The sequence below is a fragment of the Bos grunniens genome, chromosome 7 (assembly GCF_055505025.1).
Source record: "Bos grunniens cultivar Pamir isolate PY7600 chromosome 7, Bosgru_T2T1.0, whole genome shotgun sequence".
Lineage (NCBI taxonomy): Eukaryota > Metazoa > Chordata > Mammalia > Artiodactyla > Bovidae > Bos > Bos grunniens.
In genome coordinates, this window is record NC_141171.1 from 3,643,933 (window position 1) to 3,699,686 (window position 55,754).

A 55,754-nucleotide genomic window follows, 5' to 3' on the forward strand; every position below is an offset into this window, starting at 1 on the left:
CTCAATATACTTGTTGAAAGACTGAAGAGAAAATAGGTTTGCTCTTGTCAGTTGTCTACTTGCCTTACTATCATTTACAAAGATGCAGAGCTACACATACTATCCTGGCAAAACTGTTTCCTCCCGGAAGAATCAGGAACCCACGACCCAGAGGCCCAGGAAGCACCAGCATTAGCTCAGAATGCGTCTGGTAATGGGACAGACTCAGCCCGGCCTCTCCTGGCAGACAGTTACGAAGAACTACACTTCCCAGAATCCTTGGGTCCTGGTGTGGACTACATTTCCCAGAGGGGATAGCGCTAGCCCCTGAGGGTCCCGGACCTGCGTGGGTTTTGCCGCTGGCGTGAAAGGCCTCCCGGCGTGAGGCCGACCCAGGCAGCACCTCGGACAAGTCCCTACCTGAAGCAGTTGTCTGGCCGTGTCAGTTCCGGAGCGTAACACTTGCTGCCCGTGGAACCCCCGGAGGCCCGGGCGAGGTGAGCGGTGGAGTGTCGGCGGGATGCAGGAGGGAGGACCGGGCCTCGGGAGGATGCTGCGTCGGGGCGCGGGACAGAGGCCCAAGAGGCGAGAGCGGGTTCTTCGTGGGTGCCGGCAGGCCGTGGGCGGAGCGCCACCGGCTCTGTCTTCTTGGCACCACCGCCTCCCACAGATGTGCCCTGAACGCCGCAAGTCGGGCACTTCCTCCCCATTCGCCGGGTCCTGCCACCCTGCTGCTTTCTCCCGACCTGTTCCCAGCGAGCTACCTGCCTGGCTCCTGCGGGCGTTTTAATTTGCTCCGGGCCGGCAGTGAATGTGAAGATAATTTCCTCCCTCTAGCATCGCCACTGCCCTCCTTAGTGAAAGGCTCGTTTTGCGTGAGAAGTGAGTCACTGGTTTTCCCCAGTGGCAGAATCAGGACTGGAATCCCGATCTTCGGTTGTCTGTTCCTCCTCCCTAAAGCCTGCTCCCCGCTTTAGGAGAGCTGATGTGTTCCCTTCCGGAAGCAGGTTTTCTAGAAAAATCTGGAAATTGTTTCTTTGGCAGGAGGGGGAGGAGTTGGGTGGGAAGACTTGCGTGGAGAAAAGTTGTCACGTGCATGCAGGGAGGTTAAAGCATGTGCTCTGTGGCCAGCTGTGGTTGGAATCCTGGTACCACCCTCCCTTGGCTGTGTGGACTGGGGTAAGTTGCTCCCACTCTGCCCTCAGTGTCCTGATCTATAAAATGGGGGATTGACAGTGCCAACTGTGCTCAATGATGCATTCAGTGCCTGACACTTGGTGAGGCTCAAGGAGCTGCTCCTACTGCTGATAGAGTCCTAGGACCTTTTCCTCTGAGTCAGGGAGAGAGCTGGGCCTGGAACAGGATGACCCAGCCCTTCTCTCTGGTGCTGTCTATTCCTGGGTCCTTCTCTGAGGGCACATGGTATCATTCTCATTCTCTGTAAAGGTTTCAGAGTTGCTGATTCTGAGGGGTGGAAAGAGAAGGGGCTTCCTGCTGGCTCCCTTTTTCTTCTCTCAGATCTGACTTCTGGAGACTTCACCCATCCCCAAGGGAAACTGCTCAGAAAGAGGATATGGCTGCCGAACAGAGGGAAGCAAGGTCTCAGGTGAGTTCATTGCCCTCTCAAGTCTTATAGACAAATAGATTTTTTTTTTATCTTCAAACTGGAGTTCTCCCCCTAATACAATCTTCACCAGGATTTGGAGCGCATATCCTTTTCTCTTTGAAGAGCTGGCCCACAGAGGTGGATGGTGGATTCCATAGGGAATGTTCACTTCCAACCTTGCAATCCATATCTAGTGTTTCTCTTTTGTTTTCCTGGTATGCACTCTTTTATTCATTAATCTCAGCTCACCATGTGATTACTAATTAGACAGGTAAGATGCCACACGTCTCATATCACTTGAGGTCAGAACAAACATGAACACTTGGCAGCGTTCCTTTCTGGCCTGGCCCCTTTGCTCATTCCTGTTCCTCTCCCTACTCTTGGCCAGAAGGCTTTTCTTTTTCTTTCCACCCCTGAGAATCCTCATGCTATCTTTCCCAGGTTTTTTCCCCAGTCCATAGTTTTTAGTTTTAACTTTCTGGATCATGTATCTTGCTTCTATCACTCTCTTGAAAGCTCATCTTGACCTACTATTTTCATCTTTATTCTGTGGAAATGAAGGTGGGGCCCCCATCCAGGTTAACCATGTCAGAGGGAACATAAATGGAGAGGCCTCTTGACTTCAAGAGCAGAGAGAAGACTCCTCAGGAAGTGGCAGGGAGGATCTTGTGGGATATCAGTAGTGGAGAGTCAAGGTATACAGGGTGTACAGTTAAAGTGGGGCTCTCAAGCCAGACAGCCAGGTTTGAACCCATATCCTCTGCTGTCATTTATAGGCCTTAGGCATCTGCATCTCTCTGTGCCTCAGTTTCCTCAGCTGTAGAATGAGAATAACAACCATGCCTGCCTGCCTCATAGGGTAGATGAGAGGACCACGTGAAATTACAGCATGAAAAGTGTTTTAATCAGGGCTGGGCACATCAGAGACATTCAGTAGGTGGTGGTTGTGGTAGCTGAACAGTATCATTCTAGTCCACGATACTATAACTGTTGGCAGATAGAAATGACTATACAGTGTTTTTCAGACCCAGAAAATACTGTCAGTTTTTACTCATTTTCATCTAACAATAATATTGATACTTAATGTTGCTAGGGAATATCCCGAGGGCTTTACCTTTGTTCTCACTCTCATAACAGCGCAGCAGTTATTACCCCATTTTACATATGAGGGAACTGATGCTCAAAGAAGTCCAGTGACCTGAAATCAAACCCAGGTATGTCTGGCCTCTCAGTTCATGCTGGTTATTGTCCAGCCGTTCCTCTGGTGCATTTCTCAGAATGCAGAGTAGGCCCAGACCCTGTGTTACCAGAGCTCTGTGATGTGTGATGTTGTATGTCATCTGAAGCCACGAAATGTGGTGATTGATCTTCTGAGGCAATGGCTAGGACCTGCCTTTGTATATTAGAGCTGCTTGGCTTTCACATTCCATTCCAGCAAAGTCAAGCTGCTCTCTTGCCCAGAATCTTCTCCGTCCCTATATGACATTTCTCCCTAACCTCACATGCTGCATGGACTTGTATGTAAAACTCAGTGACGGGATGTTTTAGGGTCAGAGAGAGAATATACCAAGTGCTGTGTTAAAAGGAGACTAGTTATCATCCTGTCTCTGCCATTAATAAAGTATGTGACTTGGAATCCTAACTGCCCTGGATCTTGTGTTCCTTGTCTCTAAAATAAGGGTAAATGGAAATGATGTGTGGTCATATTCAGCTACACATTTTCTTTTGTTGTTCAAATGTATGCACTTTTCTTGTCTGTTAGTTAGATTGTAAATTCTTTGACAGCAAAGAATTGCTGTATTCCTCACCAATATTAATTTAATGCCTCATCTTACCATACAAATATTGCATAATTGTGGCAAAAAACTTTACAGAGAATAAAATATGCACATATATATGTGTATATGTATATATGCTTGTATATGTACATATGTGCATATATGTGTGTATGTGTGTGTGTTTGTGTATATATTTTTTCCATATATGCAGGAAAAAACCCACCATCTGGAGATAATTGCTGTGAGCCATTTGTTATGTATCTCTCAGCATTATTTTCTATGTACATATTTAATTTTTTTCAAAAATGGGAACAAGCTACACATACTGATACATATTCTGCTTTTTGTAATTAACGTTATCATGAATGTCTTTTTAAGTCAACATTATTGACTTATATCATCAGTTTTAATGATTGCCTAGTACTTTATATTGATGTGATAATAGGTAACATCTGAACCTTCAATATAGGCTTGGTATGGTTTTAAGTACATCGTGTGCAGTATTTCAATTATTTACTAATTATTTGGTAGATTTTGAGAGGCCTTTTACAGAGTGGTTAAGAATGGAGCCTTAGACATGTACCTGAAATTGGAATCCCAGCACTACCACTGACCAGCTTTATGACTTTAGACAGATGTCTTCCCCTCTCTGTGAGTTCTCCTGTGTAAAATGAGGATAATAATAGTACCTTCTTCTCAGGGTTGTCATGAAGATAAAAGATTTACACTAAAGGTTAATATAAAGCTCTAAGAAAAGTACTTGGCCTGAAGAAAGCATTCAGTAAATGATAGCTACTTTAATTGCCACTATTGTCCTCAGGCTTCAGAGAGCACACAGATAATGCCTTAAATCATGTAACCCAGCCTCTGTCAATGATTATTTAGGTTGTTTCCATTTCTTTGCTCTTATTAACACCATAATAAATGTCCTTGTGTGTGCATTTTTTTGCATGGTTCATTGTCAAACAAATACAGTAATTTGGAGACTTAAAGAGCATAAACATTTTAACGCTCTTAATATGTTTTATTGAATTGCCTTAAGAAAGATTATTCTAACAAACATTCCTACTAATGGCCTTAATACCTCCACACATCTCTGTGGTTAACACAGGGCATGGTTCAGACTTCATGCTACTCAGTATATATTTGTCACAAATTAAGTGTTCATTAAACTAGTGACTTGAACCTTTCAGAACCTAGAATAATATAGAAGCATTTCATGGTAACCTGACTACTTCCCATTGCTGCTGCCTTCACCCTGTGTGATGGGTGGTCCTGGGTGAGCTAGGATGGCTTGTCTCTACAGGTGTCAGTGACGTTCGAAGATGTGGCTGTGCTCTTTACACGGGATGAGTGGAGAAAACTGGCTCCTTCTCAGAGAAACCTGTACCAAGATGTGATGCTGGAGAACTATAGTAACCTTGTCTCATTGGGTAAGGAAATTTCCTCTGATGGGAAATTGGAATAACTCAGCACCCAAATCCTGGATAAAAGCCATGGATCATCAAAATTTCAGCTGAATTTTGGCTTAGCAGTGTACAAATTGGATGTCCAAAAATAAATCTGAAAAATTTTGCCTCATACGCATGGATGCCTCGTGCCTCATGGATGGGACAGTCTACAGAGCTGCACATTAGAAATTCCCTCATAGTTCAAGCCGTTCCCACTATGACGTGTTTGCTCATTTCTAAGCAGAGAGCATCCTTCAGCCCCCTTCTTTGACCCACCACTTGCCTTCCCCCGTTTTCTTTTCCAGCCAGATAAACACCATATAATCCATATTTTAAAGGGAGCTAGATAGTGTCTTCTCATTTTAAACAAGCTACCTGTTACAGAATCCTTTCCATAGGTACCTGTTTATAGATATCAGTCTGGACATCTCACATACTTCTTTTTCTACAGAAAGCTAATGGTACCCTATTTCAGGGCTGCATGCTCATTGTGTTTCCCTAACATGTAACTAATTATTCCATCATTAGGTTCTACAAGTCCCTTGCTTTTTTCCCTAACCCGCTCCTTTACATCACAGGGGCATAGCTTGAGCACCCCACAGAAGCTCTTTGCCTCATCCTCTCAGTTTCCACTCAGAACCAGTTACCTCTTTGTGTCAAGAGTGAGTTTGTTGTTGTTTTTATTTTTTTGTCCTTTTTTTTTTTTTGCTGTGAGCAGGACTCCCATTTTCCAAACCTGAAGTGATCTCCCTGTTGCAGCAAGGAGAAGATCCCTGGAAGGTAGAGAAAGAAAGCCCTGGAGATTCCTCTCTAGGTGAGTGGGTGGGGAATCTCTGCAAGCAGCAGTCTGGTAAATGAGTGGATGTGTGACTTGGAGATGTTGGTCAGTGAACTTTCTCCAGGTTCTCAGTCCTCAAGAAATGATGGAGAAGGAATGCTAAGGCCCCCAGTCACAAGCGTCCTCTTTTGCTCTTACAGTTACTTCACAGGTGAATCTCTCAGGATCTTTTTTCTTATTCTTTCCTGTGTGAGAGAAGGGCTACATTTTCATTCAGCAGACTTAGTGTATTTAAGGAACTGTAGCTGATTCATTCTGACTGAAGGCCAGCGTTATAGGAAAAGAAAGAGATGAGAAAACAGATTGGAAAGCCGGGTGGGGGCCACACTATGGGTGCTTTGGTACAGTTCTTAAAGATGAGAACTGTCTATGGCTGACTGGAAATCATTTAAGACTTTTCTGATGGTTTTATTTATCTGTTGGCTGTGTTTGCCTGGGCTGGGTCTTTGTTGCTGTGTGGGCTGCTGTCCGGTTGCCGTGCGCAGGCTGCTCACCGCGCTGGCTTCTCTTGTTGTGGCTCCCAGGCTCCGGACCACAGGCTCAGCAATTGAGGCTCATGGGCCAAGTTGCTCCTTGGCCTGTGGGATCGTCCTGGATCAGGGATTGAACCTGTGTCTCCGGTGTTGGCAGGCTTATTCTTTACCACTGAGCCACCAAAGAAGCCCCAATTCAAGAATTTTAAGTTGAAGAATTATATGGTCCTTGATATTTTGGAAAGACTGGTCTTGAGTCTGAGACACTTTAAACATCCTGAGGTGGGTTCCTGTGTTCGAACACAGCACCACAGTTAGAAAGAAGGAGCACTGGTGTGGGCTGAGCTCCAAGGCACGTGAGAAGCTAAAGCAAGTTACAGAGCATGATCATAACATGTCACCATTTACGGGTAAAGAAAATCACATGGTGTTTGTCTACACGCATGCATGTGAAAGTAGCTCTGCTGCTGCTGCTGCTGAGTCGCTTCAGTCGTGTCCGACTCTGTGCGACCCCATAGACGGCAGCCCACCAGGCTCCGCCGTCCCCGGGATTCTCCAGGCAAGAACACTGGAGTGGGTTGCCATTTCCTTCTCCAATGCATGAAAGTGAAAAGTGAAAGTGAAGCCGCTCAGTCCTGTCTGACTCTGAGCTACCCCATGGACTGCAGCCTACCAGGCTCCTCCGTCCGTGGGATTTTCCAGGCAGAAGTACTGGAGTGGGGTGCCATTGCCTTCTCCAGAAAGTAGCTCAGTCATGTCCAACTCTTTGTGACCCCATGGATATACAATCCATGGAATTCTCTAGGCCAGAATACTGCAGTGAGTAGCCGTTCCCTTCTCCAAGGGATCTTCCCAACCCAGGGATTGAACCCAGGTCTCCCACTTTGCAGGAGGATTCTTTATACCAGCAGACCCACCAGGGAAGGCCCTGGTGTTATGCACGTTTGTCTACATGCATAATATGTGCTTAAGTGCTTAAAAAACGGTCAGGGGACACTAGTTATATGTGGATTGGGATCAAGAATGGGCATGATGAAAGGGGACTTTATTTACATTTAATTTTATTAGAATTTTCACAAAATATATCCATGAAGTCCTTAATTATGTAATTTGAATTTAATAAGAATAGTCACTTTGGAAACATTGTTGGGCTTAGAGTTGAAGTGAGAAAAAAACAGAGGTGGGAACCTTCTAGAGATTACTGAATAATGTAGGCAAGACATTACCTGGAAGAAGGCGTGTGCAGTGGGTTCAGGAGGAAAGAAGAGGGCCCCCTTTATTAAGGGTATATGATGACTTCAGTGTGGGATGGATTTCATTTGAGGTGTGAATGAAATATGGGTAGAGGTCAGCAGTGGACAATTATAGAAGGATTAGGGAGTTGGAACTCAGCAGGGAAGTCAGGGAGCCATCAGTGTGAGAGAAGCATCTAAAGCCTTGAGCTGAGTAGATGAGGGAATGGAGGAGAGGTCAGCATTCCAGGAAACCTCAACGTTCATGAGGTGGGTTAAGAAGGAAGATTCTGTGACTGAACCAGAGAAGTAGTCACCAGAGGAGAGAAATGGCAGAGGTGGCTGTCACGAAAATTGGGGACTGGCAGCTGTTGAATTGGGGAGGCTGGGGCTCTGGGAGAACCAAGTTCAAACCCTCATCCGCTGCTTTCCTGTCCCGTGATAAACAGTGGTGCAACCTTGGACAGAAGGACACAGGTCTTACCCTGGCAGAGCTCAGTTGAGGGGAAGACTAAGTGCACACAGGAGTGTGGAATGACAGATTCTGGTGGGGATCTTGGGGGAAGAGCCACAGGAACTCTGTGAGAATCACATTCTCTGTGAGAATGTGGATCAGGAGGGGCAGTGTGGGCAGTGCTTCCCAAGGAAGGATACCTGGATATGAGAAGCATTCACAGGGTGAATGTAAGTCTGTGTAAGTCCAGAGAAAGGAAGCTGGTGTGTAAAGTGGGAACAGGGATAAAGGGGAAAGGTCCAGATCCTGCTGAGGTGGGAGCCCTATCATGGGACCTGGTCTGTGCCTGAGAGCTGGTCACAGCCTCTGAGGAGTTGAAGTAGCGTGGCCACAGGCTCAGGCTTATATTCTGCAAGGATCAGCCTGCAACCAGTCTGGAGCCAGCTGGCATAGACGTGGTAGGACTTGTCTTAGGTTGTTGTCAGGTCCCGATGAATCAGTGGACCCATCAAGATGTGGAATTGGGGCCCACCAGACACTTCATGGCAAATAGATGGGGAAACAGTGGCTGACTTTATTATTTTTCTGGGCTCCAAAATCACTGCAGATGGTGATTGCAGCCATGAAATTAAAAGACGCTTACTCCTTGGAAACAAAGTTATGACCATCCTAGACAGCATATTAAAAAGCAGAGGCATTACTTTGTCAACAAAGGTCTGTCTAGTCAAGGCTATGGTTTTTCCAGGGTCATGTATAGATGTGAGAGTTGGACTATAAAGAAAGCTGAGTGCCGAAGAATTGGTGCTTTTGAACTGTGGTGTTGGAGAAGACTCTTGAGAGTCCCTTGGACTGCAAGGAGATCCAACCAGTCCATCCTAAAGGAGATCAGTCCTGGGTGTTCATCGGAAGGACTGATGCCAAAGCTGAAACTCCAATACTTTGGCCACCTAATGCAAAGAGCTGACTCTTTGAAAAGACCCTGATGCTGGGAAAGATTGAGGGCAGGAGGAGAAGAAGGGGACGACAGAGGATGAAATGGTTGAATGGCATCACCAACTCAATAGACATGGGTTTGGGTGGACTCCAGGAGTTGGTGATGGACAGGGAGGCCTGGTGTGCTGCTGCAGTTCGTGGAGTTGCAAATAGTTGGACACGACCGAGCGACTGAAGTGAGTGAGACGAGCTATGAGACAGGCTGTCTCAATTCCTAAGGTGCCCACACCTTTAGGAGAGTGCTTGCTTCCCCATCCAAGGTGAGATCTTTTGAGATCGGAACCAGACTTGGCTCTCTTTGTAACTGTCATTTGAGAGAAATATACTAGTCTTGCGGGAACAGCTGAAGATGACCACAAAATAAGCAGAGGACTCAGGCAGTAAGGAAGCAGTAGAGAGTTAGGAGAGGCATCAGCCCCACTGCCAGGCAAGGAGGAATTGTTGCCCTTCCTTTCGCCTTGACAGCCTCTGATCCATGAGGAGTCTGCCTTTCTGAGTTAAGCTTTAGTTGGATTAAATTGAATGAAAGTACAACTGTCCAGAGCTGTCCAGAGAGATTTTGGAGCCAGAAAATAAAGTCTGTCACTATTTCTATTGTTTCCCCATCTATTTGCCATGAAGTGATGGGACCAGATGCCATGATCTCAAGTTTTTTGATGTTGACTTTTAAACCAACTTTTTCACTCTCCTCTATAACCTTCATCAAGAGGCTCTTTAGTTCCTCTTCACTTTCTGCCATAAGGATGGTGTCATATGCATATCTGAGGTTATTGATATTTCTCCTGGCAACCTTGATTCCAGCTTGTGCTTCATCCAGCCCGGCATTATGCATTATGTGCTCTGCATATAAGTTAAATAAGCATGGTGACAATATACAGCCTTGATATACTCCTTTCTCAATTTGAAACCAGTCCGTTGTTCCTTGTCTGGTTCTAACTGTTGTTTCTTGACCTGCAAACAGGTTTCTCAGGAGGCAGGTCAGGTGGTCTGGTATTCCCATCTCTTGAAGAATTTTCCACAGTTTGTTGGGATCCACACAGTCAAAGGCTTTAGGATAGTCAATGAAACAGATGTTTCTCTGGAATTCTCTTGCTTTTTCTATGATCCAACAGATGTTGGCAATTTGATCTCTGGTTCCTTTGCCTCAGACAAGTTTATTTGCATCATATTTTAGATTCCATATGTAAGTGATATAATGTGGTATTTGACTTTATCTTTCTGACTTACTTGACTTAGTATGATAATCTCTAGGTCCATTCCTGTTGCTGCAAATGGCATTATTTCATTCTTTTTAATGGCTGAGTAGTATTCCATTGTGTATATATACCACATCTTCCTTATCCTTCCATCTTTTGATGGACATTTAGGTTGTTTCTATGTCTTGGCTATTGTAAGTGGTGCTGCTGTGAACTTTCGGGTGTGTGTATCTTTTTGAATTACAGTTTTTTCCAGACATATGCCCAGGAGTGGGATTGCTGGATCATATGGCAACTCTGTTTTTAGTTGTTCTGAGGAACTTCCATGCTGTTTTCCATAGTGGCAGCACCAATTTATATTTCCACCAACAGTATAGGAGGATCCCTTACCTCCACACCCTTTGCAGCATTCTTCCATCTATTTTAATCCCCTCATCATGTGTTATTTTCTCTCAGAGTCCTTATCACTGCAAAACAGTCAGTACTTATTTATAATCTGCTCTGTCTCTGAATTATAAACTCCCTTGTGCTGGTTGTCTGTTCCATTTGTACCTATTTCCCCAATACCTAAAACAGTGCCTGGTCCACCTCAGTTTCCACTTAATGAATGCATGAGTGACTTGCTTAGCCTAGTGGTGATGGAGACAGAAAGAAGGAAACCAGTTTCAGAGAGATTTAGGAGATAAAGGCAGCAGGAATTAAAGGTGGATTCAATACGGAAGATAAGGGATATTGAGTTGTCAGGGTTGCCTGCTTGGCTTGTGACTTGTTTAGGGATGGACATTGATACCATTCACTGAGATAGTGGTACTCTTCGGGGACTGATACTGATTAGAGTTTTTACTTTAGAGGGAATTTTGCCTTTTTTTTTTTTTTAAAGCTTTCATTTTAAGATAATTGTAGATTCACATAAGAAGTATTGAAACTTTTGGCCAACCCAATAGATGGCAGCCCACCAGGCTCCGCCGTCCCCGGGATTCTCCAGGCAAGAACACTGGAGTGGGTTGCCATTTCCTTCTCCAGTGCATGAAAGTGAAAAGTGAAAGTGAAGTCGCTGAGTCGTGTCCGACTCTAGCGACCCCATGGACTGCAGCCTACCAGGCTCCTCTGTCCGTGGGTTGTAGACTCTGATCGGAGAAGGCAATGGTACCCCACTCCAGTACTCTTGCCTGGAAAATCCCATGGACGGAGGAGCCTGGAAGGCTGCAGTCCATGGGATCGCTGAGATGGGATCGCTGAGAGTTGGACATGACTGAGTGACTTCACTTTCACTTTTCACTTTCATGCATTGGAGAAGGAAATGGCAACCCACTCCAGTGTTCTTGCCTGGGAATCCCAGGGATGGGAGAGCCTGGTGGGCTGCTGTCTATGGGGTCACACAGAGTCGGACACGACTGAAGTGACTTAGCAGCAGCAACCATATATTTAGTTCTGTTTTGTTTTTGTTTTTGGCCGTGCCACATGATTTGTGAGATCTCAGTTCCCCGACCAGAGATTGACCCTGGCCCTTGGGCCCTCAGCAGTGAAAGTGCTGAGTCCTAACCACGGACCCACCATGGAATTCCCCATTTAGCTCTTATTTAATTTCTTTCATCAATGTTTCATAGTTTTCATAAGACAAGTCTTGTACATATTTTGTTACATTTATACTTAAGTGTTTTTGAGTAATTATAAATGGTACTATAAATACAAGTTCAGCGCCCATATGTCCATATTATGTAGATATGATACTGATTTTTGTATGTCTGTCTTTATCCTGTGACCTTCCTAAATGTCTTATAGTTTTAGAAAATGTTTTGTAGATTCTGAGGAATTTTCTTTGTACTGTTATCTACAAATAGAGACAGTTTTATTTCTTCCTTTTCAATTTGTATACCTTTTATTTCATTTTTTTGCCATGTTATACTAAGTAGACTTTCAGTACTATCCTGATTATGAGTGGTGAAAACAGACATGGTTGCCTTGTTCCAGATCTTAGGTATAAAGCATTCAGCCTTTCACAATTAAGTATAATGATGTGTGTGCTTAGTCACTCAGTCATATCTGACTCTTTGTGAACCTATAAACTGTAGCCCATCCAGTTCATCTGTCCATGGAATTGTCTAGGCAAGAATACTGGAGTAGGTTGCCATTTCCTTCTCCAGGAGATCTTCCTGACCCAGAGATCGAACCCACATCTCTTCCATCTCCTGCATTGACAGGCAGATTCTTTACCACTGAGCTACTGGGGAAGCCCAAGTGTAACGTTAGCTCTAGGTTGTTGTGGATACTCTTTATCAGGTTAAGATATTTTTCTGGGATGGCAAATAACCTTCACTTAACCAGATTACAAATTACATTTATAACCTAATAATTAGAAAAGATTTAAGAGTTCACCAACCAAGGTAGGTGAACCTTGTTTCCTAATTGAAAAAATTTATGACACAGTTCATTTCAGTTGCTCAGTCATGTCCGACTCTTTGCAACCCCATGGACTGCAGCACGCCAGGCCTCCCTGTCCATCACCAATTCCCGGAGTTTACCCAAACTCATATCCATTGAGTTGGTGATGCCATCCAACCATCTCATCCTCTGTCATCCCCTTCTCCTCCTGCCCTCAATCTTTCCCAGCATTAAGGGCTTTTCAAATGAGTCAGCTCTTTGCATCAGGTGGCCAAAGTATTGGAGTTTCAGCTTCAACATCAGTCCTTCCAGTGAACACTCAGGACTGACCTCCTTTAGGATAGACTGGTTGGTCCAAGGGATTCTCAAGAGTTCTCCAGCACCACAGTTCAAAAGCATCAGTTCTGCGCTCAGCTTTCCTTATAGTCTAACTCTCACATCCATACATGACTACTGGAAAACCATAGCCTTGACTAGATGGACCTTTGTTGGCAAAGTAATGTCTTTGCTTTTTGTACGCTGTCTAGGTTGGTCATAACTTTCCTTCCAAGGAGTAAGCATATTTTAATTTCATGGCTGCAGTCACCGTCTGCAGTGATTTTGGAGCCAAAAAAATAAAGTCAGCCATTGTTTCCACTATTTCCCCATCTGTTTGCCATGAAGTGATGGGACTGGATGCCATGATCTTAGTTTTCTGAATGTTGAGCTTTAAGGCAACTTTTTCACTCTCCTTTTTCACTTTCATCAAGAGGCTCTTTAGTTCTTCGCTTTCTGCCATAAGGGTGGTGTCATCTACATATCTGAGGTTATTGATATTTCTCCCGGCAATCTTGATTCCAGCTTGTGCTTCATCCAGCCCAGCGTTTCTCAAGATGTACTCTGCATAGAAGTTAAATAAGCAGGGTGATAATATACAGCCTTGACGTACTCCTTCTCCTATTTGAAACCAGTCTGTTGTTCCATGTCCAGTCCTAACTGTTGCTTCCTGACCTGCATACAAATTTCTCAAGAGGCAGGTCAGGTGGTCTGGTATTCCCATCTCTTTCAGAATTTTCCACAGTTTGTTATGATCCACACAGTCAAAGGCTTTCACATAGGGAAATTCAAATGCTGCCTGTATATAAGATGCTACTAGTAAATAGTGTTAATTTCATTGGCTGTGAGATGTTTTGCTTTTTTTTAATGCCCTTTGAGAAATGTGTTTGGAAATATTTTCAGATGAGATGATGAGTTTGGGATTTGCTTTAGCCCATCTGATGGAGGAGGAGTGAAGCTTATATATGAAGTGTTGGTGGTTTTTGAAGCATTGTACAATTCTCTCTACTTTCATATATATTGAAATTTTTCCATAATAAAAAGTTATTTAAATTAACATTGCCAAAAACATTGTATATACCAGCATTTCTTTTTTCACTAAGACAGAGGGTGTTCACAAATGTGCAGTACTTCCCAGCATACCAATTTTAATTCTCTCAGTATCTGGTTCACAAGAAGTCTTGTGAAAGTGCCAATTAAAGTCACATTTTCGTTAAGATATAACTTTGAATCTGACTGATTATTGGATAAATCAGGGGAATGCTTTAGAAAATAAGGCCAAAAGCCTATTTTGGGTTTAAAAAAAAAAAAAAAAAAAAGATACTGATTCTGCCTTCAACCCTCATGCTTATCCCTTCATATAATATCGGGGAAAGTTTTGTTAAATCTCCTGCCAACCCAGAAAAACCTCTCCAAAAGACAGAAAACATTGTCACTGTTGAATAAGAATTAAACTAGACTGCATAGGTAACCTGCTGATGAGATCACAAAACAGAAAAAAACCCACCCTTTTTTAACGTAGTTGAGAATTACACGTTCTTGAGAATACGTGTTCTTGAGGTTAATTGTCATTTGTCTTCATCCTGGTGGCACAGATGGTAAAGAATCTGCCGGTAGTGTGGGAGACCCGGGTTTGATCCCTGGGTTAGGAACATCCCTGGAGAAGGGAATGGCAACTCACTCCAGTAATTTTGCCTGGAAAATTCCATGGACAAAGGAGCCTGGCAGACTACAGTCCATGGGTCACAAAGAGTCCACATGACTGAGCGACTAACACTTTCACTTTCAAGGGCACTGATGACAGCACAGCTATACATTTTTTTGTATTTATCCTAAATGCACCAGGCAGTTGAGCTATATGTCCTAGTGATAAGAAAACTTCTGGTATCCTGTGATGAGCAGATGGTGCCAGTTTGGAACTAGGCACTAGGCTAAACTTTCACAAGAACAGGAAGATAGTATCACGATATTTCTTGATGTTTATATTTCAAAGAGATGGCTCCCAAGCTTTTAAGAATTTTTAGTGCTGGTTTCTAATGCTAGCAGAGGCTTTACAAGTTTAAATACGTATCAAAGCTATAGAGGAATGATTTACAAATAAAAGTTTTCTCAAAGAATATGCTAAGAAAAAGGGTGGGAAAGCACATATCTTTCCATTTTGACAAAAGGGAAGATTCAGTTTTTAAATTTCCACTAGCAAACTACTAATCCCCTAAAATCCTAGGAAACTGTAACTATTGCCTGAACATCTTTCCTGCCTATATCCTCCACTGTCTAAGGATAGTTTAGATACTCTTTAAAGCACACATTTGCTTCTGTTTCTTTTATTTTCATTGTAGAAGTGATCATATTTTGCATTGATTGCACATTGAATTAATTTGTTTCTCATGTTAAACTAGGCTCCTGGAGGAAACAAAACATTTTTTTTTTTCCTGGTGGTTAATAGGTTTTATTGTATTGGTTAAAATAATACTAAAAGAACCATACATTTAGCATGTAATGTGAACATTGCACTTGAAAGATTTTTCTGAACTTCAGACATGCTGTAGACCAAACATAACCTGCTGCTCTTCTTCATTTTAGCTCTTTTTAATGACCATTGAAATACACCATCTTTCAGTGTTCCTTCAAATTTCTAATGTTTAAACACATTTTTATATCTTTCTCAGTCTGAGGGAAAAGGCCATACCAACGCTAGGGATGCAATATATGAGGTGGTGAGTCTACAGCAAGAGTCTGAGGAGGAGGATCCGGTCACTCCTAATAGTGGAGGGGGCCCATTGCCACCCCTTCCTTTCATTACTGGATCCCTAGTGTCTTACAGAGCAGGAGTCCGGGTAGCAGGAGGTGAGTGGTAAGCTGCATGACAGGAGTGAGCAGCAGGAGAGCAAGGGAAGTTTCATCTGTATTTATAGCACCTCCCCATCGATAGCATTTACCACCTGAGCTCTTAACTCCCGTCAGATCAGCTGTGGCATTAGATTCTCATAATAGTGTGAATGCTACGGTGAACTGTACATGCAAGGGATCTAGACTGCTCACTCTTTATGAGAATCTAATGCTTGATCTGATGTGGAACTGAGGTGTTGATGCTTTTGCTGGGGGTGCGGGTGCAAATACAGATTATCCTTAGCAGAGAGGTTTGACTGCACAGAGACCATAATAAATCAATTGCTTGAAGACTGATATCAAAACCCTATCAGTGAGTGGCAAGTGACAACTAAGATGTATCTGGTGGCAGGCTTTATAGTGGCAAGTGAGTTGATGAATTGTACAGCTGCATCTAGTGGTGGGCTTTAAATCAGGATCTTACACTTATTTTAGTCCACGCATGGCCTGTCCATTATTTTATTTATCACTTCTATCCACATCTCTTTCCCTCATTGCACACTTGTCTCAGTCACAGTTTTGATAAACCTACAAAGTAACCCTTGCCAAAATAAGTAAAAAACAAACATCACTGGAGAGCTTCTTTGAAAAGGGGGAAGGACACAATAATGAGACAGCAGAAGGCTTTAAGACTGCCAACAAAAATAAAGCTGTATTTAAAAGAAAATGGGGCTTCCTTGGTGGTCCAGCGGTTAAGAATTCACCTTACGACGCAGGGGACACTGGTTTGATCCCTGGTCCAGGATGATCCCACATGCTGCAGGGCAACTAAACATTTGCACCACAACTGCTGAGCCTGTGCTCCAGAACCCAAGAGCTGCAACTGCTGAAGCCCTTGCATTATAGAGCCAATGCTCTGCACCAAGAGAAGCCACTGCAATGAGAAGCCTGCAGTCTCCACAACCAGAGAAAGCCTGCACACAGCAATGAAGACCCAGCAGCCAAAAATAAAAATAAGTAATAGAAGTTAAATAGAATACCAGGAGTCCAACTTAAATTACAGGTTTTTTGAAACAGGTGATTCACATTCTCTAAGCCCACTTTGTATAATATGTGATGACTGGCTATCCAACAAAGTTTCGAAACCTTCGAAACTGCTTTACCACAGGAAGACCAAGCACCCTGCAATAAAATGCAAGTCTCTGGAGTTTTTCAAAGGGGGAAAAAAAGAAAGTGAATACGAAGAACAGAAGCAATTACTGAAGGCCACCACTTCAAATGTGTCTGCACTGAGCATCATTCTTAGGGCTAACTGCATTGCTAAAGGTAAGAAGTCCTTTACTATTGGTGAAGAGTTGATCCTGTCTGCTGCTAAAGTTCATTTGTCATGAACTTTAGGAGAGGCTGCAGTTCAAAAGGTGGCATGTGTTCCTCTTTCAGCTAGCACTGTAACTAGACAAACGGATGAAACAGTAGAGGATATTGAGGCACAATTGTTAGAAAGGATTAATGAGTCACTGTGGTGCGCAGTCCAGGTTGATGAGTCTACTGATGTTGAAAATAGGACAACTGAGTGCCTGTTTTTGTGCAATCTGTTTTTCAGGAGGATATGCAGGGGGATATGTGCACTTCTGTTGGCAACCAGCATCACAGCTGCAGAACTATTCAAGAATGATTTCATATCAGGAAAACAGAATTGGTCGTTTTGTGTCTGTATATGCATGGACAGAGTGGCTGCCATGACTGAGCTCTTAACTCTTGTCAGATCAGCAGTGGCATTAGATTCTTATAATAGTGTGAATGCTACTGTGAACTGTACATGCGAGGGATCTGGGTTGCTCACTCTTTATGAGAATCTAATGCTTGATCTGGTGTGGAACTGAGGTGTTGATGCTATTGCTGGGGCTGGTTGGGGGCGGGGAGGGTGGGGTGCAAATACAGATTATCCTTAGCAGAAAGGTTTGACTGCACAGAGGCCATAGTAATGTCTTTAGACCATTATTAGATGGTCAGAAAACCACTAGATGGCTTTCTGGTTTCATTCAGTTCAGTTCAGTCGGTCAGTCATGTCTGCCTCTTTGCGACCGCATGGACTGCAGCACGCCAGGCCTCCCTGTCCATCACCAACTCCCGGAGCTTGCTTAAACTCATGTTCATCGAATCAGTGATGCCATCCAACCATCTCATCCTTTGTCGTCCCCTTCTCCTCCTTCCTTCAATTTTTCCCAGCATCAGGGTCTTTTCCAATGAGTCAGTTCTTCACATCAGGTGGCCAAAGCATTGGAGTTTCAGGTTCAGCATCAGTCCTTCCAATGAATATTCAAGACTGATCTCCTTTAGGATTGACTGGTTTGATCTCCTTGCAGTCCAAGGGACTCTCAAGAGTCTTCTCCAACACCATTGTTCAAAAGCATCAATTGTTCAGCACTCAGTTTCCTTTATAGTTCAATTCTCACATCCATACATGACTACTGGAAAATCCATAGCTTTGACTAGATGGACATTTGTTGGCAAAGTAATGTACTTGGGTCAAAGAGGTCACTTCTGAATGTGAGTCTACACACTGTGTTTTCCATAGAGAAATTCTGGCTAGCTGGAAAATGTCACCTTAACAGCGTTTTGCAGAATGTGATTAAAATTATCAACCACATTAAAGTACATGCCCTTAACTCATGACCATTTGCACAGCTCTGTGAGATGGATACGGGACACACGTCTTCTCATACACAGAAGTCAGATGCTTTCTAAAGGTAGATCACTGGCCAGAGTTTTTGAGTTATGAGAGACATTCCAGAGATTGCTTTTAGAAAAATGGTCACCACTAGCAGCATATTTCAATGGCACAGAATGGGTCACAAAATTTCCTTAATTGTGTGACATATTCAACCTGCTCAACAGACTCCATATGTCAGTTTAGGGGGGAATGACAGTGTGTTTAGGTTGGCATGTAAAGTGGCTACATTCAAAGCCAAACTGGAATGATGGGGGTGGCAAGTGAATACTGGAATTTTTGACGTTTCAAGCATTATCAGAGATTTTTAAAGAGACTGAGTCAAAGCTTTCTTTCTCCTAGCCGGTGCATGATCATCAATGCAATTCAGAAGGGTTCCAATTTCTCCACATCTTGCCAACATTTGTTACTTTCCATCTCTCTGTATATATAATTAAAACACACACACACACGCATATATGTTTGTTAGCCATAATAACAAATGTGAAAGTTTGGATTTTTATTTCCTAACATGTTGAGCATCTTTTCATGTGCTTATTAGAGTCCACTGGTATACCTTCTGTAGAGAAATGTCTGTTCAAGTCCTTTGCCCATTTTTGAATTAAACTTTTTTTTTTCTTATTGTTGAATTATAGGAATACTTAATATATTTTGAATATTAACCCTTTATCAGATATATAATTAGAAAATATTTTTCTTAGTCTTTGTATTCTACTGATGTCTTCTTTGATGTACAGAAGCTTTTATTTGTTTATTTTGGCCACACTGCTCAGCTTGTGGAGTCTTAGTTCCCCAACGAGGGATTGAACCCAGACCCCAGGAGTGAGAGTGCTAAGTCCTAACTACTGGACTGCCAGGAATTCACCCAGAAGCTTTTAATCTTGATCAAGTACAATTATTTGTCTATTTTTTCCTTTGTTTCCTATGTTTTTGGTATTCTATTCTAGAAATCAATGGTAAATCCTAAGTCATGAGGCTCTTGCCCTATGTTTTCTTCTAAGAATTTTATAGTTTTAGGTCTTACATTTAAGTCTTATATTCATTTTGAGTTAAATTTTGTGTATGGTGTTACACACATGAAGGGTCCAACTTCATTTTTTTTTTTTTGCACACGCATATCCAGTTTTCCCAGCACCATTTGTTGAAAAGACTGTCTTTTCCCCATTGAATGGTCTTGGCACCCTTGTCAAAAATCCTTTGGCCTTATACGCGAAGGTTTGTTTTCAGACTTCCTGTTCTATTCCATTGATCTATATGTACCTTTATGCCAGTACCATGATGCTTCCATACTGTATGTGTAAGTTTTGAAATCGGGAAGTATTCCAACTTTGTTCTTCTTTTTCAGAATTATTTGACTTCTCAGGGTCCCTTGAGATTTCATATAAATTTTAATATGGGTTTTTCTATTTCTGCCCAAAAATGGCATTGGAATTTTGATAGGACTTGCATTTAATCTGATCACTTTGGGTAGTATTAACATCTTATCAATATTAAATCTTATAATCTATAAATACTTGATGTTTTTCCATGTACCTTTGTCATCTTTATACAGTGTAGTGTATACAGTGTATAAATCTTTTACTTCCTTAGAGTTAATTCCTAAGTATTTTATTCTTTTTGATGCTATAGTAAATGAAATCCTTTTCTCTATTTCTGTTTTGACTTGTTCATTGTTAGAATATAAAAACAAAACTGATTTTGTGTAGATTTTTTTATCCTGCCACTTTGCTGAGTTTGTGTATTCTATCAGTTTTTTTGTTGAGTCTTTAGATTTTCTGTATATAAGATCGTGTCATCTATTGCAAACTATTATATAGAGTGGACAAACAACAAAGTCCTACTGTATAACGCAAGGAACTATATGCAATATCCTGTGGTAAACCATAAGTAATGGAAAAGAATATGAAAAAGAATGTATATATTGGGTTGGCCAAAAATGTCATTTGGATTTTTCCATAAGGTGTTACAGAAACATTTGAACGAACTTTTTGGTCAACCCAATATATGTATGTGCTGTGTGCTTAATTGCTCAGTTGTATCTGACTCTTTGCGACCCCATGGACTGTAAACCGCCAGGCTCCTCTGTCCATGGGAATTCTCCAGGCAAGAATACTGGAGTGGGTTGCCATGCCCTCCTCCATGGGATTTTCCCAACCCAGGGATTGAACCTAGGTCTCCTGCATTACAGGCAGATTCTTTACCATCTGATAACTGAATTACTGTGGTACAGCAGAAATTAACACACCATTATATGTCAACTGTACTTCAATAAAATAAATTTTTAAAAAGAGCATGTCATCTGTGACTAAGATGATTTTACCTCTTCCTTTCCAGTTTAGATACTCTTTATTTTTCTTGCCTGATTGTTCTGGCTAGAAATTCCAATACTGGGTTGAAGTGGTAAAAGTGGACATCCTTATCTTGTTCCTGATCTCAGAGGAAAAGATTATGGTCTTTTGCCATTGAATATGGTGTTAATTGTGGGTTCTTTAAGGATAGTATTTATTGTGTTGGGTAGTTTCCCTCTAGTCCCAGTTTTGTTCTTCTTCTTCTTTTTTTTAATCATGAAAAAGTGTTGACTTTTGAATTTTGTTAGGTACATTTTTCTACATCACTTGAGATGACTGTGTGGTTTTGTGTCTTCATTCTGAATGTGTTGCTTCAATTGGTTTTCATATGTTAAATCATGCTTGTATGCCAGGGATAAATTTCATTTGGTCATGATGTATAGTCATTTTAATGTGCTGAATTCTCTTTGCAAGTACTTTATTGAGGATTTTAAAATCAATATATGTAACGAATATTGGTCTTTAGCTTTCTTTTCTTGTAGGGTTTTTGTCTGGTTTTATTATCAGGGCAATGATGGCTTCATAGAATAAGTTAGAAAGTATCGCTGCCTCCTTTGGTTTTTTGGAAGCATTTCAGAAGGAGTGGTGTTAGATCTTTAATGTTTGGTAGGCAGTAAAGCCATCTGGTACAGAGCTGTTTTTTATAATTATTATTGGGAGGTTTTGATTACTGACTCAGTTGCTTTTCTAGATATATATATCTGTTCAGATTTTCTACTTCATAATTCAGTTTGGGTAGATTTTGTGTTTCTATGAATTTGTCCATATTTTCTAAGCTATCCAGTTTTTTGTCATACAATTATCCATAGTTTTTCCTTATAATCCTTTTTATTTTAATCTGTGGTAATGTCACCACTCACATTTCTGATTTTACTAATGTGTGTCTTTTCCCTTTTATTCTTTAGTCTCACTAAAGGTTTATCAATTTTCTAGGTCTTTTCAGATAACTGATTTTGGATTTGTTGATTTTTCTCTATTGTTTTTCTATTTTATGTGACTAGGCTTTTGCCTTTGTTATTTCCTTCCTTCTGCTAGCTTTGGGTTGAGTTTGTTTTTTCTGGTTCCTTAAGTAGTAAATTATGTTTTTAAGTACTTCTTTAAATTTTCTTCCTATTTTCACTACACCCCATAAATTTTAGTAAGTTGTGCTTTCATTTTCATTCAAATATAAGTATTTTCTAATTTCTCCCTGATTATACATGGTATAAAGAGGGGAAAGATTAACCTACTCTCTCCTCTTGCAAGAAATTAACAGAAAGTAAAAGAAAATGTAATTTTTACTTTTATTATAGAAAAGTTTAAACATATATGTAAGTAGAGAAAATAGTGTAAGGAATTCCTGTGTACCTATCACCCAGTTTCAACATTTATTAACTTACTGTCATTTTTATTTCATCCATACCATTGGTTCTCTACCAGGGGTGATTTTATCATTTCAGTGCTTCAGTGTCTTGAAATATTTTTGATTGTCACAACTTGAGAGAGGGTAGGAGTGGTGAAAAGAGTAGGTACTATTGCACAGGCCATCACTGAAAAACAAAGAATTATCCAGCATAAAATATCAGCTAAAGTTGAGAAATCCTGCAGGATTTAAAATATCTATGTATCTATACACACACACACACACACACACATATGCAATTTAATATCTTTATATTTTTATAATATTTAATCTTTTTATCCATGAATAGTAGAGGTTTTGCTATTGGTTCAGGTATACTTTAATGTCATTCAAGACTTTTACATTTTTCCTGATATAAGTTTTTCATATTTCTTGTGAATTTATTTCCCTAAATTTTTGTATAAATGAAGATTATTGATTTTAGTATGTTAATTTTATATCCTGCTATGTCACTGATCAAGTTTTATCGTTGATTCTCTGAAGTTTAATTTTAGATGTAGCATTAATAGCATCAGCAAATAGAAGTAGTTTAATTTTCTCTTTAGTCATCCTTATGCCCCTTTATACACAAAGCCAAAAGGCTTTGCTGGTGTACTTGTATTGGTTAATACATCTAGTACAATGTTGAATAGAAGTGAAGGTCGTTGGTATCCTTGCCTTGTTCTTGATCATGGTGGAAATGTCTCTAGAGTTTCTTTATTAAATAAGATACTGATTTTAGGACTAAAGTATATGTACTTTACCTTGTTGAGGAAGTATCTCTCAATTCCTGTTTTCTTGCATGTGTTTATTATTAATGGTGCTGAATTTTTTTGAGGCTTTCTCATTTTCTCTAGATATACTCTTTTTTTTCCCCCTTAAATACATATTATGGGATACTATGGTAAGTGGTATAATAAGGGGAATAGATTGTTTGGGCTCAGAGTCAGGAAAGGGTAACAGACGAGCTAACATTGGAACTGAATCTGAAGGCTACAGAGAAGTTTGACATGTAGGAAAAGTAGGGAAGATATTCAAGATTAGAAATAATTACAGAAATGAGAATGATGTCATGGAGATAATCTATGAGCCTGTCGTATGCTTTGGGTGCTAGACTGCATTTCCCAGTTCATATTTCTCTTCTGATCCCTTCTCTCCATTCTCCTGGTCATGTATATATGCTCACCTTCTTTAAATGAAGATCCCTTATTTTATTCACCCTAGTACATCATCTCTCATTCATTATTGTTTTATATATACAGTGTTACTTCTATTTTTCCTCTTCCTAGTGCTTTATTTTATCCAGAAAGCGAGGCCTTATTTAGATATCATTAATATTTATTCCTTCTATACATTTGGTCTCAGCTAATCATGTGAATCATTGGCACTTCCTTTTTTTATTTTTTTTTTCAGAATGTAAGAGCAGTCCTAAAACCACAAAGGCAACTCAAACTCAAGACTCATCATTTTCGGGGCTAATAAGGAAAACACTCAAAAAGGATGAACCGTGGAATTTCATATCAGAAAACCCCTGCATATATGAAGACAGAATAAAGAAACAGAAGGACAAAAGTGAAAGTTTACAAATAATTTCAGTTACCCATACAAAAATCCTCACTGTAGAAAGAAGCCATAAAAATAATGACTTCGGCCAAAATTTCAGCCTGAAATCAGTGTTTGTTAAACAACAGAGGATTGCTAGAGAAAAAACACCTTCAAAATATGAAATACAAAGAAATAGCTTAAGGCAGGATTCAAATGTACTTAACCAATCGAAAATAAAGACAGCAGAAAAACGCCATAAATGTAACATATGTGAAAAAGCCTTCATTCACAAGTCATCCCTTCGTAAACATCAGAAAAACCATACTGGAGAGAGATTATTTCAATGTGATGAATGTTTGAAAGCCTTCAACCAAAGTTCAGCTCTTATTCAACATCAAAGAACTCATACTGGAGAGAAACCCTATATATGTAAAGAGTGTGGGAAAGCCTTCAGCCATAGTGCATCCCTTTATAAACATGTAAAAATACATACTGTGGAAAAATCCTACAAATGTAAAGAATGTGGTAAATCCTTTGGCAGAAGGTCTGCCCTTTTTATACATCAAAAAATTCATGCTCAAGACAATCCCCACAAGTATAACCCAGGAAGGAAGGCATCCACGTGCAACCTTCCTGGATGTCAGAGAATTCATCCAAGAAAGAAGTCCTATTTGTGTAACGAGTGTGGCAACACCTTTAAGTCTAGCTCATCCCTTCGTTACCACCAGAGAATTCACACAGGAGAGAAGCCTTTTAAATGTGGTGAATGTGGGAGAGCCTTCAGTCAGAGTGCGTCTCTTATCCAACATGAAAGAATTCACACTGGAGAAAAGCCTTACAGATGTAATGAATGTGAAAAAGGTTTCACTTCTATTTCACGACTTAATAGACATCGAATAATTCATACTGGAGAGAAACTGTATAATTGTAATGAGTGTGGCAAAGCCTTAAGTTCCCACTCGACACTCATTATTCATCAGCGAATTCATACTGGAGAGAAACCATGTAAATGCAAAGTGTGTGGGAAAGCCTTCAGACAAAGTTCGGCTCTCATTCAACATCAGAGAATGCACACTGGAGAAAGACCCTATAAATGTAATGAGTGTGGGAAAACATTCAGGTGTAACTCATCCCTTAGTAATCATCACAGAATTCACACAGGAGAGAAACCATATCGATGTCTGGAATGTGGGATATCTTTTGGGCAAAGTGCAGCTCTTCTTCAACATCAAAGGATTCATACAGGAGAAAAACCCTTTGTGTGTATTACATGTGGGAAAACTTTTAGGCAGAGCTCATCACTTATTGCACATCAAAGAATTCATACTGGAGAAAAACCCTATGAATGTAATGCATGTGGGAAACTCTTCAGCCAGAGGTCGTCCCTTACGAACCATTATAAAATTCACATTGAAGAGGACCCCTTCAAAGTAGATTTGCATGTGTGAAATCCTTAAACCAAAGGTCATTAGAATAAAATTGGTCCCACATATCTATGGTTTCCACATCCACTGGTTCAAATAACTGCAAATTTAAAATACTAAAAAAAAAACTTTTCAGAAATATCCAAAAAACAAAATTTGAATTTGCCACACACTGGCAACTATTTTCATAAGCACTTGCACTGTATTAGGTATTTCAAGTAATTTAGAGATGATTTAAAGTTTATAAGAGGATGTGCATAGGTTACATGCAAATTCTGTGCCATTTTACATAAGGGACTTGATCATCCTCAGATTTTGGTATCTGTGGGGGGTCCTGGAATCAGTCCACTACATATAGTATGGGACAACTGTATACACACTTGAGAATGACTTATGTAATGAATACGATAAAACTTCAATTTTAATTTAGTCCTCAGTTATTTAATTTTAAGGAAAAGCTTTGACTGTGTAATAAATATGTGAAATACTTTAATACCTGTTAGTCAATTTTTAAAATACCCTGAGACAAATAAATCACAATTGAAAATACTGATTTTGGCCATTTGTAAGATAAATGTGAGGTTTTTCTGTCTCTTTATACAGTGTTATACACTATATGCAACATGTAAACAGAAAAAATCTGGGTGTAAAGGTGCTGGATTTATCATTAGAAAGACACCAATTGCATAAGCTTAATACCATGTCTGTTACAACAGTTTAATAGCAAAAAAAACCTTAAAATATATGCATTTTTAGAGCAAAGGACCAAATAATAGATAAAAATAAACTGCAACCTACCTCAGCCTCTGCAACTTTTCCTAAATTTCTGTCAAACTTGGTGCATGGTTTTCATCAAAAAGGAGGCCAAAAAACCCACCCTCTGTTCAGTTCAGTTCAGTCGCTCAGTCGTGTCCGACTCTTTGCGACCCCATGAACAGGGAGGCACGCCAGGCCTCCCTGTCCATCAACAACTCCCAGAGTTCACCCAAACCCATGTCCATTGAGTCAGTGATGCCATCCAACCATCTCATCCTCTCTCATCCCCTTCTTCTCCTCCTGCCCTCAATCTTTCCCAGCACCAGGGTCTTTTCAAATGAGTCAGCTCTTCAAATCAGGTGGCCAAAGTATTGGAGTTTTAGCTTCAGCATCAGTCCTTGCAATAAATATTCAGGACTGATTTCCTTTAGGATGGACTGGTTGGATCTCCTTGCAGTCCAAGGGACTCTCAAGAGTCTTCTCCAACACCACAGTTCAAAAGCATCAGTTCTTCGGTGCTCAGCTTTCTTTATAGTCCAACTCTAACATCCATACATGACTACTGGAAAAACCATAGCCTTGACTAGACGGACCTTTGTTGACAAAGTCATGTCTCTGCTTTTCAATATGTTGTCTAGGTTGGTCATGACTTTCTGTTCCTCCTTTATTTTTCTTGTTACCTCAAAATTACACCTAAGAGTGTCTCAAAATTTTTACACAATTTCTAATTTTGTTTCAGCATTATTTTTCTTTGTTGCATTGAAGTCATATTTATCATATAACTGTATTTGCTCTGTTCTGTACAGCATGCTAATTTAAGTAGGAAAAAAATATAGTTTGATTAATCACTTTAAAGCTATTAATTTTTTTTTTAGTTTGCTGCAGAAGTCCTAAGAACTTGTGGCAGTCTTACAAATGAATCAATTTCATGAAATAAAAGCATGTTTTCCCCACTTAAGATTTTCTAGTTTTTAAAAATCTCAGACTCCAAAGGAAAATAAAAGTCGGGAAATTTTTCTAAACCTTTAAAAAACAGTTTACTCAGTAAATGCTTAACCCCAAGTGTGAGTCAGCTATTATTCTAGGCACTGGAAATCATACAAAAGAAAAAGAACAGGCCTTCGGGAAGTCATGATTTGACAGGCAAAAAGATGGAGTTGAAGAGAATAACAAATGAGTAAGCAGATTACAATGTAGTTTGCACAGAGAAATAGAAGTTACAATGATACTATGTTATAGAACACAAAGACAGTTTTGTTCTGGATGCATAAAGAAGGAATGGACCTAAGCAAGGGAGTCTGAAAGGACTAGGGACAGTGAGGTCTGAGCCTAGTTTTGGAAGAATAATAAGAATTCTCCAGAGAGTGAGATGAGTACTTCAAGGAGAGGGAGCCACATAAGCAAACATAAAGGTGGGGGACAGCATGACACATTTATAGAGTATCTGTTAAGTGGTGAGAATGACAGGTTGAAGCTTGAGAAGACGGCAGAACCAAAAGTCTTACTTGCCATCCTAGAGCATTTGAAATTGATTCAGAAATGTATACCAATGAAAGATTTTATATAAGGGAAGTGGGTCTAGCAATGAGGTGTAGAGACTGAGTTTAAAAGGTTGAAGACAGCTGAACAGACAAGCCTAGAAGTCTAGACCCAGAAGACTAGAATTCAGAGTAAAACACAGAATTCGTACTCAAAACCATCATGTGTGAATTTGTCCAGCATAGTGTATAGATTAGAATGGGGAGCAGGGGTCATAGATAAAACCCACAAAAAATACCAAATAAGGAGCTGGTGAAGGAAAAGTAATATAACATGAAAAGGAATAGCCCCAGAGGTAGCAAAGCTGGAGGAGTGAAGTCAGTGAGCCCAAAGGAGAACTGGATCTCAGTAGTGCTGGGCGCCACAAATCACACAAAAGAGTAAATTTGAATTAGTAGCTAGCATGTTGAGGACCTTGGCAAGAACAATTTCTGTTAGAGTGAACAGAAGCCACATTATTCTAGGTTAGATGGAAGATGTGAACTTCAGGAAGTTAAAAAAAAAGGGAAAAAAAGTTTGTATTTCAGTGGGGGAAAATGACAATATTTCTGTGTTAATAACTGAGGCAACAATGTATGCACATGTTAGTGAATTAAAGAGGTCACTGGAACAGATTTCCTGAGATATTATGAGAGAATAAGAGCTTAGGTGGAAGAATTCAACTTAGGCTGGAGAGAAAAGCCTGCAGAAAGGAATGCAAATAAGTTTCTGTTTGACTTGGAAGTGAAAGAATTTGTATATGCTGATCTTGTTTTCTATACAGCCAGAGAAAGATTCCACTTTTTAAGATGTTGGCTATAGTAGCAATTTTCAGATCTTTGGGTACTTAAAAATCTTGAGTTTCAGTCTATGCTTAGGAGCTTTTTTTAGAAAGTTATGACTCTGAGTTTACTCTGTACACGTTACAGTGAGAAAGCTCCACTTTTATTTCTTCTATATGTTTGATATCTGTGTTAATTTTTATTTTATTTTTTTTAAGAAGAGAATTTGCTTATAAAGTTGAAAAAGTACTTAAAAGGGTAAGAAAAAATGCTTTGAAAGACTGATTAACCCTGAGCAGAAACTGGAAAGAATTGTAGGAGTTCAACGAGTGTATGGAAGTAGATGGAATGACATTAACACAGAGGAAAAGTTCATGTAATGGCAAAGAACATAGGAGACATGATGCCTTCACTGTACTACTGTAAGTAGTATTTTTTAATCTTCATTTCCCAATTGTTTATTACTAGAACATGAATATGCAATTGATTTTTATATATTGACCTTATATCCAGTAATCTTGCTAAACTGACTTTCTCTAGTAGCTTGTTTATAGGTTCTTTGGAATTTTCTGCAAACATAATTGTTCAGTCGCTCAGTCGTATCTGACTCTTTACGACCATGTGGACTGCAGCATGCCAGGCTTCCCTGTCCTGCACTATTTCCTGGAGTTTGCTTAAACTCATGTCCATTGAGTTGATGATTCTATCCAGCCATCTCATCTTCTGTCACCCCCTTTTCCTGCTGCCCTGAATCTTTTCATAGCATCAGGGTCTTTTGCAATGAGTCAGCTCTTGGCATCAAGTTGCAAAGGATCGGAGCTGTAGCTTCACCATCAGTCTTTCCAATGAATATTCAATGTTGATTTCCTTTAGGATTGACTGGTTTGATATCCTTGATGTCCAAGGGACTCTCAAGAGTCTTCTCCAACACCACAGTTCAAAAGCATCATTTCTTCAGCGCTCAGCCTTCATTATGGTTCACCACTCACATCTGTACATGGCTACTGGAAAACCATAGCCTTGACTAGATGACCTTTGTCAGCAAAGGGATGTCTCTGCCTTTTAATATGCTGTCCAGGTTAGTCACTGCTTTTCATCTAAGAAGCAAGCATCTTTTAATTTCATAGCTGCACTCACCATCTGTAGTGATTTTGGAGCCCAAGACAATAAAATCTGTCACTGTTTCCATTTTTTCCCCATCTATTTGCCATGAAGTGATGGTACCAGATACCAGGATCTTCATTTTCTGAATGTTGAGTTTTAAGCCAGTTTTTTCACTCTCCTCTTTCACCTTCATCAGGAAGCTCTTTCGTTTCTCTTCACTTTCTGCCATTATGGGGGTGTCACCTGTGTATCTGAGATTATTTATATTTCTTCTGGCAATCTTGATTCCAGCTTGTGCTTCATCCAGCTCAGCATATAGTATGATGTACTCTTCATGTGGATTGAATAAGCAAGGTGACAATATACAGCCTTGACATACTCCTTTCCCAAGTTTGAACCAGTTCATTGTTCCATGTCCGGTTCTAACTACTGCTTTTGACCTGTATACAGGTTTCTCAGGAGGCGGGTAAGGTGATCTGGTATTCCAGATTCTCTTTAAGAATTTTCCATGTTTTCTTGTGATCCACACAGTCAAAGGCTTTAGTCTCATCAATGAAGCAGAAGTAGATTTTGGGGGATTCCCTTGCTTTCTCTGTGATCCAACAGATGTTGGCAATTTGATCTCTGCTTCCTCTGCCTTTTCTAAATCCAGCTTGTACATCTGAAAGTTCTTGGTTCATGTACTGCTGAAGCCTAGCTTGATGGATTTTGAGAATTACCTTGCTAGCATGTGAAATGAGTGCAGTTTTGCTTTGAACATGGTGCATGATTGTGTAGTTTGAACATTCTTTGTCATTGCCTTTCTTTGCAATTGGAATAAAAACTGACCTTTTCCAGTCCTGTGGCCATGGCTGAGTTTTTCAAATTTTATGACATACTGAGTGCAGCACTTTTAATGGCATCATATTTTAGGATTTGAAATAGCTCAGCTGGAATTCCATCACCTCCACTAGCTTTGTTTGTAGTGATGCTTCCTAAGGTTCACTTGACTTCACACTCGAGGATGTCTGGCTCTAGGTGAGTAATCACACCACTGTGGTTTTCTGGGTCATTAAGACTCTTTTTGTACAGTTCTTCTGTGTATTCTTGCCACCTCTTCTTAATATCTTCTGCTTCTGTTAGGTCCATACCATTTCTGTCCTTTGTTGTACCCATCTTTGCATGAAATATTCCCTTGGTATCTCTAATTTTCTTGACAAGATCTCTAGTTTTTTTCCATTCTATTGTTTTCGTCTATTTCTTTGCATTGTTCACTTAAGAAGGCTTTCATATCTTTCCTTTCTATTCTTTGAAACTCGGTATTCAGATGGGTATATCTTTCCTTTTCTCCCTTGCCTTTCACTTCTCTTTTCTCGGCTATTTGTAAGGCCTTCTCGGACAATCATTTTGCCTTTTGAATTTCTTTTTCTTTGGGATTGTTTTCATCACTGCCTCCCGTACAATGTTATGAACCTCTGTCCATAGTTCTTCAGGCACTCTGTCAGATCTGATCACTTAAATCTGTTTGTCACTTCCACTGTATAATCATAAGGGATTTGATTTAGGTCATACCTGAATGGTCTACTGGTTTTCCCTAGTTTCTTCAATTTATGTCTGAATTTTTGTAAATAATGACCATTTTATTTTTCTCTTTGAGTTGTAGTACATTCAATTTAAAATCAAAATTTCTTATTATATGGTAGTACTGTATAGCACAGACCAGTGCAATGTTGAAAAGTAGTGAAAGTGTTAGTCGCTCAGTCGTGTCCAACTCTTTGCAACCCTATGGACTTTAGCCTGCCAGACTCCTCTAACCTTGGAATCCGCCAGGCAAGAATACTGGAGTGAGTAGCCATTCTGTTCTCCAGGGAGTCTCCCCAACCTATGGAATCTTCCCAACCCAGGGACTGAACCTGAGTCTCCTGCATTACTCTTGGTGGTGGGCTCTTTACCGTTTGAGCCACCAAGAAAGCCCATTTAATGATGTTACTTTTAATTTCTTGTATATATTTGTTATCAGAATAGAAACATACCCCTGTATTCCCAACGTGCTGTTTCTTTTAATCATAAATAGGAGTAGTAGTTTTTCATTTTCTGTATTGAGTGAAATAATATTTTTTTCTCTTCACACTTTAATAGATAGTTATATTGACTGAATTTTTATGCTGACCAGTGTTGCCCTGTTACTGTTATTTAGTTGCCCAGTTGTGTCCGACTCTGTGACCCCATGGACTGCAGCACACCAGGCCTCCCTGTCCCTCACCGTTTCCTGAAATTTGCCCAAGTTCATGTCTATCACATCAGTGATGCCATCCAGTCATCTCATCCTCTGACACCCTCTTCTTCTGCCCTCAATCTTTCCCAGCATCAGGGATTTTTCCAATGAGTTGGCTATTCACATCAGGTGACCAAAATACTGAAACTTCAGCGTCAGTTTTTCAAATGAGTATTCAGGGTTGATTTCCCTTAAGGCTGACTGGTTTGGTTTCCTTGCTGGTCAAGGGAGTCTCAGGAATCTTCTCCAGCACCACAGTTCCTAAGGCACTCCTGACCTCACACCCCAGAATGTCTGGCTTTGGGTGACATACTGGCTCTGGCTCTCATAGTTATCCAGTTCATTAAGATCTTTTTTGTACAGTTCTTCCATGTATTCTTTTCATCTCGATCTATTAGATCAAAAAGTTCTATTAGGTCTCTACCATTTCTGTCCTTTATTGTGCCCATCTTTGGGTGAAATATTCCCTTGATAGTTCCAGTTTTCTTGAAGAGATCTCTAGTCTTTTCCCTTCTGTTGTTTTCCTCTATTTTTATGCACTGTTCATTGAAGCAGGGCTTCTTGGCTCTCCTTGCTATTCTTTGGAACTCTGCATTTAGTTGGCTCTATCTTTCCCTTCCTCCCTTGCTTTTTGCTGCTTTTCTTTCTTCAGCTATTTGTAAAGCCTCCTGAGATAACCACTTTACCTTCTTGCTTTTTGTTTCTTTGGAATGGTTTTGTTCACTGCCTCCTGTACAATGTTATGGCCCTCCACCCATAGTTCTTCAGGCACTCTGTTTACTAGATCTAATCCCTTGAATGTTGGCTTTACTAAAATAAATTCTACTTGGTCGTGGCATATCATTATTTACAATAAACTGTGGAAAATTCTGGGAGAGATGGGAATACCAGACCACCCGACCTGCCTCTTGAGAAATCTGTATGCAGGTCAGGAAGCAACAGTTAGAACTGGACAGGGAACAACAGACTGGTTCCAAATAGGAAAAGTATTACATCAAGGCTGTATATTGTCACCCTGGTTTTTAACTTATATGCAGACTACATCATGAGAAACACTGGGCTGGAAGAAGCACAAGCTGGAATCAAGATTGCTGGGAGAAATATCAATAATCTCAGATATGCAGATGACACCACCCTTATGGCAGAAAGTGAAGAGGAACTAAAAAACCTCTTGATGAAAGTAAAAGAGGAGAGTGAAAAAGTTGGCTTAAAGCTCAACATTCAGAAAACGAAGATCATGGCATCCGGTCCCATCACTTCATGGCAAATAGATGCAGAAACAGTGGAAACAGTGTCAGACTTTATTTTTGGGGGCTCCAAAATCACTGCAGATGGTGACTGCAGCCATGAAATTAAAAGATGCTTACTCCTTGGAAGGAAAGTTATGACCAACCTAAATAGCATATTCAAAAGCAGAGACAATACTTTGCCAAAAAAAGTCCATCTAGTCAAGGCTATGGTTTTTCCTGTGGTCATGTATGGATGTGAGAGTTGGACTTTGAAGAAGGCTGACCACCAAAGAATTGATGCTTTTGAACTTTGGTGTTCGAGAAGACTCTTGAGAGTCCCTTGGACTGCAAGGAGATCCAACCAGTCCATTCTGAAGGAGATCAGCCCTGGGATTTCTTTGGAAGGACTGATACTAAAGCTGAAACTCCAGTACTTTGGCCACCTCATGCGAAGAGTTGATTCATTGGAAAAGACTCTGATGCTGGGAGGGATTAGGGGCAGGAGGAGAAGGGGACAACAGAGGATGAGATCGCTGGATGGCATCACTGACTTGATGGACGTGAGTCTGGGTGAACTCCGGGAGTTGGTGATGGACAGGGAGGCCTGGCGTGCTGCAATTCATGGGGCCGCAAAGAGTCGGACATGACTGAGCAACTGAACTGAACTGATGTGTTTATAAGATCAGGTTTCTTCTTTAATAAGTAGAAGCCAAATGAAGTAGAAGCCAAGATTGTGTTCTAAGAACTCAAAGCAGAAATTTTTTTTTGTCATCCAGATCTGAAGCATGGATGAAATTATAACATCTAGAGAGAAGAAGGGGATGGCATGGACAAGAGCAAGAGTCTCAGAAGGAGAGTGAATGCAGCATCTGATGAGACCAGTAGAGAAACAAGCTTTGCTGATGTAGAGTATTTCTGATACAATAAAAGAAAAAGTAATATTGGAGATGAAAGCTAGAGTTAGGTTATCATAAAAGTTAAATACTACCTGAGAGTATAGGAGTTTGGATATGATCCTTAGATATTAAATCAGTGTATATTTCTGTGTAGCAAATGGCCAGTTTGAAGCCTGTTTTAGGAAGAATATCTGATGTGGCAGAAGGTTCAAAGATGACTTGATAGTTTCTGACTTGAGAAACTGGCTGAAAGATGAACTTTTGGAAATATGAGTTTAGGAGAGTCTGTAAAAAATGTTTAATGAGAAGTTAAAAAAAAAAAAGAAAAAAGAACAGAGGCTAGCTCTACTCTTGGTGCCTGACAATTGTCCTGGTATTCTGCTAAATACCACAGATGATAAAATTGTTAAAACTGACAATTTACTTATTTACTTTTTAAAATTAAGGTGCAGTTAGGCTTCCCTTGTGGCTCAGCTGGTAAAGAATCCACCTGCAATGTGGAAGACTTGGGTTTGATCCTTGGGTTGGGAAGATCCCCTGGAGAAGGGAAAGGCTACCCACTCCAGTATTCTGGCCTGGAGAACAGTCCATGGAAGCTCAAAGAGTCAGACATGACTGAGCAACTTTCACTATGCTTTCAAAATAACATGTAATTTCTGTATTGTAGGTCAGTATGCTTCAGATTATAAAAACAGCTTCCAACAGCTGCTTGTAAGGTTTTATTATAATTTATTTTTGAGAGAGATAACATTCTATGAGAGCATTGGACGAAGAGTGAAGAAACCTATATGTTTTCCTACCCCTATTCTGGTTCATGTTACACAGTCTCGGGCTTTTTAAACCCTAGAAATGCCACCTTTTTCATATACTGCTTTATAGTTCCTAATGCTGTAGATTAAGTGTGAAAAGGCAAAAAGATATGACACCAGAAGAGAGCCCCCCAGGTTGATAGCTGTTCAATATACTACTAGGGAAGAATGGAGAAATAGCTCCAGGAGGAATGGAGAGGTTGGGTTGAAGCAGAATCCACACCCAGTTCTGGATGAGTCTGGTGGTGAAAGTAAAGTCCGATGCTGTAAAGAACAATATTGCATAGACACCTGGAATGTTAGGTCCATGAATCAAGGTAAATTGAACATGGTCAAGCAGGAGATGGTAAGAGTGAACATCGACATCTTAGAAATCAGTGAACTAAAATGGATGGGAATGGGCAGATTTAATTCAGATGACAATTATATCCACTACTGTAGGCAAGAATCCCTTAGAAGAAATGGAGGAGCTCTCATAGTCAGTAAAAGAGCCCAAAATGCAGTATTTGGGTGCAGACTCAACAATGACAGAATAATCTGTTTGTTTCTAAGGCAAACCATTTGACATCACAGTAATTCAAGTCTATGCTCCAATGACAAATGCTGGGGAAGATGAAGTTGAGTGGTTCTGTGAAGTCTTCTGTGAAGACTTACAAGATCTCTTAGAATGAACACCAAAATAGATGTCCTTTTCATCATAGGAGATTGGAATGCAAACATAGGAAGTTAAGAGATACATGGAGTAACAGGCAAGTTTGGCTTTGGAGTACAAAATGAAGCAGGAAAAAGGCTAACAGAGTATTGCCAAGAGAGCATACTGATCATAGCAAATACCCTCTCCAACACCACAAGAGACAACCCTACACATAGACAAAACCAGATGGTCAATACCGAAATTGACTTGATTGTATTCTTTGCACCTGAAGATGGAGAAGCTCTATACAATTAGCAAAAACAAGACCTGGAGTAGACTGTCTCACATCATGAACTCCCTATGGCAAAATTCAGGCTTAAATTGAAGAAAGTAGAGAAAAACACTAGGCCATTCAGGTATGACCCAAATAAAATCCCTTATGATTGTACTGTGGAACTGATGAATAGATTCAAGGGATTAGATCTGGTAGACCAAGCACTTTAAGATCTACAGGTGGAGATTTGTAACATTGTATAGGAGGTGGTGACCAAAACCATCCCAAAGAAAAAGAAATGCAAGAAGACAAAGTGGTTGTCTGAGAAGGCCTTACAAATAACTGAGAAAAGAAGAGAAACAAAAGGTAAAGATATACCCGACTGAATGTAGAATTCCAGAGAATAGCCAGCAGAGATTAAAAAAAAAAAAAAAAGTCTTCTTAAGTGAGCAATGCAAAAATAGAGGGAAACAATAGAATGTGAAAAACTAGAGATCCCTTCAAGAAAATTAGAGATACCAAGAGAACATTTCATGCAAAGATGGGCTCGATAAAGGACAGAAATGAGAAGGACCTAACAGAAACAGAAGAGATTAAGAAGAAATGGCAAGAATTCACAGAACTATACAAAAAGGTTTGATGACCTGGATAACCATGATGGTGTGACCACTCTCCTAGAGCCAGATATCCTGGAATGTGAAGTCAAGTGAACCTTAGGAAGCATCACTACAAACAAAGCTAGTGGAGGTGATAGAATTCCAGCTGAGCTATTTCAAATCCTAAAAGATGATGCTGTTAAAATGCTGTACTCAATAGGTCATCAAATTTGGAAAACTTCACAGTGCCACAAGATTGGAAAAGTCAGTTTTCATTCCAATCCCAAAGAAAGGCAATGCCAAAGAATGTTCAAATTACCACACAATTGCACTTATTTTACATATTAGTAAAGTAATACTCAAAATCCTTCAAGCTAGGCTTCAGCAGTACCTGAACCAAGAACTTTCAGATGTACAAACAGTATTTAGAAAAGGTAGAAGAACTAACGATCAAATTGCCAACATCTGTTGGATCATAGAGAAAGCAAGGGAATTCCAGAAGAGCATCTGTTTCACTGACTACATCAAGGGTGTATATTGTCACCCTACTTATATAACTTATAGACAAAGTACATCATAGAAAATGCCAGGCTGGATGAATCACAAGCTGGAATCGAGATTGCTGAGAAAAATGTCAACAACCTTAGATGTACAGATGATACCACTCTAATGGCAGAAAGCAAAGAAGAGCTAAAGAGCCTCTTAATGAAGGTAAAAGAGGAGAGTACAAAAGCTGGCTTAAGATTCAATATTTAAAAAACTAAGATCATGGTATCTGGTCCCATCACTGCAAATAGGAGGGAGAAAAGTGGAAGCAGTAACAGATTTTATATTCTTGGGCTCCAAATTCACTGCAGACTGTGACTGCAGGTATGAAATTAAAAGACACTTGCTTCGAGTTGTGATGCTGGAGAAGACTCGAGAGTCCATTGGACAGCAAGGAAATCAAACCAGTCAATCCTAAAGGAAATCAACCCTGAATATTCATTAGAAGGACTAATGCTGAAGTTGAAGCTCCAATACTATGGCCACCTGGTGTGAAGAGCCGACTCATTGGAAAAGATCCTGATGCTGGAAAAGAATGAGGGCAGTAGGAGAAAGGAGTGACAAAGAATGAGATGATTTGATAGCATCACCAACTCAATGAATATGAATTTGAGCAAACTTCAGGAGATAGTGAAGGATAGGGAAGCCTGCCGTCCATGGGGTGGCAGTGAGTCAAACACAACTCAGTGACTGAACAACAACGATGAATGGTGTAGATTAACTCATAGTTTTAAGTATTCATCTATGTATTTTGGTGGCAGAAACATCATTAATTAGTAACAGTATTAGCATATATTGTTGGATAAAATAATCAATTTATATATTATGAACTCAACTTTTCAATCTAAAGATAAAATTGTTCCAGGAAGATGGAGTAGGCAGGTATATGCTTTGTGTTATTTTCCCACTAAGTACACCTAACCCCCCTGTACATTATATATGTATTATATATACAAGAAGATTCTTTAAAATGGAGAAAAGAGGATAGGCCTGCTAGGAATCTCAGGAGGACCAGAAGAATGATATGGCAATTGTTTCGCCTCTTATATCCCAAATGCAGAGCTGAAGAACCCAGAGACAGCAAGAGACATAGACACACAAAAAAAGTTTACAAACCCCCAACAAAGGGTTCAGTTTCATTAGCCAAAGGACCAGGAAAGGGGTACCCTAGCAAGACAGATGACTCTTGCTGCTGCTGCTGCTGCTAAGTCGCTTCAGTCATGTCTGACTCTGTACGACCCCATAGATGGCAGCCCGCCAGGCTCCACCATCCCTAGGATTCTCCAGGCAAGAACACCAGAGTGGGTTGCCATTTCCTTCTCCAGTGCATGAAAGTGAAAGGTGAAAGTGAAGTCACTCAGTCGTGTCCGACTTTTAGCGACCCCATGGACTGCAGCCTACCAGGCTCCTCCATCCATGGGATTTTCCAAGCAAGAGTACTGGAGTGGGGTGCCATTGCCTTACAGATGACTCAGATAATAACCATTCTACTCCAGCACAAAGCACCAAAAAAAAAAAAAAAAAAAGCATCACTACACACACCAGCAATGGCTGAGTGAAGAGTCTAGACTTCTACCCTTAAACGACTGTCAAGAGGGGCCATAAAGCTCTGCTGGTGGTGTCACAGAAGGCCAGGAGCTAAGACACGCATCTATCCTGGGTGGTAGTAAATGACCCATCTTCACAGCAATCTATTATTGGACACTACATGGGGAACTGGGACACCCCCCCAACACACACCAGTGCCGGGTTAGAACTTTTACCACCACCCAACAGTGGTGAGGCCACAGTCCCACCCCATAGTGCCATTGGAGGACAAATAGGGAGCAAACCAGGCACTCATCCGTCTCAGCCAAGGTGGTACCAGTGAAGGCTTAGTGAGGAGCCAGAAGTCCCACCCCTACCAAGCAATAAAAAGGAGAACCTTAACTCCTTAGGTTTCTAGGGAGATCAAATGGGAAAGCTGATCTATGTCACATGGCCATTTTGAGGTGGCTCTCCTACCTTTGCCATGGCAGTATCAAAGCAAGTCAGCTGAAGCTAAAGACTAAAATAAGATTAAGAGTTTTGTAACAATACCCCAAATTTCAAGGATTCAACAAAAGAAACTTTCATCATACCAAGAACCAGGAAGATCACTTAAATGAAAAAGGCAGCAATTAGATGGCAAGGATTTTAAAATAATTTAACAAATATTTGTATAACAGCCATCCTAAAAATTCTTCAATAAGCAATTTTTTTAAATGTTTGAAACAAAAAACAGAGTCTTAGCAAAGAAATTTAAGTCTCAGCAAAGATAAGAAACAAATGGAAATTTTAGAACTGAAAACATGCAGTAACCTAAATTTTAAAACTACACTGCATGTGCTCAAAAGCAGAACAGAGTAGACAGAATATCTATAAACTTGAAGACAGAACAGCAGAACTTAATAGCAGAGAGAAAAAAGACCAAAAGAAAGAACAGAGCTGCTCAGGTACCTGTACCTGTAGCAAAAGATCTAGCATTCATATTATCACAGTTTAAAAGTGGGAAAATAAAGAGTACAGGCCAGCAAAGTCTGAAGCAGTAAGAGCTGAAAATTCCCAAGCTTACCAAGAGATGTAAACTTTCAAACTCAGGAAGGTGAATAAACCCCTAAAAGCATTAAACCAAAAAAATCCATACCACAATACTTCACAGTTAAACTTCTGGAAACTGAAGTGAAAGGCAAAATTCTAAAAAAGATTATAGAGAAGAATGACCCCTTATAAAGGGGAAAAAAATGAAAGCAGATATTTTATCAGAAACCACACAGGTACAAGGACTGAAATAAAATATCTGTGAACCGAGGGTAATCACATCAGTAAGATGATGAACTAGGAAGCTCCAGGCCTTCATTCTCTTACAAAGACTTTGAGTAAATAAGATATGGATCAAATTGCTTTTCTGAGAACTGCAGAATGCATTTAAGAGGTTGCAGCACTCCAGGTGAGTACAAAGCCAGTAAGAAATACATTGTATTGGAGAATAAAATTGGTGCTATTTCACTCACTTTAGCTACGTCCTTTGCCCCAGGCACAGCAAGACACATTCAGGAAAAAAATTCCCAACTCTTAGCTTCTCCCCCAGGAGTGAAAAAGAGGAAAACAGAATAGACTATACATCCAGCAGTCTGACTTTTCAGGGTCTTGCCTAGGGGACTGATTTCTGCCTCACTTGGCTCAGAGCATTGACTGGAATGGCAGTTTGGACACCAAGTTGGGATTGCTGAAAACCAAGGGGAGCACCAAAGAGACTGTAATACCACAGACAGACACCAGGTGAAGCAAGACATTACAGTCTCCAGAGAAGAAGCAGCAAGCTCCTTTAACTTGGAAATTATACACACTAGCTCAGAGAAGAGTCCCTAAAAAAGATCTGAGGCACCCTCAGAATATCTGGCCAAACTGACTGATAACAGTGTTCCCCTGTCCAGTCCAAAAAGACTGGAAGATATGCTCTCAGCCCATAAAGACTGAGGAGGGGACTGTTTTTTCCCATAACCAATCTCACAAAAGTCACAATCTAGAAAGGAACAGGGAAACATGGCACAGTCAAAGGAATAAACTAAATCTCCATTAACAATCCCTAAGAAACAGATTTGTGAATTATATGAACAATAATTCAAAATGACCTTCTTAAAGATGCTCAGTGAGGTAACAGAGAACACAGATAAACAAGTAATGAATATTAGGAAAATGAGGACTCCCTGGCAGTCCAATGGTTAAGATCCTGTACTTCCAATGCATGGGGCTTGAGTTTTGAACCTGGTTGGGGAACTGGGATTCCACATGCCATTTGACATGGCCAAAATAAAAAGAATATTAAGAAAATGATACATGAAACAGATACATGAGAATATAAACATAAAATGATAAATACAAATAGAGTGGTAGAGGAACTAGAGATCAGATTGCCAACATCCGTTGGATGATAGAAAAAGCAAGATAATCCAGAAAAACTTCTGTTTCATTGACTACACTAAAGCCTTTGACTGCGTGGCTCACAACAAATTGTGGGAAATTCTTATAGAGACGGGAATGCCAGACCATCTGACCTGCCTCCTGAGAAACATGCATGCAGGTCAAGAAGCAACAGTTAGAACAAGACATGGAACAACAGACTGGTTCCAAATTGGGAAAGGAGTACACCAAGGCTGTATATTGTCACCTTGTTTATTTAACTTAAATGCAGAGTATATCATGCGAAATGCTGGGCTGGCTGAAGCACAAACTGGAATCAAGATTGCTGGGGAAAATATCGATAACCTCAGATACACAGATGACACCACCCTTATGGCAGAAAGTGAAGACAAACTAAAGGACCTCTTGAGGAAAGTGAAAGAAAAGAGTGAAAAAGATGGCTGAAAACTCAACATTCAAAAAACGAAGATTATGGCTTCAAACGAAGATTATTACTTCATGACAAAGAGATGGGGAAACAATGGAAACAATGACAAATTTTATTTTCTTGGGCTCCAAAATCACTGCAGATGGTGACTGCCGTCATGAAATTAAAAGACGCTTGCTCCTTGGAACAAAAGCTATGACCAACGTAGATAGCATACCAAAAAGCAGAGACATTACTTTTCTGACAAAGGTCTGTATAGGCAAAGCTATGGTTTTCCAGTAGTTACATATGGATATGAGAGTTGGCCATAACAAAGGCTGAGCACCAAAGAACTGATGGTTTTGAACATCCATCAGTCAGTTCAGTTGCTCAGTCATGTCCAACTCTTTGCAACCCCATGGACTGCAGCATGCCAGGCTTCCTGGTCCATCACCAACACCCGAAGCTTCCTGAAACTCATGTCCATTGAGTTGGTGATGCCATCCAACCATCTCATCCTCTGTCATTCCCTTCTCCTGCCTTCAACCTTTCCCAGAATAGGGTGGGTCTTTTCCAATGAGTCAGTTCTTCTCATCAGGTAGCCAAAGTATTGGAGTTTCAGCTTCAGCATCAGTCCTTCCAATGAATATTCAGGACTGATTTCCTTTAGGATTGGCTGGTTGAATCTCCTTGCAATCCAAGAGACTCTAAAGAGTCTTCTCCAACACCCAGTTCGAAAGCATCAGTCTTTAGCACTCAGCCTTCTTTGTGGTCCAACTCTCACATCCACACATGACTACTGGAAAAACCATAGCTTTGACTAGACGGACCTTTGTCAGCAAAGTAATGTCTCTGCTTTTGAATATGCTATCTAGGTTGGTCATAACTTTTCTTCCAAGGAGGAGTCAGCATCTTTTAATTTCATGGCTACAGTCACCATCTGCAGTGATTTTAGAGTCCCCCAAAATAAAGTCTCTCACTGTTTCCCTTGTTCCCCTGTCTCTTTGCCATTAAGTGATGGGACCGGATGCCATGATCTTAGCTTTCTCACTTTCTCTTTTTAAAAGTTTATTTATTTCCTAATTGAAGGATAATTGCCTCACATAATTTTATTGTTTTCTGTAAAACCTCAACATGAATCAGTCACAGGTATACATCTATCCCCTCCCTTTTGAACTTCCCTCCCATCTCCCTCCCCATCCCACCCCTCTAGGTTGATACAGAGCCCCTGTTTGAGTTTCCTGAGCCATACAGCAGATTCCCATTGGCTATCTATTTTATATACGGCAATGTAAGTTTCCATGTTACTCTTTCCATACATCTCACCCTCTCCTCCCCTCTCCCATGTCCATAAGTCTGTTCTCTATGTCTGTTTCTCCATTGCTTCCCTGTAAATAAGTTCTTCAGTACCATTTTTCTAGATTCCATATTTATGTGTTAGAATACGATATTTATCTTTCTCTTTCTGATTTACTTCACTCTGTATAATAGGTTCTAGGTTCATCCACCTCATTCGAGCTGACTCAAATGCATTCCTTCTTATGGCTGAGTAATACTCCATTGTGTATATGTACCACGAGGTCTTTATCCATTCATTTGTTGATGGACATCTAGGTTGCTCCCATGTTCTAGCTATTGTAAACAGTGCTGCAATGAGCAATGGGATATATGTGTGTTTTTCGATTTTGGTTTCCTCAGGGTATATGCCTAGGAGTGGCATTGCTGGGTCATATGGTGGTTTTATTCCTAGTTTTTAAGGACTCTCCATACCGTCTTCCATAGTGGCTGTATCAATTTACATTCCCACCAACAGTGCAGGAGCATTCCCTTTTCTCCACACCCTCTCCAACATTTATTGTTTGTAAACTTTTTGATGATGGTCATTCTGACTGGTGTGAGGTGATATCTCATTGTAGTTTTGATTTGCCTTTCTCTAATAATGACAGTGTTGAGCATCTTTTCATGTTTGTTATCCACCTATATGCCTTCTTTGGAGAAATGTCTGTTTAGGTCTTTTTCCCAGAAAGTTGAGTTTTAAGCCAACTTTTTCACTCTTTTCTTTCACTTTCCTCAAGAGGCTCTTTAGTTTGTCTTTGCTTTCTTCCATAGGTTGGTGTCATTTGAGTATCTGAGGTTCTTAATATTTCTCCCAGCAATCTTGATTCCAGCTTGTGCTTCATCCATCCCAGCAATTCACATGATGTATTCTGCATATAAGTTAAATAAGCAGGGTGACAATATACAGGCTGGACGTACTCCTTTCCCAATTTTGAACCAGTCTGTTGTTCCATGTCTTGTTCTAACTGTTGCTTCTTCACCTGCATACAGATTCCTCAGAAGGCAGGTCAAGTGATCTGGTATTCCCATCTCTTGAAGAATTTTTAGTGATTTGTTGTGATCCACACAGACAAAGGCTTTGGTGTAGTCAATAAAGCAAAAGTAGATGTTTTTCTGGAACTCTCTTGCTTTTTCAATGATCCAACAGATGTTGGCAATTTGATCTCTGGTTCCTCTGCCTTTTCTGAATCCAGCTTGAACATCTAGAAGTTCACGGTTCACATACTGTTGAAGCCTGGCTTGGAGAATTTTGAGCATTACTTTGCTGTCATGTGAGATGAGTGCAATTGTTTCTTTAGTTCCCTGAATATCCCACTGTTTTCTAGACTCCATTGTTCCTGATAAGAAGATAACCATTAGGGCTTCCTTGGCAGTCCTGTGGTTAAGACTGCACTTCCACTGCAGGGGCTGTGGGTTCAATCCCTGGTTTTGGAACTAAGTTCCCACATGCCAAGCAGTACAGTCAAAAAACATTTTTCTTAATTCATTTTTTAAAAATAAAAAAATTTTAACATTAAAAAATTAAAGAAAAAAGTAATTAAAAAAAGAGAAGTTAGCTGCTATTCTTATTAAGTTTCCCTTACAACCACAAGTGGTTTTTCAAGAGTATGTTTTGTTTTGTTTTGGCTTTCAGTTTTTTAATGTGATGGATCTAATTGTGGCTCTCTTTGCATTTGTTTTAGTTGAAATTTGTTGAGTTTCCTGAATATGTAGATTATTGTATTTTTAAAGATAAATTTGGCTTATTTTCAGTTATTATTTCCTCAAAATAATTTTATGTTCCCTTCTCTCCTATCCTTCTGATACTCCCATTGTGTATTTATTTAACCATGTCCCATGTTTTCTGAGTCTCCTTTCAGTTTATTTCATCCTCTCTTCTCTCAGGTTACATAATTTTTATTATCAATCCACATTTAAGTTTGCTAATTATTGTTTCTACTAGTTCAAATTTATTGAGACACTCTAGTAAATTTTTCATTTTAACTGTACTTTTTAGCTATTTTGAAGTCTTTTTCTGTTTCAATTGTCACCTATTCACAAGCAATTTCTGGTCCCTGCTTATTTTCCAGCATACAGGCCTTCCTTCCCTCTTTCTTTGTATGTTTCATATCTTTTGTTGGAGTATGTCAAACCCCTGTAGATCATTGCTTCTATTAACATGTTTATATTGTTAATGACTGGCTGGATTATTTTACTGAACTCTACACACACACACACACACACACAGTATTAACCTTCTGATGTTACACAGTTCAGTGGATGCAACCCTTGTCTTTCAAACAGAATTGGTATCCAGTTTAAACGACTTTCTAAACAATTTTTATTTGGAGAATAATGTTGTGTTGGTTTCTGCCACATGTAACAGTGTCAATCAGCTATAAGTATACACACGTCCCCTCCCTCCTGAGCCATCCTCCCACCCACCCCCTCATCTCACCACTCTAGGTCATCACAGAGCACCAGGGTGATATTAATGCTTATATATGGAATCTATAAAAATGGACCTATTTGTAGATGAACCTATTTGTAGAACATGAATAGAGAGGCACATGTAGAGTACAGATTTGTGGACACAGTGGGGGAAGGAGAAGATGGGACAGATTGAGAGAGTAGCATTAAAATATATACATTCAGTTCAGTTCAGTCACTCAGTCATGTCTGACTCTGTGACCCCATGGACTGCAGCGTGCCAGGCCTCCCTGTCCATCACCAACTCCTGGAGTTTATTCAAACTCATGTCCATTGAGTCAGTGATGCCATTCCAACCATCTCATCCTCTGTTGTCCCCTTCTCCTCCCGCCTTCAATCTTTCCCAGCAGCAGGGTCTTTTCAAATGACTCAGTTCTTCACATCAGGTGGCCAAAGTATTGGAGTTTCAGCTTTAGCATCATTCCTTCCAAAGAAATCCCAGGGCTGATCTCCTTTAGAATGGACTGGTTGGATCTCCTTGCAGTCCAAGGGACTCTCAAGGGTCTTCTCCAATACCACAGTTCAAAAGCATCAATTCTTCGGCGCTCAGCCTTCTTCACAGTCCAACTCTCACATCCATACATGACCACAGGAAAAACCATAGCCTTGACTAGACGGACCTCTGTTGGCAAAGTAATGTCTCTGCTCTTTAATATGCTGTCTAGGTTGGTCATGTATAATATATGCATTACCATATGTAAAATAGATAGCTAGTGGGAAGTTGCTACATAACACAGGTTTGAGTGACTTTAAGTCCCGTCTTCAAGACGAGAAGCTGATAAAGTCCACCACTGTTACTAGGCTTGAGGTCTTCAACAGAAGACAAGGAAATGGGTGTTGAGATAGCCAGACAAGACCCAAGTTTCACAGAACCTATTACAGTAGTCAAGTGTCTCAGTATAGTTCACTTTTGAGGTGGGTATCCAGAGCTCTGACCCTCAGGAACCAAGCCTGGAGCTGGTCCTGAGAAGTGGGAGGTGGCCATGTCCACAGGGAAGAGCTGACTGGAGCAAATACCTTCAGGGCTGGATTAGGTGACCCAGATCTACTTCCTGTCTCTCTTCCTCTGAACCTGTCTTCCTCAGGAGCTGTGAACACTGTGAGCAATATCCACAGATGATTCTCTCATTCCCTCAGCATCATTGCTTTGAGCCATAGTTGTAAAGGAGCAACTAGGAGAGAGATGTATGGCAGGTTCAGAGTGTGAAATCCTTTCCAGTCTTGTGAAAACAGGACCATGGGCAAAGCCTGGTCTCATAATTCTCTACTTGGCTTAGGGCAGAGTGTGATTGTCTGGGTCAGCCCATGTTAGTTACTTAAATATCATGAAAATGGAATGGAGAAGAGACATACCAGAGGGGACATGTTCTTTCCAGTCTGGCCCAAGTTCTTCTTTAGGTTTTCTTCATAATGATGCGCCAGTGTTCACTTGTTGGCCTCACGAGTATTCAAATCTTACAAACTAACCTGAGGACATTGTTTCCAGTTCTTCTTTATGGCCCTGGGCTTGATAGTCTTGGGGTTGTCTTTGCTGTGCATGATTCTTCCTTGACTCAAGATGAAAAAGGATTCCCCATTTTGTAGCAAGTACTGGCCAGGAAGGGACAGAGAAATGTGGGTGCACTTTGGCATGACTCACTGTATATTTCACTGGTTTTCAGAGACCCTCCCTCTACACCGGCAAGACCCACACCTGCCTTTGTGTCTGTCGGTGGGAGAGGATAAAATATTAATGAGAAAGTTGGGACCCAGCATCACTGGGAGAAGTAATGTCCAGTCCCTGTACTCATGGTCTTGTTGGGAAGCTTCTGTGTGCCTGGGTATTGTTCAAGTTCAGTAATGAATAATGAAATCTGAAAACTCACAGAACACAAGGACTTTGACTAAGAATTTTAAGGCCTGGATGGTCTCATCCTTCATTTCAGGAATGTAATCTGTCCTTAGAAAGGGCCTTGAACATCTGCTGCTCACCCAGATTCTGTGAACAACATCCCTGTCCCAGGTACAGGAGGTCATAGGCCCTGTCAGTCTCAGAGATGCCCCTGTGAGCCTGGGGCAGGGGGGAGGGGTGGGGATTTAAGGCTGGTGAAGGTTCTGAGACTGGGGCAGAAAGTTTAGAGAAAAAGAAAAGTGGCTAATAGGACATTGTGCCCAGAAGCTTCTCTTGTCCCTAACATTCTTTTTCTTTCTTTACAGGCTTAAAATTTTTAATATTTCAATTGAGAGTCATTTAAGTTTTAAAACTGAAGATATTTTAACATGAGGTAAGGAAAGATATACCCATTTGAATGCAGAGTTCCAAAGAGTAGCAAGGAGAGATAAGAAAGCCTTCCTCGATGATCAATGCAAAGAAATAGAGGAAAACAATAAAATGGGAAAGACTAGAGATCTCTTCAAGAAAATTAGAATACCAAGGGGACATTTAATGCAAAGATGGGAACAATAAAGGACAGAAATGGTATGGACCTAACAGAAGCAGAAGATATTAAGAAGAGGTGGCAAGAATACACAGAAGAACTGTACAAAAAAGATCTTCACGACCCAGATAACCATGATGGTGTGATCACTCACCTAGAACCAGACATCCTGAAATGTGAAGTCAAGGGGGCCTTAAGAACCATCACTATGAACAAAGCTAGTGGAGGTGATGAAATTCCAGTTGAGCTCTTTCAAATCCTAAAAGATGATACTGTGAAAGTGCTGCACTCAATATGCCAGCAAATTTGGAAAACTCAGCAGTGGCCACAGGACTGGAAAAGGTCAGTTTTTATTCCAATCCCAAAGAAAGGCAATGCCAAAGAATGTTCAGACTACTGCACAATTGCACTCATCTCACATGATAGCAAAGTAATGTTCAAAATTCTCCAAGCCAGGCTTCAACAGTATGTGAACCATGAACTTCCAGATGTTCAAGCTGGATTCAGAAAAGGCAGAGGAACCAGAGATCAAATTGCCACATCTGTTGGATGATCGAAAAAGCAAGAGAGTTCCAGAAAAACATCTACTTTTGCTTTATTGACTATGGTAATGCCTTTGACTGTGTGGATCACAACAAATCGCTAAAAATTCTTCAAGAGATGGGAATACCAGACCTCCTGACCTGCCTCCTGAGAAATCTGTTTGCAGGTCAAGAAGCAACAGTTAGAACAAGACATGGAACAACAGAGTAGTTCAAAATTGGGAAAGGAGTACGTCCAGCCTGTATATTGTCACCCTGCTTATTTAACTTATATGCAGAGTACGTCATGAGAAATGCTGGGATGGATGAAGCACAAGCTGTTATAGATTGCTGGGAAAAATATCAATAACCTCAGATACTCAGATGACACTACCCTTATGGTGGAAAGGAAAGAAGAACTAAAGAGCCTCTTGATGAAAGTGAAAGAGGAGAGTGAAAAAGTTGGCTTAAAACTCAACATTCAGAAAACTTAGATCATGGCATCTGGTCCCATCACTTCGTGGCAAATAGATGGGGAAACAATGGAAACAGTGGCAGACTATTTTGGGGGCTCCCAAATCACTGCAAATGATGACTGCAGCCATGAAATTAGAAGACGCTTGCTCCTTGGAAGAAAAGTTATAACCAACCTAAACAACATGTTAAAAAGCAAAGACATTACTTTGCCAACAAAGCTCCATCTAATCACAGCTATGGTTTTTCCAGTAGTCATGTATGGATGTGAGAGTTGGACTATAAAGAAAGCTGAGAGCTGAAGAATTGATGCTTTTGAACCATGGTGTTGGAGAAGACTCTTGAGAGTCCCTTGGATAGCAAGGAGATCCAACCAGTCCATCCTAAAGGTAATCAGTCCTGAATATTCATTGGAAGGACTGATGCTGAAGCTGAAACTCCAATACTTTGGCCGCCTGATGCAAAGAACTGAGTCATTTGAAAAGACCCTGCTGCTGGGAAAGATTGAAGGTGAGAGGAGAAGGGGATGACAGAGGATGAGATATTGGATGGCATCACCAACTCAGTAGACATGAGTTTGCGTAAACTCTGGGAGTTAATGATGGACAGGGAGGCCTGGTGTGCTGCAAACCATGGAGTCGCAAAGAGTCGGACATGACTGAGTGATTGAACTGAACTTCTTTCTCTTGTGCTTCCTGCCTAGGAAAGTTCCTGTAGTATTTGTTGCAAAATTAGTTTAGTGGTGCTGAATTTTCATAAGTCTTACTTGTGTCTAAAGCTTTTGATCAGTACTTTCCATCAGGAAGCTTCCACAAGCCTCTTTTCCTTGTCCATCAGAGGGCAGAAGGAATGAAAACCACAATCATAGAAAACTAACCAAATTTATTACATAGATCACAGCCTTGTCTAACTCAATGAAACTGAGCCATGCTGTATAAGACCACCCAAGATAGAAGGGTCATGGTGGAGAATTCTGACAAAAGGTGGTCCACTGGAAAATGGAATGTCAAACCAATTCAGCATTCTTGCCTTGAGAACCTCATGAATAGCATGAAAAGATGAAAAGACATGACACTGAAATATGAACTCCCCAGGTGCCCAATATGCTACTGGAGAAGAGTGAGGAAATAGCTCCAGAAAGAATAGAGGCTGAGCCAAAGTGGAAACAGTGCTCAGGCTTGGATGTATCTAGTGGTGGAAGTAAAGTCTGATGCTGTAAGAACAATATTGCATAGGAATTTGGAATATTTGGTCCGTGAATCAAGGTAAAGTGGAAGTGGTCCAACAGGAATGGCAAGAGTGCACATTGACATTTTCAGAATCAGTGAACTAAAATGGAACTGAATGGGTGAGTTTAATTCAGATGACCATTATATCTACTACTGGGGGTAAGAATCCCTTACAAGAAATGGAGTAGCCCTCATAGTCAGCAAAAGAGTCCAAAATGCAGTAATTGGGTGCAATCTCTAAAATGACAAAATGGTATCTGTTCATTTCCTAGGCAAACCACTCAATATTGCAGTAGTCCAATTCTGTGCCCCAAGCACTAATGCCGAAGAAGCTGAAGTTGAATGGTTGAAGAAGCTGAAGTTGAAAAGAACCAAAAATGTTATTTTCATCATAAGGAACTAGAATGCAAAAGTAGGAAGTCAAGAAATACCTGGAGTAACAGGCAAGTTTGGCCTTGGAGTATAAAATGAAGCAGGGCAAAGGCTGACAGAGTTTTGCCAAGAAAACTCACTGGTCATAGCAAACACCCTCTTTCAACAAAGCAAGAGACTACTCTACACATGGTCATCACCAGATGGTCAACTGAAATCAGACTGATTATATTCTTTGCAGCTGAAGATGGAGAAACACTATACAGTCAGCAAAAACAAGACTGGGAGCTGACTGTGGCACAGATCGTGAACTCCTTATTGCCAAATTCAGACTTAAATTGAAGAAAGAAAGGAAAACCACTAGGCCATTCAGATATGACCTAAATCAAATTCCTTACGATTATACAATGGAAGTAACAAATAGATTCAAGGGCCTAGATCTGATAGACAGAGTGCCTGAAGAACTATGGATGGAGGTTTGTGACATTGTACAGGAGGCGGTGGTCAAAACCATCCCAAAGAAAAAGAAATGCAAAAAGGCAAAATGGTTGTCTGACGAGGCCGTACAAATAACTGAGAAAAGAAGAGAAACAAAAGGCAAATGAGAAAAGGAAAGATATACCCATCTGAATGCAGAGTTTTGAAGAATTGCAAGGAGAGAGAAATCTTCCTAAGTGATGAATGCAAAGAAATAGAGGAAAATGATAGAATGGGAAAGACTAGAGATAACTTCAAGAAAATTAGAGATACCAAAGGATCATTTCTTGTAAAGATGAGCACAATATAAGACACAAATGGTAGGGACCTACCAAAGTAGGAGATATTAAGAAGGGGTGGTAAGAATACACAGAAGAACTGTACAATAAAAAGGTCTCGATGACCCGGATAAACATGATGGTGTGATCACTCACTGAGAGCCAGACATCCTGGAATCTGAAGGCAAGTGGGCCTTAAGAAGCATCACTATGAACAAAGTTAGTGGCAGTGATAGAATTCCAGTTGAGCTACTTTAAAACCTAAAAGATGATCCTGTGAAAGTGCAACACTCAATATGCCAACAAATTTGGAAAACCTAGCAGTGGCCACAGGACTGGAAAAGGTCAATTTTCATTCCAATCCCAAAGAAAGGCAATGCCAAAGAATGTTCAAACTACTGCACAATTGCATTCATTTCACATACTAGCAAAGTAATGCTCAAAATTCTCCAAGCCAGGCTTCAATAGTACATGAAATGAGAATTTCCAGATGTTCAAGCTGGATTTAGAAAAGGCAGAGAAACCAGAGATCAAATTGCCTACATCTGTTTGATCATAGAAAAAAAACAAAAGAATTCCAGAAAAACATACACTTCTGCTTCACTGACTATGCTAATGCCTTTGACTGTGTGGATCACAACAAACTAGAAAATTCTTCAAGAAATGGGAATACCAGACCATCCTATCTGCCTTCTGAGAAACGTGTATCCAGGTCAAGAAGCAACAGTTAGAACCAGACATGGAACAAGAGACTTGTTCCATATTGGGAAAAGAGTACTTCAAGGCTGTATATTGTCACCCTACTTATTTAAGTTATCTGCAGGGTACATCATATGAAATGCTGGGCTCGATGAAGCACAAGCTGGAATCAAGATTGCCAGGCAAAATACCAAGAACCTCACATAAGTGAATACCGCCCTTATGGTGGAAAGGAAAGAACTGAAGAGCCTCTTGATGAACATGAAATAGGAGTGCGAATAAGCTGGCTTAAAACTCAACATTCAAAAATCTAAGATCATGGCATCCGATCCATCACTTCATGGCAAACAGATGGGAAAACAGTGGAAACAGTGACAGACTTTATCTTCTTGGGCTCCAAAATCACTGCAGATGGTGACTGCAGCCATGAAATTAAATGACTCTTGCTCCTTGGAAGAAAAGCTATGACAAACCTAGACAGCATATTAAAAAGCAGAGACATTACTTTGCTAACAAAAGTCCATCTAGTCAAAGGTTTTTCCAGTAGTCATATATGAATGTGAAAGTTGGACCATAAGGAAGTCTGAGTGCCAAAGAATTGATGCTTTTGAACTATGGTGTAGTGGGAGGTTCTTGAGTCCCTTGAACTGCAGAGAGATCAAACCAATCAGTCCTAAAGGAAAATCAACTCTTAATTTTCATTGGAAGGACTGATGTTGAAGCTGAAATGCCAATACTTTGGCCACTTGATGCAAAGAGCTGACTCATTAGAACAACAACAAAACTTTTGATTTCAACATTAAATCTGATTGAGAGACTTCTGGGTAGATTATTCTTATTTGTAGATACTTCCTTTCCACCACTAGAATATATCATGCCATTCTCTTCTGGCTTGTAGAGTTCTATTGAGGATTCAGCTGATAATCTTATGGGATTTCCCTTGTATGTTATTTTTCCCCCCTTGTTGCTTTCAATATTTATTGGTCTGGGACTCACCAACACCCATGATGGAGACATCCTTTGATTGTGTCATGATTGTATTCAATTCCTTCTGTCTTTGTTTTTAGAACGAGATGAAATGTCCACGTCTCTAGAGTCCTAGAAATGGTAAACACCCGCACAAAACTACCAACAAGAAACTGATTGAGGCTGGGGAGGTGGGAAAGAAAGCCTGTTATGTAACAACGGGCCTTCCAGTTCTAATTTGAATGCACTTTTCATTTTTCAGTCTTGCTTCTTTTCTAGCTTCACCCATTCCTGGATAAAATCTAATTTAGAAACAATGCTTGGGAGCACATATTCTTAGATGACAGAAGAAGTCATGTGATGCAGCATGTTATCCTGAATGCTGTGAGTTTTCTATGTGATCTAGAACTCCTGGTTAAAGTGGGAGAATTTGGCTCCAAGAGCCTATATGACCAAGGTTTGGTGATCAGTAAAGAGATGATAGAATGGTCTATAGGATCAAAGAGGTATCACATTTTTTAAGATTACATGTATCCCTTGTCAAAATATTAGAGCAAATCTTCGTATGAAATGAAGTGTGCATGCCTCTGAGCATTAAAGTCACTCTTTGAATGTAATGTTGTGATTCACAGTAAGTACTCTTACATACTTTCTGAGTCAATTTCTAGGATGAGTAGGTTGTGTAGAATGAAATACCCTGACCTTATTTATATTTGGTAAAGTCCTTCTGTTTAGATAAACACAAGTAGACTATGGATATCAACTATCTCTTTGTACTTTCCATTTATACATTCCCTTCATTCTTTGCATATTATTCGGTCATAAAACTTCACTCTAATACTTCAAAGCATTGACCATGAATTTTAACAGATTTCCCACATGTGAAAAGTCCAGTGTAATTGTAAGGTGATTATTTGTTTACTGCTTTTGCATGTAACACATAAAAATGTTTCTCATTTTTGTACAAAACTGTACCATACTTGGATCAGGATGTAATGTGTTAATCACAATCTGTATTTCAGAACACACTCCCATAGTCTGTCTCTCCATGGCCTGCATTAATTTTTTTGTGAAATTACTTTTAGCAGTGTGTCTGTTTTTCACACTGTTAGGTTCTTTACCAAAAACTCCATCCTCTATGCAGCCAAAATGAGAGCATAGTAAAATATTTTTCTACACATCAAACTTCAGTATCATGACCACATGCATGCTTGCACTGACAGGATTTTTGGGTTAGGTTGTTAAACAAAAGGACAAGTTATGTCACCAGGAATATATGAAATAAAAGCCAGGGAATACTTTGCTAAATTTTTGGTTGTCTCTGTAAATATTTCAGAAAAAGGAATTTGGAAGCATAACTTAGTTCCTCATACTTAGATTCCTAGGGAATATGACAAGGCTAGGAGTAGGAATGAGACCCAGTGATGTAACAGAAGGTGAATGTCCTTTCTTCTGGCAGACATAGAGATGTCCTCTGACAGCAGCTAATCATCTGCCAAATTTGACCAATGCCTATGTCTATTTTTCAGTCTGAAATCTATGTGTGGCCAGAGTTATAGTTCAGGGTTCAGAAAAATTCCACAGGAAGGAAGGCCTATTTGCTGTTTTACGTGTACTTTTTGCCCAGAGAAGCACATTTTGAACAACACAGGAATACAGATTTATAATCATTTATGGTAACACCACCTGTTATATATTTCACAATGAAAAGGAAACTGAAGGTTTTGGGAAAGAAGAATGATGTCTTTGGGCATCATTTTCTCAAAACATGTACTTATTCATGTTTTTGACCTATCCATTTTTTTATGGTAAAATATACCTCATATAAAATTTGACATTTTAATTATTCTTGAGTGCAATTCAAGGGCAGTAATAAATTCCCATTGCCATACAACTTTCTCCACTGTCCCTGCAGAGAATGTGTCACCTTAACTTCATCTATCTTGCCATGAAACAGTTACTTCCTATTACTTTCTGGGCTGTGCTGTGCTTAGTTGTTCAGTTGTGTCCGACTCTTTGCAACCTCATGGACTGTAGACCGCCAGGCTCCTCTGTCCATGGGGATTCTCCAGGCAAGAATACTGGAATGGGTTGCCATGCCCTCCTCCAGGGGATCTTTCCAACCCAGGGATAGAACCCAGGTCTTCTGCATCGCAGGTGGATTCTTTACCATTTAAGCCACCGGAGAAGTTCAAGAATACTAGAGTGGGTAGCCTATCCCTTCTCCAAGGGATCTTCCTGACCCAAGAATTAAACCAGGGTCTCCTGAATTCCAGGATTCTTTACCAGCTGAACTACCAGGGTAGTCCCCTCTTACTTTCTGCTGCTGCTGCTGCTAAGTCACTTCAGTCATGTCCGACTCTGTGCGACCCCATAGAGGGCAGCCCACCAGGTTCCCCCATCCCTGGGATTCCCAGGCAAGAACACTGGAGTGGGTTGCCATTTCCTTCTCCAATGCATGAAAGTGAAAAGTGAAAGTGAAGTCGCTCAGTCGTGTCCGACTCTTAGCGACCCCATGGACTGCAGCCCACCAGGCTCCTCCGTCCATGGGATTTTCCAGGCAAAAGTACTGGAGTGGGGTGCCATTGCCTTCTACTCTTACTTTCTACTCCCTTGTAAAGATCATTCCACTTTCTGTGTCTACGAATTTGACTATTCTAAGTACATTTATAAATAAAACCATCTTTGTCCTTTGGAGTGTGCTTTCTTTCAAAAGGATAAGGCTTTCAAGATTTTTGTACATTATAGCATGTGTCAGATCAATTCATTTCATTTTAAGGCAGAATACCATTGTGTTGAATATGTACATCATTTTTATTATCCATTTATCTATCAGTGGACATTTGGGCTCGTTTCATTTTTTGGTTACTGTAAGTAATGCAGGTAAGAGATTATCTTTTCAAGCCTCTGCCTTGAAATTGGGGAGAGTACTCCTAGATGGGAATTGCTCACTGATGCTAATACTATGTTTATTGTTAGAGAATAAACTATGCTATAGTATAGTTTTTATATAATAAATTATACTATACTAATTCTTAGAGAAACTGTCAGACTTATTTCCACAGTAGCTGCACCATTTTTCATTCCCAGCAAGAACATAGAAAGGTTCCAAATTTTACATGCTCACAAACACTTTCTAATCAGGTGTGTCTGAATATTATATCAGAAGGGACCAATATGCACAATATGCATATGAACAGTGACAGGAAATGTTTCTGTTTACCACATATTGAAATGTTGTACAAATGAAGAAATGCTGAATCCACTTTCTCCTCAGATGCAGAGAGTGTGATCAGTGCCCAGACCAAGGGCCCAAACAGGGAGAGAAACTGCTGCCTCCCCGAACTTGTCACCTTCTGGCCTCTGAGGATTCCCTGGGAATGTCACTGACCTGCATGGCTCTGAGGTTTTTGTCATCGCAGCTGTGGTTTTGTGGGTCTTTTTAAAGCACCAAGGCACCCCCATAGTCAAGGCCAATAATTGGGCTCTCAGCTATGTCCTGCTCCTCTTCCTCCTCCTCTGCTTGCTCTGCTCTCTCTGCTCCTTGCTCTTCATTGGTCATCCCAACACAGCTACCTGTGCCCTCCAACAGATCACACTTGGAGTTGTGTTCACCGTGGCTGTTGCCACTGTTTTGGTCAATACCCCGACTGTGATTTTGGCATTCAAGGTCAGGAAACCAAGAAGAACCATGAGATGGTTCTGGTAGCAGGAGCTTCTAACTATGTCATTCTTGTGTATTTCCTGATCTGTGGAGTCTGTCTGGGAATCTTTCCCCCTTTCTTTGAGATGGACATTCATTCTGAGCCCAAG

General features: G+C 40.4%; 1 protein-coding gene across 18 annotated transcripts; it reads left to right on the plus strand.

Annotated features, from left to right (window-relative positions):
* The first annotated feature begins 308 nt into the window (after positions 1 to 308).
* Positions 309 to 50,131, plus strand: ZNF93 (zinc finger protein 93). 18 transcript variants are annotated; one of them, XR_015166406.1, is made up of 7 exons: positions 309 to 476; positions 1,024 to 1,158; positions 1,498 to 1,585; positions 4,670 to 4,796; positions 5,533 to 5,628; positions 16,695 to 16,852; positions 23,400 to 25,504. XR_015166406.1 is itself a non-coding variant. In XM_086408108.1 (6 exons), the coding sequence occupies exons 2-6, from the start codon at positions 1,094 to 1,096 to the stop codon at positions 46,740 to 46,742; spliced, it is 414 nt and encodes a 137-aa protein (XP_086264234.1). In that variant the 5' UTR covers positions 309 to 476; positions 1,024 to 1,093; the 3' UTR covers positions 46,743 to 46,979. The 18 variants fall into 18 exon arrangements, 15 of the variants coding, with proteins under 15 accessions (XP_086264234.1, XP_086264235.1, XP_086264227.1 ...); XR_015166408.1 differs by lacking the exon at positions 1,024 to 1,158 and having other exon boundaries at positions 1,426 to 1,585; XR_015166407.1 differs by lacking the exon at positions 1,024 to 1,158.
* The last annotated feature ends 5,623 nt before the right edge of the window (positions 50,132 to 55,754 follow it).

Bases quoted from the DNA above. Each gene is read 5' to 3' on its own strand.
- ZNF93 (XM_086408097.1), top strand. From the start codon at position 1,094: ATGTGCTCTGTGGCCAGCTGTGGTTGGAATCCTGGTACCACCCTCCCT. The intron at 1,159-1,497 runs GTAAGTTGCTCC...TTCTTCTCTCAG, and splicing joins CCTTGGCTGTGTGGACTGGG to ATCTGACTTCTGGAGACTTC. The intron at 4,797-5,532 runs GTAAGGAAATTT...TGCTGTGAGCAG, and splicing joins TAGTAACCTTGTCTCATTGG to GACTCCCATTTTCCAAACCT.